At 44.5% G+C, this 57,144-nt stretch overlaps 3 protein-coding genes across 6 annotated transcripts; 2 read left to right on the top strand and 1 right to left on the bottom strand.

Moving 5' to 3' along the window:
• Positions 1-7,270: 7,270 nt before the first annotated feature.
• On the top strand, positions 7,271-19,405 carry NRROS (negative regulator of reactive oxygen species). Of its 3 annotated transcripts, none has more exons than XM_053304965.1 (3): positions 7,271-7,439; positions 10,830-10,941; positions 13,107-17,973. In XM_053304965.1, exons 2-3 carry the CDS (start codon positions 10,846-10,848, stop codon positions 15,141-15,143), a joined length of 2,133 nt encoding a protein of 710 aa, XP_053160940.1. In that variant the 5' UTR covers positions 7,271-7,439; positions 10,830-10,845; the 3' UTR covers positions 15,144-17,973. The 3 variants fall into 3 exon arrangements, with proteins under 3 accessions (XP_053160940.1, XP_053160939.1, XP_053160938.1); XM_053304964.1 differs by lacking the exon at positions 7,271-7,439 and adding an exon at positions 18,531-19,405 and having other exon boundaries at positions 10,794-10,941; positions 13,107-15,049; XM_053304963.1 differs by lacking the exon at positions 7,271-7,439 and having other exon boundaries at positions 10,794-10,941.
• A 14,230-nt stretch (positions 19,406-33,635) lies between these two features.
• CEP19 (centrosomal protein 19) lies at positions 33,636-39,172 on the bottom strand. Its single transcript, XM_053311570.1, has 2 exons — positions 38,536-39,172; positions 33,636-34,744 (listed from the first exon to the last, which is right to left on the bottom strand). Exons 1-2 carry the CDS (start codon positions 38,663-38,665, stop codon positions 34,380-34,382), a joined length of 495 nt encoding a protein of 164 aa, XP_053167545.1. The 5' UTR covers positions 38,666-39,172; the 3' UTR covers positions 33,636-34,379.
• Positions 39,173-39,588: 416 nt separating this feature from the next.
• On the top strand, positions 39,589-56,901 carry PIGX (phosphatidylinositol glycan anchor biosynthesis class X). 2 transcript variants are annotated; one of them, XM_053311569.1, is made up of 7 exons: positions 39,589-39,727; positions 42,387-42,478; positions 47,828-47,885; positions 49,338-49,476; positions 54,597-54,810; positions 55,035-55,135; positions 55,875-56,901. In XM_053311569.1, the coding sequence occupies exons 1-7, from the start codon at positions 39,723-39,725 to the stop codon at positions 56,016-56,018; spliced, it is 753 nt and encodes a 250-aa protein (XP_053167544.1). In that variant the 5' UTR covers positions 39,589-39,722; the 3' UTR covers positions 56,019-56,901. The 2 variants fall into 2 exon arrangements, with proteins under 2 accessions (XP_053167544.1, XP_053167543.1); XM_053311568.1 differs by lacking the exon at positions 39,589-39,727 and adding an exon at positions 39,955-40,379.
• The last annotated feature ends 243 nt before the right edge of the window (positions 56,902-57,144 follow it).

Genomic DNA, 57,144 nt, shown 5'->3' with positions numbered 1-57,144 from the left:
ACAGCCACACCATCTCCTCACCCATATTTTCTCACCTGCTCCACCACAGAGTACCCTGCCAGAAAAAGATAGGACCAGACTGTGCCTCTAGCCTCTCCTGACCAAGTCTCTATAATGCATACTAGTTCGGCTCCTTTGTCCACAATCAAGTCATGGATAATCTCCGGTTTATTTCAGACCAACCTAGCATTACAGAGCAGTATGTAAAAGGTATGAGGGGTGCTCATACATCACAGTGGTGGTAGTTGTCTCATGTTCTGTGATTAAAACAGAGGCTGTTGGTGTTCCCTGTATATGATGGTAATATTGAAGTTGATTAGCTTGTTTCCCCACCAACTATTTATGAAACCAGGTAATGCTAGCAAGAAAAAGCTAAGTATTGATTGGGTTGTTCTTCTAGTCAATTTTTTTCTAGGTCATATATTATATCATCTTGACCCAAGGGTGTGGGTTCTCTAGAATACACATGGGTCTGTGGGGAATTCAGCATAACGTTTTCACTTCTGCTAGATTTAATTATACTTACTTCCTAAATTGAACAAACTGTAGGAGTGTAGATAACATGACTTAAATGCATATGGAAATTGCTGCTTGTTTCCCCCTGCTTACGTCAGTGGACTTTCAGTACATTGTGATTGTAGTGGTTTAGAGAAGCAAGGGAGGAACAGATATATCACATTTACACACACTCACACTCCTGTTTCCTTGCCAGTTCCAGCAGCACTACTTATGGATAAGTTGTTCAAATTCTTACAAGGAGGAAGCTGCTGCTATGGATTTGGAGAGCAGTAATAGCTGATGTGGCAGTGGGCCTGCATAAGATGAATCCCATGTCAGGAATGTATTTTGGGCCCCTGCTGAAGGGGCCCCCATTGCCATGTATATTCTTCCTTTCTTATTACCCTTAAAGCCAAGTTATATGACCAACAGACTTGTTGCTGGACTGTACCACTTCAGACTGTAGGTGAGGGTTTGCATGCTCTGCCATACAAAAATTCCTGTCAAACTAATATGGCAGGAAGTAGTGTGCAGGGAGTTTGGAGTTTTCTGACATAGTCTATAGGCTGAAAATGGACTAGGGTTCAATTAACTGGGATCTTGGAAGGAGTTGCGAGAGGTCTGAAAGACAGAGGGAGGAGACTGCACATTCTGCTGGTCTTAAGCTTTTTGCTGATGTACCAGATAAGAGCCAGATTCTGGGGTACCCAGAAGCTGTGTGCCTTTCCCCCCATATCAACATAGATAAGAAGCATGCTGGGAATAAAATGCCCAAATTGCCAAATGCATAATGGGGATATTCCAGGAGGATCTTGCTATATGTTGAAGCAGTGAGTGGCTCTGTGAGCCAAAGATCAGCCATATTTTAACCGTGGGAGGGTGGGAAGCAGGCCACTCTAGGCTCAGAAATGTGATGTTTTGGCATGGCAACTAGTCTTATGAATACTCAAATGCGCCTCTGTAAGTCAGGGATGTCAAACTGTGGCCCTTCTGCAGATGTTGGCCTACAACTCCCATCATCCCTGGCTATTGGCCACTGTGGCTGGGGATTATGGGAGTTGTAGTCCAAAAACAGCTGGAGGGCCACAGTTTGACATCCCTGCTATAAGTAAAGTAAAGTGTGCCATCAAGTTGGTGTCGACTCCTGCAGGTGACCACAGAGCCCTGTAACTCATCCCCTTTTGCCTCAACTCACTGTTTGAAAAGTGTTCAGATTCAGGGAACAGTGACATAAATTCTGCACATGTCAAATTATTTATAAAATCACACTCTAGAAATCAGCTCATGATTACTTCTCTGTTGAAAAAAGATGGCATAAATTGGCTGCTGAACTGGGAATGCTGATATTGCTTTTGCATTCTGTACTATGTGTTGGAAGTGAAGGACTTTGCGCTGTCTCTTGTCTCAGTGACATAAGAGGACAAACTAGTGAGTCAGAGGGCTAGAGGGTCAAGACATTGGTCATCCCTTCTCTTCTGCTTTGACACTATCCCTTTGGAATGTAGATTGCTAATCTTAGGGACTTCCTTCCTTCCAGCCACTCACTTCCTCTCTCTCTGCTCTTCCTGTTCCTTCTACCTTGCAACATAAAAGCTCCTCTCCCCTGCACCATGTGTGCAGAGATGCAGAATCCATCTGCATCCAGCTAGCTAGCTAGATTAGAGATCCTAACTCCTCACTTTCCTATCTAGAATGGAGTTCTCTAATAAATGCCATATATATTGATTTGAAACTATGAACTGGCTTCAAGTTACTTTACTCTCAGCATACATGCATGCCTACTAAATTCCGCTGTGTTGTGCCTCTGTGCACTCTGCTATAATGAAAAAGGGATTCTCTTACCAGAGAGAATTCCCAACACTATGCTTGGCATGCTAACATTGTTTAATTTTAATTAGTGCCCTTTGGAATCACTGAATTATTACTAAGTTGTTTAGATGCTAGGGTTTACAGGTTTTTCACTAGTTTTGTAATGGTATATTTAACTATGTTGCAGACTTTTCTCTTTTGGGCATCTGGTTTCAATTCTTGCCTAGCCTCCTTCCTTTCCCTTTCTGCTTTCATTTTCAGTGATTTTAATCACTATAAAGGTCAGCAATGTGTTTCTAATCTTATAGTGCACTTCCAGAGCATTCTGAAGTATTAGCAGTGACAACAAGTAAAGGTGGAGGATAAATGAACAGCATGCTCTCCTAGAGGCAGATTGCCAGAGAGAAGCCCTGGACCCCCCACTTCCAGCTTTCAGTGCTCTCCCTGCTTGTGTCTCTTCTAGACTGCCAGAGCTTCTGTTTCTGAACACACACACACACACACACACACACACACACACAGACACACACCTTATAACAGCCCCCTACTCTTAACTGTAGGAGTTGGCTTCTCTAACTCCTGATGGCTATGTCCTTCAAAAACATACCATACAAGGCTATTCCGGCTATTTCCTATTATTGTTTCCTAGCCAATCACTTCTACTGAGGAAACATCAGCTGATTATCCTGGGCTATTAACAAGCTATCTACCTAACAAAGGATTGATCAGCCAGTCATAAAAAGAAACAATTGAAAATGGTGTTTTACTTGGCAAAATGCCCCTAAGCAGCAACTGGGAAGAGATCAGGACCTTGAGAAATGGGGAAAGTGCTAATTAAAAATGCATTTGGGCCATTCCAAATTGATACACTTTGAATCTGAGTGGAAAATATGGATAAATAAGGATGAAATAACAATGAACAGGTGTGTGTGTGTGTGTGTGTGTGTGTGTGTGTGTGTGTGTGTGTGTAGAGAGAGAGAAGGAGGACTGATACATATAGAGATAATTCCCACAATCAAAACCTGTGTTCTACCCAGGTTTGGGAGCTCTGTGTGCTCCCAAGTTTTGGATGTGTGGAAGCAAACTAGGAGGGGAACCTGGGCAGAAGTGATTGTGTGGAAGCAAGGTAGAAGGGAAAGTTACCCAGGTTTTCCTCCTATCTTGCTTCCACACAATCACTTCTACTCAGGTCTTCCCTAGGCTCTTACCTTGCTACCTCATAACCTAAAATTGGGAGCAAAAACAGGTCCCAAACTGGGGTAGAACACAGTTTTGATTGTAAAAATGACCTCATTATTATGTTGGTGCTGGTTCTTGGGCATGAGCCAAGGTGTGGCAAGGTGCTGCCCTCCACCTCATGGCATACAGAGCACATAATTTGTCAACCCCCTGTTCCCAATGTCCCTGACCCAGGAGGAGAGCTGGTCTTGTGGTAGCAAGCATGACTTGTCCCCTTAGCTAAGCAGGGTCTGCCCTGGTTGCATATGAATGGGAGACTTGATGTGTGAGCACTGCAAGATATTCCCCTTAGGAGATGGAGCCGCTCTGGGAAGAGCAGAAGGTTCCAAGTTCCCTCCCTGGCTTCTCCAAGATAGGGCTGAGAGAGATTCCTGCCTGCAACCTTGGAGAAGCTGCTGCTAGTCTGTGTGTAGACAATACTGAGCTAGATAGACCAATGGTCTGACTCACTATATGGCAGTTTCCTATGTTCCATATGTGGCATGTTCCCCACCTGAGCTCCACGCATGGAATGTGGAGCAGGTGCATAGGAATAATAATGTGGGGGTGGGAACAAATGGGCTGTCAGTGTCGGGGGTCGCCCGTAGCTTGCCCCCATCCTCTGTGTTCTGTCACTAGACTCCATTGTGGATGGCAAAATGAGGCCTACCGGCTGGGGTGGAGGAATGACTGTCCAGCTGGCTGATGGGGGCTGCAAAGGCAGGTAGCCCCTGTACCCATTGGGGGGGGGGCATCCGTCATGCCTGCTGTGGCTGCCGATGGGGAATGGGTCTACCTGCCTTTATGTTCCCTGGAGGCTTTACACACATGGCTTTTGGTTTCAATCTGAATGGAGAGTGTGAGTCCACATATCAGCTGCCTTTACTTCAAAGTCCCTTTGGGCTATCAGGGACCAGTACAGACAGGACTCAGTTTCTCCCCTGAATCCAGGCTGCGCATTCTGGCTTAGCCCGATTTATGTCCGACTTAAAATAATCTTCTATTTCCAGCGGTTTTTGAAAAAAGCCTGTTATGCACCGCCACTTTCCTTTGATGTGTGGAGTGGCGTTTTTCAAAACTCAGCGTTTTTCAAAAATCAATGAAGGGGAGTTTGACAGCTGTTGGGTATGGTCTGCTCTGAGTATTTGCAGTTGCAATCACTAGGGGGTGGGGGAAGGGTTTTTAGCAGATTGGTGAAATTCTGTGGAGGGAGTCCAGGGGAGGGGGAGATAAAATTCTTGAGTTAAATGCAAGCACAAACTACAAAATGTGGGTCTTAACATAGGCTTTAGATATGCAGAATGGAGATTGCAGCCTGCTGTAACCTGAGCCCCCCACCTTTTGATCTGATTTGCCTACATTTTTCTTCTTGACAGAAAAATGCAATTATTTCTACTTTAAACTTCCCTGCCTCTGGGCTGGCGGTGGGGGGTGGCATGAGGTGATGAAGGCATTCACTCACAAAGGCAAGTTCATTCTAAAAATCAGAAAAGATTTGGGTCTGATTCAGCAGGCTCAGGTTAAGTGTTCTGCTGTTTGATACCTTGGTAACCTGTCATGCTGTTATGCCGCAAGGTTGTCAAATTAACATAACAAAACCAAAGGTCTCTTACCTCCTTCTCTGTGAGTATTGGTTGGAGGAAAAACCTGGAACCAGCTGGTGCGAATGTACAGGAAAAAGATCTGCCAGGGATTGCGGAGAAGAGCTGATATTATGTGAACTGTCCATTTAATGCCCTGAATTAAGCATCTTGTGAATCTGCTGCGAAACAGATTTGCTCTTCAGATACCCCGGGGCATAAAGCCATGTGTAAATAACCTCCTGGAGGCTTTACAGACAGGGCTGTTACCCTGAATCTCCTTCAGAAGAGAGTGTGTGCATCCACACACCAGCCAAACCTCCCTTTGAGATCCTTGGACCCACTCCACACACAAATGGGGCTTTGTCTTGTGAATTCTAACTTATTTCGGTCTATTTCCAGGTTTTAAAAATGCTGATTTAAGCTACTTTTTCTGAAAACGCCAGAGCAAATAGGGAGAGGCACTGACATAGAAAGATTAACATTATAAGAGGGAAACCCTCTTTAGGAATGCAGATATAGCTCTTTAGAAAGCTCCCCCCCTCCATCAGCTAGAAGGAAAACACAGAGGCATGCCTGTGAACTTGCATCAAAACAAAACCTGAGAGCAGAGGGGAGGGGCTGCTTCCCTCAATGCCACAAGTGTGATTTGACGTGGCTTCGCTCAACATTTACCCCGCAGCATGAAGCCATGTGCGAATAACTCCCTGCTGGCTGTTCTGCTGCTGCTGGCCTGCCTCCCTCCCTTTGGTAACCACAATGCAGTCTAATGCTGTCAACACACTGGCACAAAGACATCACTAGACTCCATCACAGCTGATAAAGGGAGGAAGGCTGGGCAGCTGGGTGGTGCATGAGCAGTGGGTGGTGGCAGTGGGGGCTGCCCCATTTATCATCCCTTGGCCACCCTCAAAGTTGCTAAGCCACTGATGCGGAGCATTCCCATTTCTCCCCCATCCTGATTTCCCATCCCATCCCAATTCTCCTCCTCCCAATCTCTCCCCGCACTCCACCATATCTCCTGGTGTTATGTAGTGGTAGCTGCCACCCGCCTCCCTTCTCCATCTCCTGCCCATCCACCCCCTCCCTGCCTTTTGGAAAGGCAGGAGTTGGGGAACAGCATGGAATAAAGTGTGTGAGGTCAGTCTGCTGCCTGAGGTGACCACTTCACCAGCCAGTTGTATGCTGGTGTATACAACATTTGGAGTATGTGGCATTTCTTTTGCTCCAATTGCACTGATTATTGATGATCTGTTTCCTTTCCAAGCTCAGTTCAAAGTCCTGATTGTTACTTTTAAACCCTTAAATGGCTTAAGGTTGAAATACCCAAATCACCACTTTCCTCCCATAGATTCCTGCCTGCTCACTAAGATCTGTTGGGGTGGGGGTGGGTTTTATTTCCTTCCTTTATCTGAAGTGCATCTGACAGATAAACTTGACAGGGCCTTCTCCATTGTGGCACCCTGGTTGTGGAACCCCTACTTCAGGAGATCCCTTGATCCCTTTTTGTTCTCCAGCAGGCGGTTTGGTTCTGATAGGTATTCAGCCTGTCTGGAAATTGCTCTGTTTTTCCCATGGGAGGTGGGTTTTAAAAAAAAAATTGTCTACTGTGTATATATATATATATATATATATATATATATATATATATATATAATTGGCTAGGTTTTTATTGCATTTATTTTATCAGATTTGTTAGTCTCCTTGGGCACTTCTATTTTAAAAATTGAAAGATGGGATAAAAATATTCCACTGAATAAACAAAATGTGGTACTATCAGAATAATGCTTATGTATGATTACAGGCATGCTATTTTGTGCTGGGTTCTGCAATTTCCTGGAGACACCACTTCGTGAATTACTGGGAACCTCAACAGCATTCTTTTTCCTCATCCTTTGAACTCTGTTTCAAACCAAAGATGACCAACATTGCTGGAAAAGGTAATCAGTCAGCCTCCACAGGGCAGCTGGCCCCCTAAGATTCAGCTAATGGCTTCAATGCTCTCCCCTCCACAGTTTCCTTCCTCTCATTTCCCTTCCTCTCAGTTCCTCCTCATTTCTAAGTGACTTGCATAGGCACAGCTGTTTTCTGCGCAACTGCTGAGTGAACTCGGGGTGGAGTGAGGGTGGGATGGGGAAGGGTGAAGCAGCTTGCAACGCACTCCTTGATCCATGTGACTGCAGTTTCTGTTACTAAGTTCCTTCCGCAAGTTCTAAATTCATCTGATGCTAAGTGAGAGCAAACAGCTAATTTTATTTTGTTTGAGAGATACCGAGAGATTGGCGGTGCTGGTGCAGAATGAGTCTCTTAGATCTGAGCACGTTGCTCCGAGCGGTGAGTAATAAAACCAAAACTTTACTTGGGGGGGGGGCTTAAGAGGGGGAGCTGACAGCAGTGCTAAAATTATGGGGGACATGTAGAGGGAGGACCCTTAATTAAATCCATAAGCCTCACTTCTGAACTCTCACCAATTGCTGCCAAATTCATGCCACTTGGAGCCTTCTAAGAATTGTAACTACGGAGGCTGGCACAAAAGGGGGGGCCATGAGGTTAAGGCCACCTTCTCCCACCCCCCATAACTCAAGCCCCGGATGATGGTGACCAAAGGGAACCACACAATAGGTGGTGCTTCATTCTGAAACACCACAAAAGGCACCCATAGTTTATAGTGTGTCTGTGAGTGCACCAAGGCCACGTATTTGTTCTAGCCATGTGTTCTTGGAGCACATGACCTCAAATTCTGCAGCAGAAAGTTGACCCCCAGTGATACCCAGATGAGAGACATGGAAGGGTGGGGTTTGACATCTGGAACACTCAGTCTGAGAGTTCACTGCTCAATCCCTTTGAGAGTCACAAAGATTTTTATTCTGAATAATGTGGAAGTACCAAGTAAGGAACGAAGGCAGATGGTGGGTGAAGTCTAAGGCATGGAATTATGATGGCAAAGCAAATAACAAGACATTGAGCAGGGCAGGAATTAGAGAGCGGGTTTGCTAATCAGTGGATGAGAGTGAAGGTAAAAAGCCTTCTAACCTTGTGCTCAGTCCATTGTTTGTGTTTTGAAAAGCTAAGAGTTTGCTTAAGCCCAACTCTTAAATAATCTTGACCAGGATAAGGTTAAATCCCTCCCCCAGTACCACGGCTCAGATCAAATTGGCAGCTCCCAATCTGAATACAGCTCCTGTGGCTGTATTTCAGTCAAAACAACGTCAGAAATCTAATCACAGATGTCCAGTGTCATAAAGCTGTCCAGGATATAGGGTCAAACTACACATTATTTTAGGGATGAGTGCTTGCATGCTTCTTTTTCAGATAGGGTCATTTTGCAGAGAGCTGAGGGCTCATAATGTGTATTCCACTTTCTCTTTTAGTAAACACAATTTGAAAAATGTTTGACCAGAAGTGACAGGGGGCAAGAGATATATAGGCCATTGGGAAGTGAAGTCTCTAAGCCAGGGGTAGGCAACCTATGGCACAGGTGCCAAAAGCGGCACACAAAATGATTTTGAGTGGCCCTCACACTGTCTCCCGAGAGGATGCTGCACCACTGGATTTAGCAGGAGCCAATTCTTCTATGCTAGATCATCTTTCTCCTGTGTTCAGAGAAGGATCCTGGAATGTCTCCATGTCTATATCCAGGGATAGACATCATTAGTGGATGTTTCTCAGAAATTCTGCTTGTCCTGGAACAAAGCTTAGACTGGGGAGAATTGATTTTAACCATGGGCGTAGAGTTCATTGGACAACTAGGGACAAATGACCCTGGGCCCAGAGGGTCAGGGGGCTGACAAGGGACTCCCACATAGGCCTCCCCGCTGCCACCACCCCTGCCCTGTAGCTATTTCTTAACTGTTGGCCTCTGGGGATGGGTGGGGGGGGTGAGTTGAGTGAGTCAGATCACCCCAAGTGGCAGCGGCGGCAGCAGGTTATCTCCAGCCAAACTGCGCGCCTGCACAGTTTGACTGTGGACGTTGCATGCCCGGGCATGCGATGTCCATGTTCGAACTGTGCAGGCACGCAGGTGAGCCATAGAGGCCGGCTAGCCACAATGGCCACTGTCACCACCATGGGAGGTTGCCTGCTCTGCTCTCACCCCCCACCTCCCAGAGGCCAGGATAAGAAGCGGCGGGGCAGGGGCAGCATCAGGGGCGGCCAAGGAGGTAGGAGCAGCAGCGGAGAGGTGTTGGTTGTCCTGCCCCTCGCATCTGATGCCAGATGCAGGGGGCGTGGCTTAGGGCACTGGGGCGTGCACACTTTGCATGTGTGATCAGGGGGGCCCCTGTCCAAATGTTGTCCCCTGGCCCCTAAAGATCTCACTACACCCCGATTTTAACGTTGTAAACTCCCACGAGATGCAAGACAGAGAGACAACTGAAACAGGCCAGTGAATTACACTGGATCACACAAAGAGCTTCATTTTAATTTATTTAAAACTAGACATATTAAGCATCTAAAAACATTACAACAACAACAATAGTTTAATTATATAAACAGAGAGACCTTCTACACGAAAATCTACTACTGGCATGCAAAACCTTAAATTAGAGTGCGTATATGAAGACTTGAAACATGAACAGTTTCCGACCTCTGCTCTAAGCCTATTCAGACATATGACAAAGCTGGCATCATAGGAACAAGCAGAGAAACCTCTGGCATATTATTATTAATTATTATTATTATTATTATTACTACTACTACTATTACTACTACTACTACTATTATTTATTATTCAATTTCTCTATACCGCCCTTCCAAAAATGGCTCAGGGCGGTTTACACAGAGAAATAACAAACAAACATGCTGCCAACCCCCTCCGCCTCCTCTTGCAAATGATGATTCCAGCCTTCTGATCCCTGTTTGAAGCAAGCCATAGTTTTTGCCGGTTCAGCTGAATAGGCAAGCTATGGTTTGTGCTTGCCGAAAAGCCAGCATAGAACCTTGGTTTATGACCTTGATTTACATGCAAACACAAACCATAACAGATTAAAAATAAGCCAGCATGGCATAGTGGTTAGAACGTTTGGGAAGACCTGAGTTCAAATTCCCTGGGTTCACTGGGTGACTCTGGGCCAGTCGCTTCTCTCTTAGCCTAACCTACCTCACAGGGTTGTTGTGAGAATAAACATAACCATGTACACTGCCCTGGGCTCCTTGGAGGAAGAGTGGGATAGAAATGTAAAAATAAATAAAATAATTTGTCTGTTCCAACAAACTGGCAAACTATAATTGGTTGCAAATGAAGATTAATTCTCACATGGAGGAAGAAGGAGGAGGGAATGCACCCTTGCCATAGTTTGGCATTGATCTGATGTTCTCTCTCTCTCAAATCACATTTGCTTTAACTTTCTAAAAACTCAGAACTGTATAGAGATGGGTCTTCAAAATCACTCCTAATCAAAGTGAGACCTTTGAATCTGCTCCCTTGACACATACAAACATGATTAAGAGTGACCCTAAGCATGCTAGTAGTATATCTGTACAGCAGAACTGAAAATGTGGGGAAAGCATATTCATTACACAGAGAAAATCATCGGTGGCTGTGCTTGGTGTATAGTTTGTGGTAGATCGGAAATGTTTGAGGGCAAGTCCATGTTTGGCTTAAATGAATGAATGTTAGAAGGCCTTGGAATTATGCTTTCTAATTAGCATTATTTTTCTATACAATAAACAATAACCAAGAAAAGATGGCCAGGACTTTAAAATGAATGTTGTCTCTCTTTGCAGGAGTCCTGCTGCTGAAATGGCGATAATAGCTCTGAGCATTTCTCTGGGCATCATTGTCCTAGGTACAGGATGGGGAAGCAAAGTTACAGCCTACCACAGTCTCTGCAAACTGGTGAGTCTTCTGAAAATCCTGAATGTTCCTTCTCCATAGGGCTTTCTAAAAATAAAAAATGTACAGATTCAATGTGAGCTATTCTCTGAAATGGTAACGGCACCAGCATTTTAATCCCATACCAGTGTTTGATCCAGTGTTAGCAAGAGTCCAGAAATCACTAGATTATTTTAAAAATTTAGGAAGTTTAATCATCATTCTATTTGCCTCTTCATTTTAGGGACAATTCAACCACTTTGATGTCCAATTGGTGGAGATGTTTGAAAGGGCCTTCCCTGTGGTGACAGGGAAGATGTGGAACTCCCTTCCTCAGGCAATCCACTTAGCAATCAGTCTTCCTGCCTTTTGGAGGCTCTTAAAAGACCTGGATTTTTCAGCAGGCCTTTAATTAAATGTGTTTAATGTGTTGTTTTATCTGGCTCTCTTATTATTGTTGTATATTGCTGCATTTTTATATTATTGTGGTGTTATATTTTGTAGTTTGTTATGTAGGTAGTAGGTAGTAGGTAGTTTGTTATGTCAATTTGACAATGAGCTTCCTTGAACAGTCTTTGTCTGGAAAGGAGAGGATGTAAATTCTATGAAGTGAATGAATGAATGAATGAATGTAAAGGGATAACCCATAACATGAGTTTATAGGTTGTTCAAAATACAGACTAATAGTGTCATACAAACCAATAGCATTTCTGTCTCTGTTAAATGATCATCATTACAAGAAACTGCTGTCTCCTGAATTAATATAGATCTGAAATTTTCTGCTGCAGAAACAAAGAGGGAGACTTGATGGGGCACACTTATAATCTAATAATAGTACAATCACTTTTTCCATGTAGTTCAAAATCACATGATTCATCAGAATAAGAAAGAGAAATTGTACTCTTGGCTAGCTGTACAGTTGATGATAAAGGAAATATTGGACAATATCCTCTACTATGGCATTTTATCTAGAGACGAAAACCAGCTAATTACTTAGGATCAGACTAGATGTGACTGAACAGCCAAGCGTATGTCTTAGTATATTGGCCTGGTTTACAAACAAAGCAGAGGGGAGGAGTTTACTCTACATGAAAAGATGTGTACAGGGAAGAGGAGCAAAACCATCCCCCTTACCTTGTTCTGTTGCTTTTAAGCAGTTTTCTCCCTTCCCAGTATCAAGGCTGGGAGAGATCTGGGAGAAAATCAGAGTGCCCCCCGGCCCCGCAGAACTGGAAGATAACCACAGCAGAGTGGAACAGCAGGAGGAAGGGGGTGAGATTCCTTCCCTTTTACTGTCAGGCATAGACCCTCAACGTTTCATAAGCAAAATAGGGCAGAGACATGGATGGCTGCACAATTGTGTCTAATTTGTCCTTTATTATACCTCCTGTCAAGAAAGGTGGAGGGCCTTGCTTGAAAACGAAGCCGTGTCTCTTTGGAAGAGAGCCTCAGCTGTCCAGATCACTCTATAGGCTCCGTAGACCAGATTGCTCTAAAGCATGGATGGCTCTCCAATTGTTTGTGAACTACAAGTCCCATAATGCCACCCACAATTTATTCAACACTTTCAAGCTTTATAATTTTCACAGTGAAAATGGCAAGTTTGTCATTAGTATTTTGGCCCAGCACTATGAATCAGGTACTACTCCCCAGGAGCTTTCTCAGACAGCAGGCTTTACTGTGGATTTTGTGCGAGGCTTTACTGCGAGTTCAAAGTCCACCCCCCCCCAAACGATGCAAAAAGTGAATTTTTACCCCAGATATAAATCGGTCTACACTCTAATTTGTGATGAGAAAACAAATTGTGTATGAAGTGCTCCCTGATAGCTTGCAGGGACTTCAGAGTAAATTTGACCGATATGTGAATGTACACCTTCATTCTGGAGAAGACGCAAACTAAAAGCTGGCTGTGAAAAACTTTCAGTTTGAAGCTCACCCCTGTCACAAACTCACTAAGTGGCTTTAGGCAAGTCACTTCCTCTTGGCTTCCAGCTGCCCATCTGCAATATGTGGATAAGAATGCTCAGTTGGCTTACAGAGTTGCTTGAGAATTCCAGCCTGATCAATCATGTGAAGCACTCTGAACACTCAAGAGCATGATATAAATGCTAAGTGTCACTATTATTATTATTATTATTATTATTATTATTATTATTATTACTGAATATCTGTGTTTCTTCTTGTTGCAGGAGAAGAGAACTGCAGACTGCAGCAGGAAGAGACTAGGCTCTGTCCCAGCAGACCTGCCCGCTGCAACAGAAGAACTTTTCCTGGATGCCAATATTATACAGATTCTAAAGAATGCCTCTTTAGTGTCATATCAAGTCCTGCAGAGCCTCAGTCTGCGTGAGAATGGGTTGGAGCTCATTGAACCCGGGGCTTTCCTTAGCAGCAGGAGTCTTACAAGTCTATCTGTGGCCAACAATGGCCTCTCTGTGAACTACTCTGTGACAGCAACTGCTATATGGACTTTGACTGCCTTGAGGAAGCTGGACCTATCTGGAAATCAGCTCACTGAGGATATGGTGGTCACCATGATCCAGCATTTATCCTCCCTAGAATCTTTGTCTCTGGCCAGGAATGCCATCATGAGGCTGGATCACTCTCACTTTCAAAACCTGCTCCAGCTCCAGGACCTGGATCTGCAGCAGAACTACATCTTTGAGATAGAATCTGGCACCTTTGACGGCCTGCGAGTGCTGCAGCAGCTCAACCTGGCCTACAACTACATGCCTTGCATTGTGGAGTTTGACTTGACCCAACTCCGGGTGCTAAATGTCAGCAATAATCTCATTGAGTGGTTCCTGGCCGTAGAGGATGATATTGCCTTTGAACTAGAAACACTAGATCTCTCCCATAACTGGCTCCTGTTCTTCCCGCTGTTACCCAAGCAAAATAAATTGCAAACTCTGCTGCTGATGCACAACCAGATGAGCTTCTATGGTGATCTTTTCAATCATTCAGAGAGTAAAGTGCAACTGCTATTCCTGGATGGCAACATCACCAACATCACCACTTTCAATCTCTGGGAGGAAAACAACCATGGCAACCTCTCTTCCCTCAGCTTTCTGGACATGAGCTGGAACCAGGTCCGGTACTTGCCCGATAGGTTTTTTGAAGGGAAAGCTTTCCTAACCCATCTGAACATCAGTCACAACTGCTTAGAGTCCCTGCATGTGCAAAGGTGGGAATGGCTGAACACTCTCACTGACTTGGATCTCAGCTACAACCAGCTTTCAGATCTACAGGTGAACTTGAGTTCTGGAGGCACCTTACCCAACCTCCAGTGGTTCAATCTAAGCACCAACAGACTACATGGCTTGCCAGCTAAGCTCTTCACCCACACCACAAAGATCACTACAGTTGACCTCAGTAATAACCCCATCAAGATTTGTGGCTCACATGTTGATGTCAATGGTGCTGCAAGTCCCGACTGCATTGATGTCCATAATGCAGGCTCCCTCAAGAATCTTTTCTTGGCTAGTTGTGACCTAGCCATGCTGGGCAACCACGTCTTTTGGGGGACCTCCCTGGCACACTTGGACCTTTCTAACAACCCCAATGTGCAGCTCGGTAGTTTGGTACCTCTGCAAGATGTTGCACAATCCCTGCAGGTGCTCTCTCTCAGGAACACTAGTCTCTCCGCTGCAAAGACAACTATGGACTTTTCTATCTTTCAAAAGCTGGTCAATCTGGATCTGTCCGAAAACGCTCTGGTCAGCTTCCCCGAATCTCTAATAGGTCTGAGACTGCACACTCTGGATCTCAGGAAAAATGGCCTCCATACCCTACCTCAGCATGCCATGCAAAAGCAACTTGGCAGAAGCCTGCATGTGATCTACCTCAGCCAGAATCCCTATGACTGTTGCAGACTGGGATGGTGGGATGCCCTGCACAGCCTTGGGACCATACACATTGCGGACTGGAAACAAGTCACCTGCAACTACTCCTCCAAGTTCATCAGCGCAGCAAATTTACCCGAATCTGTCCTCCAGGACTGCAAGTGGCTCACAGCAGATATGATGTGGGTGTATCTGGTCCTCTTTCTTCCTACCTGCTTTGCTTTGCTGGTTGCCTTTGTCATCGTTTTTCTGACTTTCAGGCAACGGATTCTGCAAATGGTGAAGAGCAGGTACAAAAGGTCCAGCTCACATGGACTTTGGGGCGCTGGGAAAACACAAGTCACTGAGCCTAAGGAATGGGTGTTGGCAGAATGGGAAAGCTAGAATACTCACTCAGGTGTTGCAGCCATAGATGATGTGGTTCCGACAAGCCACAGTGTGTATCTAAGCTGTATAAGGAGGTGCCTGACAAGTGTAACAAAATGTTCTTGCATGTGGTTGGCAGGGATGGGATGGGATGCATGCAGCTCTGTGCAGAGAGATGCAAAGTCAGGTAGTAATGTTGTAATGTTTTACTTTTGGAAGAGAAGGCCTTTACAAACAAGAAATTCAAGCGTAAGACACTTAATGAGGGGAGTTGAAAATGATGCCTGAATAAATTGAGCTCCCAAATAGATATAGCTTCTTGGGAAAGCAGAAACTTGCTTTTTTTCTTATAGAAGGAACTCCCCCCATCCCCCGCCTAATTGGGCTCATTCATGACTTTGTGGCAGGCCTAATACTGAGGGGGATGCTGTGGTATGAGGGAGGGGAGCAAAGTAGTCCTCACCCAGGGGTGTAGCAAGGTTGTAGTGGGCCCAGAGACAAGATTTTAAAATGCCCCCCTCACTGAAGCTCAGCTCATGAAGTAAAGAAATCTTAAATGAGGCTGAATAGTGGTAACAAAAAGCATTGTGTGTGTGTGTGTGTGTGCGTGTGTGTGTGCACATGCATGTGTGTATATATATATGTGTGTGTGTGTGTGTGTGTGTGTGTGTGTGTGTATCTCTCCATCCTATGTGCCACAATATAACATCATCCTAAATTATTTTTAAAAAGATTTTGTAAATTGTGAACGATGCAAGTCATTTAATGGTAGTAGAGAAAGACATGCTGTTCTGGTAGCTCCAGGTCTTAACACTCACATCAATTTCGGAGGATGAATACAACTGAAGGAAGCCCGGGCAGGTGCACGGTTGAGGGAGTCAGTCATGTGACTTTCCTCTGGGGGGGGCCAAGGCAGTGGGCCCCCAGACAACTGTCTCCCCTTGCCCTATTATAGTTACGCCCCTGCCCCCTTATCTCTTTTGATGGCTCTCACAGTTATTGTTTTTGCAAGACTAGAGGGGGATGATTTGGCTAAAACTGGGTAGACTCAAGGGTGCAGTTTGTGAGTTTAGTTTAGCCTCTCCCTTCCATTGAGCCATACCAGTAGAGCATCTGCCCAGAGTTCAGAGCATCTGCATTTCTCTCTGGCCCATAAGTTTTCCATTCCTCACATTCTAAGGCAATTTCAGAACCTACTGGCTCCTGCAGGTCCATCATAGAAAGAACAACAGTGGGTGTAACATGGGAAAGTCCTGGCGCAATGTTGATTTGAACAGTGTGAGGCAGATTGCATGAGCTGGTTGCTGAATGAATGGCACTTATTCATCTATGGTAAAACTAACACCTGAATTCTTGCACTGGGAGCACCAATGTTGCCTCTGAGCTTTTAGCCAGCTAGAATTTGAACACATTCAACTGCCTTATACTGAGTCAGACCACTGATCCATCTAGCCAACTGCATGCAGAGCCTGTGCTCTATCACTGAGCTACAGCCTATACTCTTGACTTTTTTAGGCTGTCTCTTAATCTGCAGAGCTAAAATAACATTTCAGTTGCTAAAAATGGCAAAAATGTTAATAGCACCTGAAGATTCCCCAGAATCTCTACTTTCACTTTGAAAAAGATTTCTAATCCCCTTGTGAAGAAAAAAAAAGAAATGAAAATTTGTGGTCAGTTTCTGCTACAGTGCTAGAAACCAAGGGATTTGAGTGGAGAACCTTACAAATAGTACTCACACTGCCATGCACTCATCCCCGCGCCCAACACACTCAATGTGTATGAACATTTCTTCTTCAGTGATTCATCAGTAAAAGTGAAGCACCTCCCATTGCTGGGGACAGCACTATTAGAAAAGAAAAAAGAAAAGAAAAGAAAGATTTGGGTTATATCATTGGGATCAATCCTTCCTTGATTGCATCCATCCCTGCCTCTTGAAAGAAACGTGCAGTGGGGGCGAGGTGGGGGGTGGGTGGCACAGATGTGGAACTGCTCCCAACTTTTACCAATGCATTGGCTATAATCTGTTGCAGGGAGATATGTGGTGGTGTTTTTCATTTGTGCCCTAGTAAGATATACAGACCATTCAGTTGAATACTCTGTGCCATCAGATGTGGAATCAATTGTCATCTTTTACCAGCTGCTCTAATGAAAATGAAATGAAGAGGGGATGGGGGGAGAGTGTTTAAAAAAACTGTCTTGATAATGTTTACCATTTTAATATGGCAAGAAATGGAGGCCGCACAAAAAGGTAGAGGTTAAAAGAAAGGAGGCAAGTCTTAAGATGGTATTGTATGGAAAGGTTTATTCATATAAATGAAGATCATGAAAGTCCATGTTTTCCCATGAGTGTTTGTCAGGAGCAATGGAGTGTAATCCTTTGACTATTCTCTTTGGATTTTCCCTATTAGGATCTCTTCTTATGAGCACTTACCTGAGAAACAGGGGTATAGTTATAATTGAACAAGGTAGGACAAATGTTGCTAGTCCTTGGTGGGGGTGCCTGCTGGCTGGATGACAGCTCACTTTGCTCACCCCCTCTTAAGTCACTGGCTCACTGTTGGCTCCTGATTGGAGGATTTGTTTATGCTTCAAGTGAGTCCTGTCCAGGAGGGGAGGGGAGACAAGTGTCAGGCAGCATCCCTCCCTCCACCTGACTGGCTATCTAGTGCTCAGGTTCAGCCCATCCCTCTCTCAGCCTGACTGACAGGCTCAATAGCAATACGGCCCAGAGGATGTAAACAACTATAGGCCTGTGGCCAATATTGCCTTCTTGGGCAAGGCGTGTAGTGGCTCACCAGCTCCAGACACTCTTGAAGGAAATGGATGATCTAGATCAGGGATTCTCAATGTTGGGTCCCCAGATGTTACTGGACTTCAACTCCCATAATCCCCAACCAAAGGCCACTGGGGCTGGGTATTATGGGAGTTGAAGTCCAATAACATCTGGGGACCCAATGTTGAGAATCCCTGATCTAGATCCATTTTAGTCAGGCTTCTGGCCTGGCTTTGGAACAGAAACTGCTTTGGTCACCCTGTGGGATGACCTATACAGAGAGAAAGAGACAAAGGGAGTGCTACCCTGTTAATTATTTTGGATCTCTCAGTGGCTTTTGATACCATTGACCATGGTATATTTTTGGATAGGCTGGCCAAGTTGGATGTGGGAGGCACTGTTTGGAGGTGGTTCTGCTCCTACTTTGAGGCCCATTCCCAAAAGGTGGTGCCAGGGGATTACCGCAACCCCTTGGCAGTTATGTTATGGGGTTCCGCAGAGTTCCATTATTTCCCTTATGCTGTTTAACATCTACATGAAACCACTGGGAGAGGTCATCCAGAGATTTGGCCTAAGGTGTCATCAATATGCAGATGACACTCAGTTGTATCTCTCTTTTTCATTGGACGCAGGGGAGGCGGTGACTGTCCTGAATCGGTGCTTGGATGCAGTAATGGACTGGATGAGGGTGAATAAGCTGAGACTCAATCCAGACAAGACTGAAGTACTGTTGGTCAGTGGTTTCTCTGCCTGGGTGAATGATGTTCAGCCTGTTCTAGATGGGGTTGCATTCCCCCTGAAGGACCAGGTTTGCAGTCTGGGAGTGCTCATCGATCCAGCACTGTCGCTAGAAGCTCAAGTGGCCTATGTAGCTTGGAGTGCCTTTTATCAGCCTCAGCTGATACGCCAACTGCGACCTTACCTTAACAGAGATAGCTTGGCCACAGTTACTCATACTCTGGTAACTTCTCGCTTAGATTACTGCAATGCATTGTACATGGGGCTGCCTTTGAAAACGGCCCAGAAACTGCAGTTTCTACACAATAGGGGTGCAAGATTATTAACTGGTACTGGATGTTTTGAGCATATTATGCCAGTGCATCGTCAGCTGCACTGGCTCCCAGTCCATTTCTGGGCCCAATTCAAGATGCTGGTTTTAACCTTTAAAGCCCTAAATGGCTTGGGACGAGAGAATGCCTTGCCCTTTGTGTCCCAACCTGGACTTTAAGATTCATCACTTTCTTATTTTAGACACCAAAGAAAGACCTTTTTGTTCATTCAGGCCTTTTACATTTTAAATTTTGATCTGATTTTAAGTGATTTGGGGGGGGAAAGCCTTTTAAATTGTTTTGTATTGTATTTTGTATTTTCTTTCCCCTCCTTTTTTGGTCTGTTATGATTTAAATGTGTGGTGTGTCTTTATCTCATGTTTTAATGTTGTTTTGTAAGCTGCCCAGAGAACACATTGTTATGGGAGGCTAACAAATAAAGTTGTTTATTATTATTATTATTTTATTTTATTATCATCATCAAGGAAATATTGCTGAACATCAGCGAACCAATCATCAGGATAGGAGGGAGAGAGGGATGTTGCCTGACAATCCCCCATTCCCTTCTGAAGCTGAGACAGGGCTGAAAAGATCTTCAGTTAATGGTGCTTTTTGAATCCCACTCTTGTTAAAAAGAACAGGGTGAAACCATAGTACTCCTTTCCTCTGCTTTCCCTCCCTCCCTCCAAAATAATAATAATAGTAATAATAGTAATAATACATACATACATACATACATACATACTTACATAATTCCTTAGCAGCTGAGCTGGGTTCAGTTTACTCCTAAATCCTGAGGCAAAATCTGGGGCTCAGTTTCCCAGGGAAAGCTTTTATTGGGTGTGTCTGTCTGTGTGAGAGAGAAATATACAGAGAAAGGCAGGGAAGACACCATGAATGGGTAAATAAGAAAGACAGAAGGGTTGCTGATGTATAAATGTATGAGGTGATTGTGTTAGGCACGTATGCATACCTGCCAACATGTCCTATTTTTCCATTTACCTGATGGGAAAATAGAGACATGTTTGCAGGTATGTGTACAGTATGTTAAAATGTTTCTGAGTCAGGAGAATGTGCATGTGCAACTCTGTGTGAAAGTGTCTGCATGCGTGGCAACTGTGTGATATTACTTGTATAGGAGCTAGAGAAAAGGTGTGCCAAAAATGTTTTGTTTTTCACCATGTCCTTACAGTTCTGCAGCAAAGACATGAGGATGGTGGTGGAGAAGGTGGTGGAAGGGCCTGGCTGTGGCAAGAAGGGTTCTATCTTCACTTCCTTTCCCAGGGGCTATTCCAAACCGGCTACGCCCCTGTTCAGAAAGTTAGTGGAATGCAGTCTTCTCTTTCTTACTCTGTAGCAACCTTTTTCTAAAATGATCTTTCTGAGAGGTTAGTAAGGAACACAAAAGTCATGGTTTGAGTGTCTTTAGTCTTGATGGTTACTTCTTTAAAATGTATTTAATGGGAACGTGATGAACCAATTTATTGTTATACATTGCCCACTTTCCCAAGCAGTGGGACGTTCCAAGGGCACCACCACCTGGGTTTGGCTTCCTTTGGAGGAGTCTTAGGGTGTTTTTGTAATAGTTGGTTACCTTATAAATAGACAAAGAGCGCATCAAATGGAGACATGTGTGTTCCTACAAAGAGTAGATCCAGTACCCCACATCAGAGCCCTGCGCCCAAGATACTTCCAGCTCACAGTGTGCTCTCTAGCTTTGTTTCTCTCCTACTGTTCCCAAAACACGCATACACATGTGCATGAGCGCACATGCACACAGACACTTGCGGGGTGTGTGTGTGTGTCACCTCTTCCAAGCTCTGGTGGCTTTCCACATTCCAGACATCCCAACTTGATTTCTGGATATTTCCCATTAAGAAATCTCTTCTGACCACAACCAAACATGAATAAGCAAGCTGCTTAAACAAAGGAATGGCCAGATGGTCATAATATTAATATTAAAGGCCCAGAATGAATGAAAAAAAAAAGAGTTGAAAGTGTAACACAGCAGAGAAGCAAATCACATCCCTATTCATTTGGCAAGATATTCCATCTGAGAAATGCTAGTTATTATTTAGAGTGGATGCCTCACACCAGTTACTACAGGTATCTACCAGGCCTGGATATTTTACAGAAGCCTGAATGCTGGCAGCAGAGTTATCCTGTCCTACAATAAATTGTAGCTGAAGATGATGGGAGTTGTAGTTCATCAACATCTGGAGTACGGCAGATTAGGAACCGCTGGTGTAGCAACAGGGTTGCTGAGGAATCAGGGGTTTAGGGAGCTTGGCCGCAGCTGGAGGACAAAGTCCTCCAGTGGTTCCCCAGTCCCCTAGGCTTTATAGTCACACAAACAAAGCAAGTGCCCCCCCAAGCCATGTCCCCTGCACCTGACATCAGATGCAAGGGTGTGTGGCCAATGTTGAGGATGGAACCTGTCAGCCACGGCAGATCTTCCCTTCCTCAGTCAGCAGTTCATGGGATCACTGATTGGAAGTTCCTTTCCCTTTCTTCTTGGAGAGACAAAGAAGCTTCCAGTCAGTGATTCCACAAACAGCTGACTGGAGATGGGAAGCTCTGCCAGGGCTGATGGTCCCCGTCCTCAGCATTGGTCCCACGTCTAACGTCAGATGCAGGTGGCGGGGCCAATGCCTGGGAGAGGGTCTGTTCAGACCCTCTCCCATCCCTCTCAAGTCAGTGTTTAATTGAAACGCTGGCTGGCTGGGATTCCTGCCCACCCACCCCAGCACAGGCAGCTTTTTAGTGAAATACTGGCTGGGGAGGAGAGGGACGAGCCTTGTACTCCCAGCCAGCGAATGCCTCATTTGCTGGCTGGGTGCATGAGGGGGCAAGGGGGTGCCTTGGCGCCCCTCCCCCCGGACTATGGCAGCCAGGGGATGGTCGTCTCTCCTTGCCCCATAATCCCCATGCCACTGTGTGGAATGATTTAAAACCACTTTCAGGTTTCTGCTGTAAGTCATTCCACAGCAGCCCTGCTGCTACACTGTCAATGCTGCCTTTTAAATTCTGCAGCAGCCCTGGTGGGTCCCTATGATCAAGAGCTTATTATTTATTATTATTATTATTATTATTATTATTATTAATAACAACAACAAGCCGACCCCCGCACAGAGCATCTGCGCGTTTTTTGGGGCCAGCTACCTCTCTCCCCCCCGCCCCAGTCTCCGGCCAGGCCACCGCCGGCCTCCGCATTCGGGCCGGGCCCGCCGCCGCCGGCCTCTGCATTTGGGCCGGGCCCGCTGCCGCCAGCTTCCCCGGCCAGGCCAGGGCCCCCGCCACTGCTGGCCTCCCCGACCGGGCCAGGCCTGCCGCCGCCCTGGCCTCCATGGCCCGGCAAGGCCCGCCGCCGCCTTTGTCCTCCACCACAGATGCGCCTCAGCCAATCAGGTGCATCCCTCCGCTCCGCTGCCCAGCCAATCAGCTGGGTTGCCGGGACGCATCCCCACAGAGGCTGAGGCACGTCTACGGGGATTAAATATATAGATAGACAATGAACACATGGAAGACTCATTTGCTAGTAAACGGAGAAGAAGTGGGAGAAGTTAACATCTGGAGAGGAATATTTCAAGGAGACTCATTGTTGCCTTTACTTTTTGTAATCTCTCTAATTCCGCTATCTATTATCTTGAACAAAACAAACCATGGACACCAAACTTCAAAAACATCGGTTACGCTTTCCCACCTTCTTTATATAGACAATCTAAAGCTTTACGGAAAGTAGCATCTGAAATTGAGTCCTTACTCAATACGGTTAGAATGTATAGCTGTGATATTGCAATGGAGTTTGGACTGGATAAATGTGCTATATTGGCAATAAATTGAGGAAAAATGACAACTAGTGAAGGAATTGAGATGCCAAACGGAAGCAACATAAAGAGTCTTTCACCTGAGGCAAGTTATAAGTATTTGGGCATTCTCCAAAGCGACAAGATCAAGCATGCTGAAATGAAGACCAAAGTTAGTAAGGAATATATCAGGCGAGTAAGAAAGACACTGAAGTCCAAACTTAATGGTGGTAACGCTATCAAAGCAATCAACACGTGGGCAATTCCTGTCATCTGATATACAGAAGGTATTGTTGATTGGACACAAGCAGAATTGGATGCGCTGGATCGGAAAACCAGGAAAATAATGACCATCAATCATGCTCTGCACCCAAGAAGTGATGTTGATAGGCTGTACCTGCCAAGAAATGAAGGTGGACGTGGAATGTTGCAAGTCAGACAGTCTGTTGAAGAAGAAAAATGAGCATTGGCTGAATACATCAATGAAAGCCAAGAAGAAATGTTACAGGAAGTAAGACAGCACTGTAACAGCTGATGAGAAATTGACGAGAAAAATGGCACCACAAAACATTGCATGGTCGGTTCTTTAATGACATACAATCAGAAGTCAACAATAGCACAATACTACGATACTATCTTTAATTTTTCTTTGGTTATCTTAGACCATTGGAAAGGGCCCAATAATTAAAGTACCAAATCCAGTCAATAACATCTGGTAGACTGTGTAAATAGCATAATAATAATAATAATGATAGAATAAATACAATTTGCAAAGAGGTTAAAAATGTGGCTTGTGAAGGGATTAATTTAAAAACAGGACGAGTTTGTACTAATTATTGTTGTTATACTTAATAATTCTACTTCCACTTAATAATATCTACATTTGAGTTTTCCCACTGCGGTTTAACTGCTTAACACCAATAGTCAAGCTCTTGTTGAAGCAGTTACTGCAGAATATGGGCTGCAGTTCCACAGAAAACTGCCATTTCCCTAGTAAGAAGCTCGCTTGCTATGTATGTAGATTAACACTGACTGCTTGAGGCCTGCCTGTGGTATAGGTTTACAGGCAGGAAAACCACATGCTGAGAAAACCTCAGCCCATGTTCTGTGAGGCACACATACTGCAGAAGTGTGGGTGCATCTTGGTCCTCTTTCAGCTCTGAAATACGAGGCCAGTTTCCAGTTTCCAATAAACAATGCACAGTACAAATGAAAAGGAAGGTACAGGACTATTTCTGCTGTTCACGTTTCATTTTACCTTATCATGTGTGTTGTGAGCTAGCACAACTCAAAGTGATGTCTTGTTCCAGAAAGATGCTAAGAAGGGCTGTCCATTTCATGCATCTAATGAAGAAGATGGATGTGCATGCATATGAAAGTTAATACATACTTCAACAGTCCAAGGTGGTACAGCCGGCTAACTTATTTATTTGCATGCATGGTAATCAGTAGAGAAAAGTTTAAGTGCACAGAAACAATGTTGCAATTAATAGGCCTAAAAGCAAGCCCAAAGCATCTGCATTTTGTGTACCTTTATTTATTTGTTTGTTTGTTTTAAAAGTTATGTTCTGCCTTATGTCTGAAAATGGATCCTCAGTAAGGTTTGCAAATAGTTAAAACATACTATTTATTTTAAAGATTTATATCTCATATTTCTACCTATAACATTCCCATGGCCACTTACAGTCAATTAATACAATACAACACAATAAAAAGCTACGCTGCTGGGACAACTGCAAGGGATATTATGGCCCCAAACTGGGGGGGAAACCAATATAAACCAGATTAACTTAAAACCAGTCCAATTTTCAGTATTTGTGCTGCCGAAACGAGTACTTGTGCTCACTTCAACAGTACTGTTTGCACGATCTGATCAACCTCACCTGATTGCAAAACCTACTTAAAGAAAAATGTTTTCTCATAGCTTTCTGAACATATGAAAGAGTGGAGCTGCTGGGCATCCCTCAGAAGTTAATTTCACAAAGACAGAGTCACCACTAAGCAGGCTCTGAGAAGTCAATTCCACATAAAGGGGGCCACCTTGAGAAGGCACTATTCCTCATAACTGCCTACCCAACTACAAAGGGCAAGAGCACTTGAAGCCAGGCCTCCTCTGTCAATCTTAGAGCGGTGGGGGACATATGGGAGGGGGTGATCCTATTGGTTACTCTGGTTTCAGCCTCCTAACCCTGGTTACCCTCCTACCTTAGGAGGAGCTCCGTTCTCTTGACTGTTGAGAAGCCATGGAAACCAAATGCTTACCAAGAGCTGCTTTAAAATGCATATTGATGCTTAACTGTGCCTTTCTATGCTTTGAACTCCTTTGCTGTTCGGTTCCTAATTAGCCTTCTCTGTTCCAGTTCTGTTCCCCAGGAGGTTGCATGTGTTCTTATCAGGACCATCCTCCTATACTATGGATTGTCTTGTCTTTAAGGAACTTGCAGACTGTATATAATGATCAGAAACAGATCTCTGATGTTTTTGAGATGGCTTTTGGCCAAAATTGCCAGTCTGCTTTGTTCAACACTTTGCCCCCGCCCACAAACACTTTCCCCCCATCATTGTTGTCCCCAAACCAGTTAGGGTGATACAAGGTGCCCTATTATTTTTCAGATGTGCATAATAGTTTCTTGTCACGCTGTTGGGAGAAGCCAGAAATGACTGTGTTTCCTTTCCCTTATTAGGCAGATGTGTTGGCTTCCTCTACCATATATAGCAGCAACAGAGTTTACTGGTTCTCCTTTTGCCAGGAGAAAAGCAACTTCAGTTCAGGATGTGGTTAAGAGCATGGGCATCTGAATTGCCCAACAGAAAATCAGTATGAGGTTCAGAAGAAATAGGAATGAACTTTGCATGTTTTATTGGATCAAACTGAGAACCACATCATTCACAAGGCAAGTTGTAAAGGCAGCATCTGAGCTACTTGGAGCCATGTGGTCTTGTGGGCACCTTTCTGCACTACACATGCTCTCAGCTTATGACTCATTTTGGAGTGGATGACAAAGACTGATCTGGTTTGCTTGCCAGGGCAGATGGTTTCGGGGGTGGGGTTGGCAAGGAATTGGACTGGCTGTCCTTTTGGTCCCTTCCAACTATTTGATGCTATAGGTCAGCTCACAAATGCATGCTCATACAATAACAAAATTATAGAGGAGGAAGGGACTTTGGAGGTCTTCTAGTCCACTGCCGCTGCTGCCACTGCTGGTTTGGTGCCAGAAACTGCTGCAGCATCCCTGGCCAGTAGCTGTTCCACCCATTTGGAACCTGCCAGCAAAGGAGAGCCTACCACTGACTCAACTATTCCAGTACTCCCAACTGCGGGCAGCTCTCAGGCAGAAGCCTTTCCCAGTTCTGCTACCCAAGATCCTTTTTAACAGGGGATACCAGGGATTGAACCTGAGGCCTAAGACATGCGAAGGCATGACCTCTGGTGTAAGGAAGTGGCTGAGGAGGAGGTGGACGGACAAGAAAAGAGAAAATATTTCATATGTTTGTAAAAGCCCTTCCATCTAAGCCCCATATCACAATAGCATGCCCCCCTCCCATCTCCCTCATGATGTATACCACACCATAGCAAAACCAGGGAGTCAGTTTGGCTTGATGCACACACAGGCTGATTCATTCAGTTTTGCTTTGAAAGAGAGAGGCTCTCATGAAGGAGTTTACAAGGGTGCATTTTGAGCATGCAGGATTCAGTTGGGTTGACAAAGACAACCACTAGGCTTCACTTCTGAAGCGCTGTACACCAGGGAGTTATTCGCACTTGGCTTCAGGGTAAATGCTGAGCGAAGCCACTTTGAACTACACTCATGGCATTGAGAGAAGCAACCCCTCCCCTCTGCTCTCAGTTTTCTATTTTCCTTCTAGTCAATGGGGGCGGGGGCGGGGGGCGGGGAGATTACTAAAGAGCTACATCTGCATTTCTGAAGAGAGCATGCCTCTTATCATGCTAATGATTCTACATCCGCACCTCTCCCTGTTTGCTCCGGTGTTTTCAGAAAAAGTATCTTAAATCAGCATTTTTAAAAATCCAGTAATACTCGAGATAAGCTAGAATTCGCAAGACAAAGCCCAATTTGCATGTGGAGTGGGTCCAAGAATCTCGACAGGACTTCAGGGTAAATTTGGCTGGTTTCTCTCTCCTGAAGGAGATTCGGAGCAGAAGCCCTGTGTGTAAAACCTCCAGGGGAAGGAACATGGGGCAGATTTTGGTTGCTGTTTCTAGAAGAGGGCATAATACAGGGGTAGGCAATCTTGGCTACCTATCTGATAGATAGATAGATAGATAGATAGATAGATAGATAGATAGATTACGGTCATTGACCCAACAACACAAAATAAAAACAGTACAAATCACAGTAAAGACAATACAAGTAATACAAAATATGTCAGGGTCTTCATAATACCAATAACTCAAACCAGCTCAGGCTTAATCTTACATCTGGCCGCACAAAATTTGGCCACACACAGCATTATGGGTACACAACGATCAGCTAGTAAAAAGGATGCAATATCCATCATCTGTTCAAACAGGAATATTTAATAAAAGGTGGCGGGGGGGGGAGATAAGGGAGATATGAATATCCCTATTAAATAGGAACATAGGAAGCTGCCATATACTGAGTCAGACCATAGGTCCATCTCACTCAGTATTGTCTGCACTGACTGGCAGCGGCTTCTCCAAGGTTGCAGGCAGGAATCTCTCTCAGCCCTATCTTGGAGATGCCAGGGAAGGAACTTGGAGCCTAGATGCTCTTCCCAGAGTGGCTCCATCCCCTAAGGGGAGTATCTTACAGCACTCACACTTCTAGTCTCCCTTTCATATGCAGCCAGGGCGGATCCTGCTTAGCTTAAGGGGACAAGTCATGCTTGCTACCACAAGACCAGCTCTCTTCCCAAATGAACAATATAAAAGGACGTGCGTCACAGTCTCAACGCCTTGACCACAAGGACAGATCCAGTTAGTAATAGGGATTTTATGACATGTACCCTCCAATACAGCCAATGGAAGTGCATTAAAGTGTGCAAGGGATGGGAGAAGGCCCTTCTCTGGGATAGAGTGGTTAAACTCATTAAGTAATGGGCTGGTTTAGGGTAGTTTGGAAAACTACCAAGGACATTTCTTTCAGAGATATATGCCAAATTGCTCTGCTTTTCAATGCCTGCTATACAATGTTTTATAAGCCCTTTGGAAGAATCAGGACCCAGATGCATTAAAAATTGAGGAGAGAATCCGCGCTTGCCCAGCATATCACAGAGTCATTTACACCAACTAGATTGGAAGCCGTCTTCTAAAACAAGAGGGGCTAGTCCTTTGGGGGAGAAAATTATTTTAATCCAGAAGTTAAATACATACATCCAAACCCTGGCCTCCACTCTTGTTAGCCAGGCCTCCAGCCATAGAATGACATTGGGCACATATCTAGGAGCCAAGAATAAAACTTGCAAAAATTTTGATTGGATAGTATGCAGGACACAAATAGCAGCCCCATACAGCAAATGTGAAAGCACTTTGACCTCGTAAACCTTGATTGCAGCTGGTATACAGTGGCCACCTCTGTGGAAGGAAAACTTTAAAATAGCAGAGGCACTTTTCTGAGCATTAATTGCAGCATGCTCACTGTGGTCTTTAACCATTTTCACTAAAGACCATTCCCAGGTATTTATAGGACAGCACAGCGGGGAAATGACTTGACTAGCAAGCCAGAGGTTGCCGGTTCTATATCGGGCAGCAGCAGCAATATAGGAAGATGCTGAAAGGCATCATCTCATATTGTGCAGGAGATGGCAATGGTAAACCCCTCCTGTATTCTACCAAAGACAACCACAGCGCTCTGTGGTCGCCAGGAGTTGACACCAACTCGACGGCACACTTTACCTTTACCTTTACTTGTTCAATTACCTCCCTATTAATCCTCTAGACATGTCTGTCTGTTTGCTTGCTTGCTTGCTTGTTTAATAGCAAAAACCATGATCTTAGATTTCTGGGCGTTCATGGATAAATGCTCCTCTTCACAGCTCTTCTCATGCCAACAGATGTTCTAGATAAAATGACCACATTGTCAGCATAACCGCTATAAATTTGCTGGCTAGTTTAGGAGGGTGGGAATCCGAGTTATCCATACACTCAGAAAGGGACTTTATATAAAAATTAAAGAGGACTGGGGCCAAAATACACCCCTGTTTTACACCCTTCAGTGTGGGAACAGACTGAGTCAAATGTCCTTGGGCACTACATCTCATCCTCAGTGAGTTATTCTTATGCAGCATTTGAATAAGAAGCAGCAGCTGAGGATCAGTGGAGGAACTGGCAAGTTTACTCCACAAACGCTTCCTAGAGATGGGGTCAAATGCCGCCTTAAAGTTAATAAAGGCTGTATACAACGGTGAGTACTTTTCAACCAGATGTTGTAATACTAGGGCCTGATCAAGAGTCGACCGGCCGTCAGGCCTAAACCCCGCCTGTTCTTCCCTTAATATGATCTCCTGCTCCAACCAGACCATGAGTTTAAGATATGTCTAGAATATAATTTACTCATGATACTCAACACACTGATTGGACAATAGAGGGGTCAGAATGCTGGCCTTTCATGTAGATAGGAACTATCACAGCTGTACCCCATTCCTCCGGGATACAGGCGGTTTGGTCGATATAAGTAAAAGGACTTGCAAGTATAGGGGCCTACCATTCAATATTCAATTTTAGATTTCATTACAGCCCTCTATTCCCACCCAGCCATAATTGGAGTGCTGTTTCATTACTTTTGTCCCTATTCTCCATTTTACTCCTCAGAAGCAATTCCCGGCCCTTGTGACCCAGGGACACACATACCTCTCCCTTCCTTTTCCTCTGGCCCAACCCCCTGGTTGACACTGCAGGCTTTGTTCACTTTAACCCTAAATAGTATTTGTTCACTTTAACCCTTACAATAGTATCTTCTGCTGCCTGGAGGGCAGTTATTTAAAGCAATGTGTGGTAGGTGCAGCTTTTACCTCCACTGACACTTTCATGAGACAATCATGCTTTTTAAACTTTTGCCTTCCAAGCAGCTAAAAAAGGCATTCAAACCACATTGAGTCAAATGCTTGCAAGCCTCCTAAGGAAGGGATGATAACGGTTCACAACAATGCAGCAAAGATCACAATCGTGCTGGCTTCTTGGAGTTGAGTGTATTTCCGGCCCAGCTCTAGTTTGTGGTGGAAATGGAGATTGAGACTTCTTACCACAGAGTTGGGCTAACTTGCAAACTCATTCTTGAGTGGCCTGTACCTGGAAGCCGAACAGCCTCAGTATGACTCTAGATTCTGTTCTCCTCCCTACTGTTCTCGGTTTTCACTCAGTGTCCACATCAGAACATTAGTGACTGACAGTCTTGCCCTGCTGAGTGTCAAAATGACATTCAGCCAGATAAACTCAGGCCTTTGGATTTGGCTAACCTCAGAGGGCTGCCTCCAACTGTCTTTACCTCAAAGGTTCCATAGGCTCTCTTTCACTGGCTTTCCCCTTCTGCCTCACTTTAATGCTGCATTCTCTTTCCACCACAGGATTAGTATAGTTTTATGTGATGAATTTCTAGAATCTTTGAGGAATCACTACCAAAGGAGGAGGAGTATGCATGGAATGGCCTTGTTCTAAGGGCTTCAAGGTGAACAGTTACATTTTAAAAAACATATAAAACACTCTAATAAGTGGTGGCAAATAGGGATGTGCACGGAACCGGTTTGGAGACCCTTTGTGGGCCTCCAAACCAGTTCAACAGCAGGGGGTGTCTAGCTTTAAGAGTGGGGGAGGGTGCACTTACCCACCCCCACCAGCACCTGTTTTTTAAAAAGTCCATCGGGGTGGCAGCGTACCTCCCTGCTGCCCCATTGCCCCCATTTCCCAGATATCGGAAGTCTCGGCCTATGCAAGCCAGCACAGGTGTGCGCACGAGCCGGCACGTCGGAGACTTTTGGTCATATCTGGAAAACGGGGGCAACAGGGCAGTAGGGAGGCATGCTGCCGCCCTGATGGGCTTTTAAAAAAACGGACGCCTCCCCTACGCCTTCAAACCTCCCTGCCGCAGTTCCATGCACATCCCTAGTGGCAAAATCTCCAAGTCTACCCGCTTTACTAAGACAAGATTAATTTACCTGAAATACTCCCTGGCAGATTTGGCTTTATATTTTTAAAAAACACTTCCAGTGATGAAGATTCCACAACCTCCTTTTGGTACTTTGCATTGGGCTTCTCTGCCACTAGGCTAATCTGGAAATTTCCCCATATTCTTGAAATAATAATTTTCCTGCAATTTATGCTAATATTCTACCTGCGTTCAAACATATACTAGTGTAATGCCCACCAAATGGTTGGACTGTGCATGAACATATGGACTATAGTTGAGTGGGCAAGTGAATGCCAGCCGCAATAGTCTTTATATATGCTGATTCTGTCCCACCATCTTTTCCTTTGGGCCCTGCTTCAGCCATCTCTCCTTGCCTTGATCCACCTGCCTTTCATGCCTCATTTGCTTCCTCCTCCATTTTTAGACTTCTCAGCTGATCCCACACCAGCTTCTCTTTCCTTAGTCATTTGCATTCTCCCCCACCTGCAAAGAGATCCCTTGTCATCCTTCCTTCCCACAACAAGCATGGTTGTTGGGTTTTTTTTTTTACAACTGAGAATGAAGGGATTTGAATTACAAATGAGTTTGGCAAAGAAGGGAGACTGATCTGCTTTCTGCTAGGGATGTGCACGGAACTGCGGCTGGGCGGTTCAGAAGTGGCGGGGGTGGCGCTTTAAGGGTGAGGAGAGGGTTCACTTAGCCCTCCCACTGCTTTCCCCCCGCCGGCGTCATTTTTTCATATAAACCTTCAGGGCAGCAGTGTACCTCCCTGCTGCCCCGTTGCCCTCCTCGGCCGGAACTGGGTGCGCGTGTGCACGTCCACACCAGACGGGTGCACACGCGACAGGTGCACATGCACCCGGTACTTCCGGCCACCGGCAATGGGGCGGCAGGGAGGTACGCTGCTGCCCCGAAGGTTTTTACGAAAAAATGACACCGGCGGGGGGAAAGTGGTGGGAGGAGTAAGTGCATCCTCCCCCCGTCCTTAAAGCGCCACCCCTGGGGCCTTCGCACTTTGAACCAGCCCCGTGTTCGAAGCTGTTCGGAGGCCAGTAAAAGGGCCTCCGAACAGGTTTGTACACTTCCCTACTGTCTGCTGCTGTCATAAAGCTACTCAGTCTGCTTACTTTGCTAGCCTTGCTATGCTTCTTCTCTCCATCACAATTGTTAGAGGCAAGGGTAATTCTCTCAAGTAAAAGGTCTCGGATATTCCAAAAACAAAGTATGGATCTCCTCCCCACTCTTCTTTCAACCCTCATACTCTAGATCTCCCATCTGGGTTGCAAAGGACTTTACAAAGTGAAGGTGAACAGATGTACATGTGTATGAACAAACTGAACATTATATAGGTGGATAACTTATTCTCAGTGTTAACAATGCCTCCAAATGACCAGGCACATATTAAGGAAACACAACTAAGAGGCTACAGTTGTACTTTCCAATAACAGAGATCAAAATCTGCAATGGTCAAATAAGGAGGGGGAACCCCACCAAAACCCAAAAAGGATTACAAAGCAACGTGAGCCATACGGGTAGACCATAGCTTAGTGGTAGAGCATATGCTTTGCATGTGCTCTATGTGAAGGACCCACGTTGAATTCCTAGCATCTCTACGGAGGGCTTGGAAAACCACTGTCTCACCCTGAAGAGCTATTGCCAGTCAATGTAGACAATACTGAGATTGGTGGACTCAATACTGTAGAAGAAAGCTTCATATGTTCCTTATATTTCCTTGAACAAATCTATATGAAGAGCTCAAACAAATTCATGGAGGACAGGTCTATTAATGGCTACTAGTCTGATGGCTATAGGCCATCTCCAGCCTCAGAAGCAAGATGCTTCTGAATACCTGTTGCAGGTTGAGCTACAGCAGGAGAGAGGGCACACCTTCATATCTTGCTTGTGGGCTTTCCAGAGGCATCTAGTGGGCCACTGTGTGAAATAGGATACTGGCCTAGATGGGCCTTGGGCCTGATCCAGCAGGGCTGTTCTTATGTTCTTTAACAGATTAAGACAATCTTATACAGATTTACTTGGGGCTCAGTAGGACTCATTTCTAAGGAAACCTGCATAGGATTGGGATTTTAAACTACACATATTAGAACAGGAAATGTGGTTTTGGTAGTAAAATGTGATAGGTGATTAACCTTAGCATTTACCTTGTGTTTATTTTGATAGTGTGGAAAATATAGTAAGAATGTAAGTGGTCTTCAAAGGCAATTTCTATAATCAATTAACTAGTCAATGCTTCGCCTGAAAGTGAAGTCCTGTCAAATCCATAAAAAAGAACCCCCATCATATTTATTTACTAATACTTTTAGATCACCAAAGCTTATAATATTCCCAAAACAGTAATATATAATTCTCAAGCTGTACCCTACCTTGAGAACTAATGTTTATTATGAACAAGATTCCTGCCAAGTGCAGTAATGTGGCAAAAATTAACCTGCAAGTGATACAATCACATTGCCCTTTGGAGACAAAATAGGAGAGTTTTTTAATGTATGATTACAGTGAAGACATTTGGGACGTGCATATTTACATACATTGCTTTAACTGGGCTTCTTATCAAGGATGTGAAACTGACAAAGGGAGCCAAATATTCACTTACTGCATTACTAAAATGATTCACTGGAAAGGACCTTAGATAGATCTACTGTAGTTGGCGAGGTATTTTCTAGGAAAAAGCAAAAGGTATCTTTGGCAGACTACTACTGCCCTGATGTATACATCTGTCTTTTCAATCTATTCCTATTTAGGAAGTATCAGCCAAGGCAGAATATCATATACTATTTAATTGTGGTAATTATTATAAACTCTTACAGCTTTTCAAGATTACTTTGTTGGTCAGCCACTTTCTCAGATCTGGCCATAAATAACAGAGATAAATTATGGAAGTAAAGTAATATTACAATAAATATTCATATCAGCAGCACATTAAAAAAATTAATTTGACTTCTAAATTTTACCAGCCACAAAAAAATCCCCTACATGCTTTTCAACACAGCACAGAATATTTAAATATTAACATTCTCATCACAACGTTGATTTTTTCCTCAGGAAGCCATTATTAAAAATCTACATGTGATTTTGGTGTGAAGCAGTAATATCATATTGTGCAGCTAATATTCCTGTCTAATTAAACAAAGAGAGGCATATGAAAGCTAGAGCATTCAAATGACACAAATTTTGGTATCCTAGCTAACTCGAAAACACCTGATGAAATATAAAACAGAGGCTCATTATTTTAATTGGAGAGGGTATGTGACAGCACAAAACTCTTTAAGTCTGGTCATATTTTTCATCAAGCACCTCAAAAGACTTTTTACATAGCATGTTTACATGCTAAGAAAAAGGAAAGGCAGAAGTCTTAATATGTTTTGATGGTACAAAATAAAGCAACTAAATAGCAGGATTGTTCAACTTTCTGTTGCTAAAAATATGACTATGCACATTTTATCTAGATTTTTAGCAATCATGCCCAGTGTGATCAAAGCCCAGGAATCCACCTTGGTTCTGGATCAGAACTCATCATCATCTGATTCTGAATCCCAGCCACAGGATTCAAGGTTTCCATCCTGTGGAAATTCCACTTCTACATTGTAGATAAAGTCAGGATCATCTTTCTTTTTCCTGTTTTTTTCAAATAGCTCATCCATTATTTTTTTCCTTTTGGTTAACTCCTTATCATCGAGTTTGTTTAGGTCTTCCTCTGGATCAACTGATTCTTCTCGTTGAATTTGTTCCAGACTCCGAGTCAAACTTTGTCCCTCTAAGTGGCCTCTTAGCAAACTGTGCAACTTTTGTAGCTGTTGCATTGAGACTCCTTCTAAATAAGTCTTGTGCCGAGGGTTATTCTTTAGTTGTTCTGCTGCCCTGCTGCAATCTGCACCAAAGAACAAACAAACTCAGGTAACAAAAATACCAAAGCACATTTTGGAAAGATGCATTCAAAAATGTTTTTTCTAAAGTTAGTAAGGACTGTTTCCCACCTTGTTTCCCCCCCCCTTACTGTGTGTTTTTTACTTACTATACACAAAGAAGGCTAGTTAGGATCTATGATACTGAACTAGACTGTTGGGCCACTCAACTTAGTACACTGACTGGAAGTAGCTATCCAGGCTTCAAACAGGAGTCTTTCCTAGCTCTTTGAACTAGGATTGAAACTAGGATCTTCTGCATACAAAGCACATGTTCTAACACTGAGCTATAGCTCTGATCAATGCATGTCTGTAACAGGCACATTGATCAGACATGAATCTGAGATGGCTGTCTGGCAAGTTCTAGGAATGTTTTCTATTGCTGATGTGTTACAGATGCACAACTGATGACAAGGTTAATATCTTGGATCAGAGATTTTCAAAGTGCAGTTCCTTGCAAGTAAACACTTTCTGAAAAACCATCAGGATCTAGGAATCCATAGCTCTATCTGCACTGCAGATACCATCATACTTGGTGTGGCTCTGTGAGTGTAGAAGTGGGAGTGGAACTGACATCACACAATATGTTTTCCTTCTTGTACCACGTGTATTGTGTTTTTCACTGCATCTACATGCCTCAAATTCTACCACAGTTACAAAGCTGTTCCCTGGAATGTGGGTGTTTGCCTATTTCCCTTCTAAATTGACCACCCCTTTCATTAGTATTAACTCACTATTTTATTTTGAACCCTAAAGTTCAGCATATACTCCTCAGTCCCCTCCCCTCCCCTCTTAAAACCTATGGAAGTCCTAGGCAATTCCACAACTGAACAATGTAATATTGGAATGGTGTAATTGCAGCAAGTGTGTGTGTGAGACTGCATAAGTGAACAAATGAGGAAGCAGCGCTGCATGAAACAGACAGAAAAAAAACATTCTGTTTTCTACATGCACCACCAGGAACATCAGACAAAGGCAGCAAAAAGATGGTTGGCCCAAAGTGATAAGACTATCATGTTTATCAACAATCTTCTAGTCCTAGGATTTCTGAGCACATCAGTCCAGAAATGAAGACAGTCATAACAGAAGGAGAGAGCTCACAATATACCCTTCAGCTGAGGGATGAAACCAGGTTTGCAACTGAAATAACATCTACTAGCTCAGCCATCAGTTTTACCCCTCCTCTCAGTGCTTTAGATGGGCTGTTTGGCTTCTTTATTGTAAAAAATGCCACGTTGGTAATATATTCATCTGTTCATTCATTGCTTTATTAGTATTTATCTAAATGAACCTTTTTTTAAAAGTGCAAAGTTCTGGGGACTGGATGGGGCAGTTGTTGTTAACCAGGACCATCCCTAGAGGGGTGAGGGGCTGGGGGCAAATCTGCATGTGCGAGGCCTCCTTAACATTTCATATGATTACAGAATCATACTGACTGATGACATACTGTGTAAATAGTCTGAGTGAGTTTGTTTGGACATGCCCAACCAGCTTGGACATACAGTGCATTTTAAAGGAAAACAGTTAAAAAACACAACATATGCTCCTTGCTTAACAGTTCTCACTCAGACCTTCTGGATTGCAAATCAACCTGAGCATACGGCATTTACCAAAAAAAAAAAAAAAGTAAAAATAAAATTGTTTGTTTATTTGGCTGGTTACAGTCAGTTCCACTTCACTAGATGTGAAGTACTCGATGGACAGAAAGAACCCTTTCTGGCAACTTTACTACAGTAGAGAGAGAAACAATTAAAAATCAACTTATTGACCAATCCATTTCATATTAAATACACAGACCTCTCCCACCCTGCCATACATCTGTGCTCAATATCAAAGCCCTATGTCAAGCCATTCCAGAAGATCTAAGGGTGAGGCAAAAGTGGGGGGTCTTTACCCTTTTTTAATGAAGGCTAAGGACAGATTCCTCCACATGGGGGGTAGAATGATGGTCCGGGGCTGGGGGGCTTCAGTTCTAGAACTTTTTATTTTTATTTTCTGCCATTAAGCCACTAACAGGACTTTTAAAAAAATGTTTTTTGCATTTATTTATTTTTTAAATTAAAAACCCATAGACTGTCCAACCCACTTCAATTTAAATATACAGAGCCCTCCCCACATCCTACTCCTGTGCCCAGTATCAAAACTCTATAGCAAGCCATTCCATAAAATATACAAGGGGGGTGGGAAATAACCAAAAAAGGGAAATCCCATACCTTACATTGCTGGCTTTGAGGAGAAGGAAGGCACAGGCTCAGGACATGGTGGCAGGGCAGGGCCTGCACTGGAAAGCATCAGAGACCAGCAGAGAGGCCTCTGGAAGCCCTGCCCACCTGCCAAACAGCTGATAGCTGGGTGGTGGAGAGGGAGCTGTAGCTGTAGCTGGCAGCCTACCCCAGTGTGCAGGGAAGCTTTCAATGGCAGGCAAGCCTCCACTGCTGGCAAGCCTGGCCAGCCCCATTCTGCACAGGAGGTATCTCAGAGTCCGTGCCAGCTGCAGGGCAGGGAGGCAGGTGCAGGGCCTTGAGGAGCGTGGGGCTGAGGGCGATTGCCCTGCTCACCCTGCCCTTAGGATGGCCCTGTTGTTAACACCATAGAAGTCAGCTCAACAGCATTGTGCACAGACAGCTCCCCACAGGCTTATAGACCCTGGTAATTTTAGAGCTGCACTCTGGAAAGGAATTGGTATGTTTGAACTCAACATATTATTACATTTTATATCCCGCTCTTCCTCCAAAGAGCCCAGAGCAGTGTACTACATACTTAAGTTTCTCCTCACAACAACCCTGTGAAGTAGGTTAGGCTGAGAGAGAAGTGACTAGCCCAGAGTCACCCAGCTAGTATCATGGCTGAATGGGGATTTGAACTCAGGTCTCCCCGGTCCTAGTCCAGCACTCTAACTACTACACCACGCTGGCTCTCATAGTGAAGGTGCTTCCAGACTGGCCCCACTGATTTATACATATCATCTGCCTTCTCTCCAAGAGCATTTTCAATTTGGAAACTGAACAGGTGAAGAATTTTCCCCAAACACATGTAATACTACAGGTGTTGAATGTGAAATGTGCATTAAATGTGATGTAAACAATGAGTTATATCCTAAGAAAGTTAGGATTCTTAACTCCTACTGAAATTAGTAAGACCTAAGTTAGTCAAACAACTAACTTGTCCCACTGATTTCAGTAATATTTAGTTGTAACTATCTTACCTGGAATGTACACGAAATGGATTTTGCAATTTGTTTTGACCTCAAAACAAATCGCAAAATTCTCAAATTGACTTGTGGAAACAATGGCCAAAGCTGTTTTGGGTTGAAATAGCAGCCGTTTTTCTGGGGAGAACTGGTCTACTCATTGGGGTCGGTGGGTAGACCAGCCCTCCGGTTCGGACACAGCCTACATTGGAGGACTGGCCTACTTGCAGACCCCAATTGGTACACCAGCTTTCCCCAGGAAAACAGGCCTCAAAGTGGCACTTGGAACACTCAAAATGTTTTGAGTCAAAATGGGGCTGTTTTGTTTTGAGCTCGAATTGATTTGAGCTTGAATCGATTTGTACATCTCTAGTGTGTAGTTAGGTGGCACTATATACAAGGCTTAGCTATATGCTTAGCAAATTCTTCGTTTCCTTCAATTAACACCTTGAATTAAGTAGTCCATCTTTGGTAAAGTTGATCTATTAGACAAACACTTGTGATAGCAGTGGTTTCTATATTTTGAGAAGGGACCAACAGTAGAGTAGCAAAATAAACATGCCATACCTGAGAACTTAGAGAAATTCCGGATAGGCATGATACGCTTGCGTACATTATTCTTGAGCTGATCTTCATAGATTAAAATAATAGATGGAGGCTGTAACTGGATGCCACACTTCTTTGCAATGTAAGACATCACAGCTCCAACTCAATCAGAAGATAGCACACTCACTTGTGTCCACTGAAAGAGTTGAGTGCAATTTTAGAACAGCAGCAGAAAAAACACAACATATTAAATGCTTCCCTTCAGAGTACTTTTAAAAAATGCAATTTAATTGCCACGGGCTTCATCGAGGCATGCTTAAGTGACGTGCTGAATGAAGGCCCTGTAAAAAGCAGTGGCTGCGAGCCGCGAACCACTTAAGCCCCTCGAGAATCGCAGTCTTCAAAAGGCAAACATGGTTCTTTTCAGTGGGTCTGCGAATCCCTTCGAAAGGACCGCAAGGCTCCTACTTCGGCTTCATCTTTCATTCACTGCAGAAACCTCTCAGCTTTAAAAACAGTTTCATTTGCCAAACAGGGTGAGATCTATGGGCTCGCTCCGTCTGTCGGCGGCAACAAGGTCTCCCGTTCTCATATCTGATCCTTTCCCCGATTCTTGGATTCAGTCCGGGGATGGTCTCGGGAGAGAAGAGAGGAAGAAACAAAGGTCACAGTCAGAGCTCCGCGGTCTGTGGCTGTGTTCACACGTAAAACAGACATCGCGAGCCCCCTCACGGGCGACAGCAAAAACAACCACCCCGGACTCACCACGCGCCCGCTCGTCACCATAACAACAACTCGGCGCGGCCACCGCACTAGGACCCCCGATATGGACGTCTAGGCAAATGCCTGTAAAACGAAAATAAAATCTGCTGGGTTGTTGTCTGTACAAGTGCTCGTCACTGTTTTCAAGGGGGGCTGAGAGGGCTCCTTCCGCAGATATGCGCGGGGTGGGTGAGAAGAAAGTCCCTGGTCGAGGTGAGGCAGCAACAGCCGCGCGACAGAGAGAAAAAGAGTCAACACGTGCAGGAACAGCAGCAGGAGAGCGCGCGGTGGCCGCGGGCATCAGAGAGAGAGAGAGAGAGAGAGGTCGGCGCACGCAAGGCTTCCCTGTCACTCTGGAGACGGATTCGACATTATCAGTTCAGGCAGTCAGGTCCTCCTACTGAAGGGCCGGCGTGGGCGTGCACGGAAGACGAGACGGCGGGTGCATGAGGTAAGGGGGTTTGGAGGGCTGTCCCGGGTTTAGTCCTGCCCCTGTCCTGGCGGAGGGGCTGCTGCTGCCGAGTGACCAAGACAAGAGCCTCCGCCCTCCTCTCTCGGTGGCTCTCGGTCTCCCCCAGCCAGGATTCCGTGGAAGAAGAAGGGGGCGCCCGAGGGACATTCTCAGTTCTCAGCGCCCGACTGGGGGTGGGTGGTGGTGGTGAAAAGTTGTTTCCCTTCCCCTTCGGAGAGTAGGGGAGGCTTATTCCTCCCTCCCAGAATTAGGAGACTGCCCGCTCTCTAGTCTGCCTGTCCCGGAGAGCCGGTGCTTGCGGTAGAAAGGTGTGTTCAGAGTAGTTCCTGTGTGCACAAAGAACCCGGGAAAGGAAAATGGAAGTCTTGCGGAAGATTAAATGACATTGCACCTCCTGCCTCATTTCTTTTTTGTAAGGGAACCATCATTCTTCGCTTTTTGGATTCCACTTTGTTGTCAAAAATGACCTTTAAAAAGCAAACTGAAGGTTTGGGTCCCCCACTCCACCCCACCCCGTCACCTTATTGAACAGATTTCCACCATATCATCCTGAATGCTTGCTGTGAAAGAAACTTCTGTTGATTTCCATGGATCTTACCGTATTTGCATGCAAGTCTGCTGAGGATTTCAGGTAGCCTTCATCTGGCATGAGTCTCAAAATCTCAAATAAATATGGATGGTAAAACCAAAATTGCTTATCCATAGATGATGTGTGGTTGTAGATGAGTTGATGGCATATGGTTGGCAACCTAATGACAAACATGTACATAAAGTAAATAATAAATTACCTGCGAGCACACAGTGACTGAGGCCTTATAAGTGTGTTCCTGTGTGCATCATCAGCACTGTTGTTAACTCCTGCTTGGAATTAGGCAAGACATCTTTGATGCATGGTCTTAACCCTGAGTGGGAAGGGTTGCAGAACAGAGCAGGCAAATTTTTCTCCCAAGAGGGAGTGGGACCATTTTGCCCCCCGGATGTAGTTTCTGATCTCCATGATACTTTAATGGATGGAGGGCATTCATTCTCTCTGGGTCCCCTCTGCAGTGTTTCATCACTTCCCAACAATTCCAGAAGTCATTGCAGAAAGCTTCTCACCCACCACACACTGTTTTCTGCTTTCTAAGAATGTCGACAGAAGTGCATCTGCCCATCTTTAATGCAAAAAACATTCAGCTATAGTGAAGAAGTGTACAGTCAGACAAAACATGTTAAATACACAAATATAACTCCTCTTATTTGGCTGTAGTTATTCTAATAATTGTGGTCAGAGTGTTTACATGACCAAACATGGGGGCCTTAAGTTACACTGGCATTAATTTTGTCAGAGATATTATTTATAGACATCTACAAATCCTCTTGCCAGTGGTGAGTGCCCCCAGGCCTTTGGAGAGTAGGTCACTCAGCACCACACAGATCTCACTAGAGATCTCATTTTCATTACCATTTTTGAAAAAGTAAGGAACAGCAGGAATCCTTTCTGAGAGGGCTCCCGCTGTTTCTTACCTTATCGCCATATCCCAGTGCTTCTCTCCTAAGCCTTCTGCCTGTGTGCCAGAAAAGGATCTGAGGAAAGAGAGGAGATTAGTGGTGAGTGACCACAAATAATGACTGGCTACTAACAAGCAGAAGGTTGCCGGTTTGAATCCCCGCTGGTACTATATTGGGCAGCAGCAATAAAGGAAGATGCTGAAAGGCATCATCTCACACTATGTGGGAGGAGGCAATGGTAAACTCCTCCTGTATTCTACCAAAGAAAACCACAGGGCTTTGTGGGTGCCAGGAGTCGAAATCGACTTGACAGCACACTTTACCTTTATTGAGCTAAACCTGTGGGTCCCTGATAATTTATTTTTATGTAGACTATATTTATATACTAGTACTATACAGTATATTTATATACAACTTCTCAATTAAAAAAACACCCTACCTAAAGTACAAAGCAGTAGATGGTTCCCTCTCATAAAGGGGCTCACAATCTTTAAGAAGACTCAAGTTAATCTCCAGCAAATAGCCACTGGAAGGGATGCTGTACTGGGATGAATTTGCTCTCTGCCTTGCTTATATAAGAGAGACACCACTTTAAAAGGTGCCTTTTTGCCCAGTTGGAATTTCAGAAACATGCATGCACATGTGACATTGATGTAAAAATTCCTTTCAGATGGCTAATTGTAGGACCAGTTTGGACATGTTAATCCATATTTTATTCTCCTTTTGAAATGATGATGATTTCCATGTCAGAATATAAGTATATAGATATTTGAAAGTGTCAACCCAAGATTAACTGAGGATTGTGTCTGTATGACCTCATTGTTGTGGAAGTGTCATGTGACTATTGCTGAAAAGTTCAACATAATGTCAGTCTTCCAGTGTAATTGAGACATACAGAACTCAATGTTATTACCAAAGCATGCTGTTGTGTGGCAGGGGTTAGAACAATGCATATGCCCTGAAGACTGTGATGTTCCATTCTGTGTATTTCCCCTCTTCATAGGAGACAGAATTGCCTTAGATTGAGCTAATCCATACTACCCTATGATGGACTGAATTAATTCAGGCTCACAATGTTGACATGAAGAGATCTAAACTTTGTAGAAATAGCTACTATTTCAATAATTTGATTTTTTTCCCCTTGCAGTTTCATTCCAAGATGCCTCAGTAGAAAGAGTCTCCGGATGGGTATCCTGGCATTTTGGTTCACTTTCTTTATTTGCATGCCAGAACACATGTGTAAGTTCAAATCCAATTTTTTTAATAGTTAGTGAGTAAATCATTAGTGAGTAAATCGTCAGGTCGAGAGAGGCTGGTGGTCTGGTTTGGTCCAAGCTTCTCCCAGAGAGTTACTCCATGGTGGGTCAGGTGAGAGGATGTGGGCGTGGAGGTGGGGTGGCTGTGGTCTATAAGAATACCATCTCCCTTACCAGGATCCCTATCAGGGATTTGGCCTATATTGAATCTAGAGACCAGGGATAACCTGGGACTTCTGCTAGTGTACTGATCACCCCGCTGCCCAGTGGAGTCCCTAATTGAGCTGACGGACCTGGTTGCTGAGTTGGCATTGGAGTGGCCCAGGTTGTTCTTGTTGGGGGTCTTCAATGTTCATTTTGAGTCCAGGTTGTCAGAAGTGGCACAAGAGTTCATAGCGGCCATGACGACTGTGGGCCTATTGCAATTGGTCTCTGGATGGACACATGATGCTGGCCACACTCTTGATTTGGTCTTTTGCTCTGATCAGGGTGGTGTTTCATGAATGGGGACTCCTGTAATCTCCCCACTGCCATGGACTGATCACCATCTGGTTAAGGTAGAACTTACAGCCACAGCCCACCTCCGCATGGTGAAGGACCTATTAGATTGGTCCGACTGAGGAGGTTATTGGATCCAATAGGATTCCAAGAAGCCTTGGAAGGGTTTAGGGTTGACTGACTCTGCTAATGATTTTGTCGATGCTCTGGTCCAAAGATGGAATAATAAACTTACTAGAGCAGTAGACAAAATAGTTCCTAAGCATCTCCTCCAACTTGCTTTAATGATAGCCCCGTGGTAGGGTTGTGCACAGAACCATTTTGGAGGCCCTTTATGAGCCTCTGAACCGGTTCAAACAGCGGCTGATTCTGTTGGTTCAAAAGCAGGGGGGTGCTGCTTTAAGTGTGGGGGAGGGTGAACTTACCCCTCCCGCTGCTCTTCCCCTGCTGGCACTCCTTTTTCAGTAAGTCCATGGAGTTGCAGCATACTTCCCTGCCGCCTCGTTTGCCCCCGTTTACCAGATATTTGCCCCGTTTACTAAACAGGGGCAAATGGGGCGGCAAGGAGGTACGCTGCCGCCTCATGGACTTACTGAAAAAGGCGCGCTGGCGGGGGAAGAGCGGTGGGAGGGGTAAGTTCACCCTCCCCCACACTTAAAGCGGCACCCGCTCCGCCTTCAAGCCTTCCCTGCCCGGTTCCATACCCATACCTACCCCTTGGTATTTGGATGAATTATGGGAGCTGAAGCAGTGAGGTAGATGACTAGAGTGCAAGTGCAGGAAGACTCTGCTTGAGTCTGATCGGGCACAACACAGAGCACATTTGAAGAGCTATGCTCTGGCAGTGCAGGTGGCAAAGAAGCAGTTCTTTTCTGTCTGCATTGCTTCTGCAAATTCACTTCCAGCTGGGTTAGGGTTAGGGTTAGGGTTGTCTGAGTTGTCTAGGGTTGTGAGGGGCTAGTATGTGCTACTCCCCCTTGAATTTAAACTTCGAATAATCAGTTACTCGCTGTGATGTTCTTAATTACTTTTTTGCAGATAAGATTTCTCATATTTGGGCTGAGTTGTATTCCACAGTTATTGCAGAGTCTACTGTGGAAGTGTCCCTCAACTCCTCTTATGTGATTAGATTGGATAATTTTCAGTTTGTGACTCCTGAGGAAGTGGACAAACTGCTTCAGACTGTGTGTCCTACAGCCTGTTCTCTTGACCCTTGTCCAACTTGGCTTATCTCATCTGATAATTATATTATCAGAGAGGGTCTGGTAAATATTATAAATCCTTTTCTGAGGGAGGGCAGGATGCCTCCTTGTCTTAAAGAGGCTATTATTAGACCACTTTTGAAGAAAGCTGGACTGGATCCCTCAGAGGTAGCTAATTGCAGACCTGTTTCTAATCTTCCATGGCTGGGCAAGGAGATTGAGCAGGTGGTGGCCTCTCAGCTCCAGACAGTTTTGGATGATGCAGATTATTTAGACCCATTTCAAACTGGCTTCCGTGTGGGCTGTGGGGTTGAGACTGCCTTGGTTGGCCTGATGGAAGATCTTCAACTGGCTATTGACAGAGGGAGTGTGACTCTGCTGATCCTTTTGGATCTCTCTGCAGCTTTTGATACCATCAACCATGGTATCCTTCTGGACCGCCTGAGGGAGGTGGGATTGGGTGGCACTATTTTACAGTGGTTCTGCTCCTAGCTCTCTGCTAGATGCCAGATGGTGTCGCTTGGAAGCTGTTGTTCTGCTGAGCGAGAACTAAAGTGTGGAGTTCCACAAGGCTCCATTTTGTCTCCAATGCTCTTTAACTTCTACATGAAACCGCTGGGAGTGTTCATCAGGAGGGTTTGGTGCAGTGTGTTATCCATATGCTGATGAGACCCAGATCTACTTCTCCATGTCAGCCTCCTCAGGGTTAGGGTTAGTTGAATCCAAATAAGACAGAGGTACCTAATGGCACAGCAGGGAAGTAACTTGCCTAGGAAGCAAGAGGTTGCTGGTTCGAATCCTCGCTGGTATGTTTCCCAGACTATGGGAGACACCTATATCGGGAAGCAGCAATATAGGAAGGTGCTGAAAGGCATCATCTCATACTGCGCGGGAGATGGAAATGGTAAACCCCTCCTATATTCTACCAAAGACAACCACAGGGCTCCGTGGTCACCAGTAGTCAACACTGACTTGACAGCACAACTTTATCTTTACTGACTGTAGGGGGCTGGGTTCAGGGAGATGGTTTAGATCTTCCTGTTCTGGATGGGGTTACACTCTCCCTGAAAGATCAGGTACATAGCTTGGGTGTGCTCCTGGACTCAAAGCTCTTCCTGGTTTCTCAAGCTTAGGCAGTGGCCAGGAGCACTTTTTAATCAGCTTCAGCTGATACATCAGTTGCGTCCATTTCTAGAGGTGAATGACCTTAAAACAGTGGTACATATGCTGGTGACCTCCAGGCTTGACTACTGTAATGCTCTCTACAGGGGGCTGCCTTTGTACACAGTCCAGAAACTACAATTGGTACAGAATGTGGTAGCCAGATTGGTCTCTGGGACAACACAAAGGGACCACATAACACCGGTGTTAAAAGAACTGCACTGGCTGCTGATATGTTTCCGAATGAAATACAAAGTGCTGGTTATTACCAATAAAGCCCTTAACGGCTTGGGTCCAGGCTATTTAAGAGAGCACCTCCTTTGTCATGAACCCTGCTGCCTGTTACGATCTTCTAGAGAGGTCCGGCTACAGTTGCCACCAGCCCATTTGGTGGCAACCCATGACCGGTCTTTCACTGTGACTGCCCCAGAGCTTTGGAATATGCTTCCTACTGAAATAAGAGTATCTCCTTCTTTGTTTGATTTCAGGAAGACCCTCAAGACTCTCTTGTTTTTGTGGGCTTTTAATTAGAATTGCCACCTTAAGTGGTACAGCGGGGAAATGCTTGACTAACAAGCAGAAGGTTGCCAGTTCGAATCCTCGCTGGTACTATATGAGGCAGCAGCGATCTAAGAAGATGCTGAAAGGCATCATCTCATACTGCATGGGAGACGGCAGTGGTAAACCCCTTCTGTATTCTACCAAAAGAAAACTACAGGGCTCTTTGGGTGCCCCAGGAGTTGAAATCGACTTGACGGCACAACTTTACTTTTACCTTTAATTAGAATTAATTTTTAATAATTTTAACAATTTGTTTTAATAACTGTTTTATGCTGTTTTTATTGTGTCATATATTCTAATCTCTTTTGACTTTTAAATATTTTAAATTTTGTATACTGCCTAGAGATGTACATATCAGGCGGTATAAAAATATGATAAAAAAATAAATTGCCCAATGTGGTAATTCAGCAACCATCACACTAGTGTCTTGAATGTGTGGTGTATCATACAGTGCTTAATTGTTCCCTAGAGTTCTACATGTTGATGTAATCTATTTATGCTCGTATACCATTTTTGATAATTCTTTTGTAATCATATTCTAATGCATTTAGTTTGCATGTTCTTTTCACTGATTGTTTTATTCTGTTGAGCAGTATCACTGAGTCCACTGGAGTATCTCAGGACTGTTGTGAAGTTGTTGGATTCTTTCCATAGATCATAAAATTAAAATGAGTGATGTGTCCACCATTGGATGAGGGCAAACAAATATCCCTGGGCTGCCAGGGCACCCCCTTGCCACCCCACCCCAGCCAGCAAATAAAGTGCTTGCCAGCTGGGAGAGATGGACGTGCCCTTTCCTAGCCAATCAGTGCTTTGCTCACCAGCTGAGTGCTTCCTTTCTCTCGCTCTCTCTGAGCAAAGGAGAGAAAAGAAGCACACATTTGGCGAACAAAGTGCTGGCCAGCCTGCTGGGAAAGGGCAAGGGGCCGTGTGTCCAGTGTTGGCCATGCCCCCACAGTCCTCATGCTTCTCACTCCAGGGGTGTGGTAGGCACAAGTGCACATGGTGCAGCAGGGGGGTGTCATGAAGGCAGGTGGTAGCAGTGAGGCAGTAGTCTGTTACAGGGCCACTACCAGCCTCAATATGCCCCTGATTAAAATAGCCTAGAAAGTAAGTATTACAGAAGTGGATATACACCCTGTCCTCTTCCCTAAGGGGTGTGTTGCCACCCCTTTGCAAGAGATGGAGAAAATGCAACCAGCAGTCAGTGGATCCTGCTTTCTTTTGGTGCTAGAGGGGAAAAACCAGACAGAAACACAACTGGGGTGCTCTCACTGCTGCTAAGCTCAGTGATCTCTCTAGTGCAGGTCTGCTCAACTTTGCTCCCCTCCAGGTGTTTTTGGACTACAGCTCCCATAATCCCCAGCCACAGTGGCCAATAGCCAGAGATTATGGGAGTTGTAGGCCAACATCTGCAGGAGGGCTGAAGTTGAGCAGCCCTGCTCTAGTGGAAAAGAGGTGGCAGCACAGCTGGGAAGCAGAGAATGGTGTTGTATTTCCTCTCGGTGGAAAATACAGAACAGTGCTGTTGCGGCTGCTGGAAATGATGTGAGATGGTGGAAGAAGAGGTAGGTAGGCTGGTGCATTTCTAGCGTTGCCAGAACCTAAGGGGTATTCTCGTGGGTCAAATGGGCTGTAACCCAAAATTTGGCTTAAATTATTCCAGGTAAACAGTGGCTGCAAGGCTTGATTAAAATAAATGGCGACTGGATAGTAAAGGCCTATTGTGTGTCATCATCAACCTCCTCATTTCATCTCTCCTGTAAAGGACACTATAGTAAATGTGTGTGTATGAAACAGAACAATAGTCACACTTTACATGTGTTGGAATGGCCTTTTGTATTTTTGAAAAACATAGCAGTGGTGAAAAAAGAAAAGCTTCCTCACCTAATTTGTATTTTGATTTATAGATGCACAGAACACATGTCCTGATGTCATGCAACAACTTTTGAAAGATGGATTTCACAGGTGGGTATGTGACAACCAGATAGATATTGGGCAGTGCTGCTGTCACTAGTGTGTTAATAAGATCAGAATCTTTCAAACGGTTGCATCTGCCTAACCATCTCAGCATATATATGGTCTAAAGAACAAGTGAACTGATGATGTATGGCAAACAACATTTATTTATTTATTTATTTATTTATTGTTAGATTTATATACCGCCTTTCGCTAAAAACAACCCCAAGGCGGTTTACAAAAGTTAAAACACATAATAAAAATGAATTAAAAGTATTTAGCTAAAAATATAAAAACAATCCAATATTAAAATATACAACATACAAAATACAAAAAACTATACATGGATAAAAACACAGAGAAGCAGCAATAAAACAATCACGTAAAGGCCTGGATAAAAAGCCAAGATTTAACCAGCTTTCTAAAAACAGTAATGGAGTCTGAGGAGCGAATGGCCACAGGGAGAGCATTCCAAAGCCTGGGGGCAGCAACAGAGAAGGCCCTGTCCCGAGTGCATGACAACCTAGCCTCCCTCATTGTCGGCACCCGGAGCAGAGCCGGGTGCTCTGGACTACTGGCATCTATGGACTACTGGCATATATGTGGGCATAAATGGACTACTGGCATATATGTGGGCTAGTCAATAATTGTTTATATAAGTGTCAGTCTATGCTCAGTCATATAGACCCATAGGCAGCTCAGCCTTACCTACTTATGTTTAGTCCCATTAGAGTGATGCAGTCTAGAGTGATGAAGTCTTAACTGGAAAGGGTCTCCTCATCTTTAGTTCTCCATTAGCCCTTGTGGAACAGGGATCATTTCCTCATTATTCTTGGTATGCTAACCACTTTGTGAATTTTTTGTTGAAAAGTATCAATATTATTAATATAAATATTAATAGTATTCATAATAATTAGTACAAAGATGATGATAGTGTTCTGTGGTGTGTATGTGATAGTATTCTGTGGTGTGGCTGTTCTTGAAGAGTATTTGAAAACTTCAGCTAGTGCAAAATGCTGTAACCATATTTTTGTCAGGTGCTCAGGGTAAGGTGCTGGTTATTACCTTTAAAGCCCTAAACAGGTTAGATCCGAATTATCTGAAGGACCTCTTGCTCCCAATTGATTCTATTCACCATACAAGATCTCCAGTAGAAGCTCAGTTGTCATCCCTGTGAGATAGGGCCTTCTTAGTGATGGCCCTCAGATTGAAGTGATGGCTCTCAAACAGAAGTTCAATGGGACTTGTTTCTGAGTAGGTGTGCCATAGGATTTGTTGCAGCCCTAGAAAACAAACTGCAGACTAAATATAAAAATACAATTTCATAATATTTAAGAAGTTTTGTAACTTGTTAAATATAAGTTTAAGATAGATTGATACAACTTTGAGGTTGTTTGTATTCTTTGGAAGGCGTTTGAAGTCTGTAGAAAGAGCTTTTCATTTGTTTTCTTTAAATGTTAGAGATCTTCTGATTAGAGTAAATCTTGGCGCTGATGGAGGCACAGGAAGCTGCATGGTGGCAGCTAAAGTACACCTTCCAAAAGGACTTTATGTGGATCCTTATGAACTGACATCTTTGCAAAAGCACAATCTCACTGAGGTAGGACTTCAGGTTGACTTATTTGGCCTCATGTGGAAGTTATTGATTAAAATCCCAAAACTACAATGAAGAGGTTGCCTGCTCTTTGCTTGTTAGAATAGGAAAGGAAATAAAGTATATTAAAGAATTCTTGATTAATGGGGATTAAATCGCTAGTTCACAAAACTGGATTGTGTTTGGAAGAACTGATCTTTGAGTCTTCCCAACCTAAAAGCAATTATTTAATTAATGTATAGCTAGCAAAGGCTCCTGGAATTTGTCTGTTTAAACAGTCTGTCATTTTGCTTCCCTTACTATATAAAAAAATACAAAAAGCTCAAATCTTGAAAGCTGCCATTGTGTTCTGTGTTATGGCTGCGATCCAAAGTGCTGCTCAACTAATTCCATGTGCCCAAGGGTAGTATGCTCAAGCCCTCGGGCATGCCTAAATTTGCTCTTTGGAACGCGGCCACTGGTATTGTAAGGGCTCGCTCTCATCTTACATTACTGTTTCATGTTTTAAATATGCAAGTAAACATAGGAGTGGTTGAAGCCCTGGAGGTGGGGGAGCAAAATTCATAATGCTGTCTTCCCTCGTGGCCAAATTTCCCAGTGCAAGACACAGTGGTAACCAGTACAAAACACAATGGTAACCAGTAGACGCACAGACTAGCAGAGAAGCACAAAGAGAGACACCCCAGTCTCTCCCGTGCTGCCCCCTGATTACCGGCACAGAAATGCTCTTGGTCAGCACTTTACTTTCTGACTCTAAGCACTTCCACCTTCCACTCCCTTCCTTGGCCTGACTTTTCAAAGTCAATGGGGCATGGAGGCGATTGAGGGCAGCAGCTGCTGCGCCATTTCTGAGTAAGATTTGGGGGTGGCAGGCTAGAGCTCGGTGAGCCAGTGGGTCAGCAGAGGTGACGAGTTTGCCACACGTGCCAATCCACTGCCTGAGGTGGCTGCTCCAGTGTGTCTCTTTAGCAGGTCACCTCTCAGTAAACATTGGTAAAAAACAAACCAAACACTGTGAACATGAGCTTTTATCACATCGCAAAGGTTAAACAAGAGTCTGCTTTGGAAAACTCAAAGATTTGCATGTGAGATTCACCTTTGACTTTTCTGATACCTCCAGCAGTTTTTGTTGAGAGGTGTGAGGAGAATAGAATCCTCACACAGCAGAGTATGCTCTGGAGGTAAATATGTTCAGCCTAAGAAATTTTCTGGAGACACTAGGTTTAGTTCAAAAAACAAATAAAACAACATACTCAAACAGGCACTAGCCTTCAACAACTGAACAGTTCTAATCAACTCTTAGCTGACTGAGAGAGACCTATTAACACAACTCCTCATTCCTTAGTGGCCAGAAGAGGTTACTGCAGTGCTAAGAGCAATGCTTTAGAATGAATTGTTAGCACTTACCAGAATGGTCATTCTCCTCAGAAGTATGGATTGCATCCAAGACTATTATGGGTTGCCACGATCTCCTGTTCCGAGACAGGGCCAATCAGAGAGCTTTTTCTCTCTTCCAGGAGGGAGGGGCAATCCCCTCATCTTTCAGTCAGTATCCAGCTCTCCAATGCTCCAGCTAATACGAAATAAGATCAGAAAAGCACAAGAGGCCAATAAGGGGCCAACAGCTGAACAAGAACGAATATAGACTTAACGTAGGCTGACAAACAGAGAAGCTTCCTATGCTAACTCAAACCCTTCAGGGAGACACCACCACCCCTGAAGAGGAAGACCTCCCCACATATATACAGGGAACAGGAAAATCCGGATAAAAGCGGGGTAGACTAGACGAACATGTGGGCGGGTCGGATGCAATCCATACTTCTGAGGAGAATGACCATTCAGGTAAGTGCCAACGATTCATTCTCCCTCAGAAGAGGATTGCATCCGAGACTATTATGGGACATACCATAGCCACTTTCAAATTCAGCAGGAGAGAGAGAGTCTGGTCCTAAACTGGAACTACCCACTGCAAGACTCACCATCCAAAGGAGGCATTGGCAGAAGCCCAATCGTGAATCTTATAGTGTTTAACAAAGGTTGAGAGAAGCCCAAGTGGCAGCTCTACAAATATTGGCCAGGGGGCTAAATTAGAGAAAGCATCGGTAGAAGCTGCACTCTGTGTAGTGTGGGCAGCAATTCCCTCAGGTACAGGCCTCCCACCCATCGTGTAGGCCAAGTGAATGCACTTGCAAATCCAGCACGCCAGGGTAGATGATGAGACCTTCTGGCCCAATGAACAGTCTCTGAAGGAAACAAAGAAAGAGACCCTAAAGGTCTTGGTGCGCCTGAGATAAATACAAATTGCCCTGCGCACATCCAGAGTATGCCATTCCCTCTCCTTTGGAGTGGAAGGACTGGGGCAAAAGGAAGGAAGCATAAGTTCCTGGGCTCTATGGAACAGGGAATTTACCTTAAATTGATAAATGGGGTCAGTACGAAGGAGAACATAACCCAGAAAGACCAAGCACAGCTCTCTCCTTACCGATAGTGCGCCAAGATTGGAGACCTGGCGGGCAGAAGTAATGGCCACTAAAAACAAAACCTTCAGGGTGAGGAGCTGCAACGATGCTGTTCTCAGGGGTTCAAAGGGGCGCTTCATAAGCACCCTGAGAACCAGACCTAAGTCCCAAGTGGGAAACCGAGGGATAGGAGGGAGCTATTAAGAGGCCCCTTTCAGGAACCTTTGAACGTGTGGATGCCCAGCCAAGGAAGGGACCCCCGGGACCTGAAGCGTAGATGAGATTGCAAACATTTGGTGTCGAAGAGTGTTGGGCTGAAGCCCTTTGTCCAGACCCGCTTGCAAGAACCCCAGGACCTGAACTATGGACGCCGACAAAGGTTCCACCCCAACCGAGGCACACCAGTTGACAAAAGTTTTCCATGATACACCCGGGCAGTGGAAGCACGCCTAGATGCAAGGATGGTGTCATGGACAGAGGAAGAATAGCTGCAAGCATCTAGCGAGCTCCACTCAATCTCCAAACGTATAGATTGAGCTACTCAGGCTCTGGATGAAACACTGGTCCCTGGTGTAGAAGGTGAGGGTAGCATCCGAGCGGCATCAGGGTGTCGATTGCCAGGGCCACTAGATCCGAAAACCAAGGGAGGCATGGCCAGTGCAGGGCCAGAAGGATGACCTCTGCCCACAGCTGATGGATCCTCCTAACAGTCTGGGAAAGGATGGGCAGGGGTGGGAAGGCATATAGCAGACCTTGGGGCCAAGGAACGAGCAGCTCATCCACTCCCTCGGCCCCTGGGGAGGGAAACCTGGAGAGGAAATGGGTCACCTTGGCGTTGGCCAGGGTTGCAAACAGGTCCATGAGAGAGACTCTGAATCTTTCCACAACCCTTTGAAAGGCCCAATCGTCTAGAGACCACTCTGCCTGGTCCAACTGAGACCGGCTCAGCCAATCCGTTATGGTGTTGTCTACCCCACTGAGGTGAACAGCCTCCAACAACTGCAAGTTCTGCTCCGCCCAAGCCAGCAGAAGCGTAGCCTCGTGCATAAGACAGTGGAACTTTGTCTCCCCCCTCCCCCCGATGATTGATGTGTGCTTTGACCGTCGCACTGTCTGTCTGCACCAGAACCTGACAATTGCGGACCACTGGCAGGAATTGCATGAGGACGTAATGGATAGCCCATAGTTCCAGCCAATTTATCGACCGGAGACGTTCCTCCAACGACCACAGACCCTGGGCAACTTGGCGGTGACAGTGACCTCCCCAGCCTTGAAGGCTGGTATCCGTTGTTATAATGAGTTGGCTGTCTGACAAGAAGCTCACGCCCCTGCAGATCGCTGGGGATGTCCACCAACCCATGGACTTCGAACCCGAGAAGTCAGAGAGATCCTGAGTCTGGACCTGCCCGTCACGGGATCCTGGAGGGGTAAGAGCAGCCATAGGAGAGGCCAAGAATGGAAGCGAGCCCAGGGAACAATCCCAATAGTTGAAACCATCATGCCCTGCAGTTGGCTCAGACTGAGGATGTTGGACTGGGGATGGAGCAGCAGCCTTCAACAAGCCGAGACCAACTTGTGCCTGTGTTCTGTGTTCAGACTGACAATACCCTTGGATGAATTGATGATAGCCTCCAGATGCTGAATCCTGTTCTGGGGAATGAGAGAGCTCTTCTGATAATTCACCAGAAACCCGTGGACCTCTAGTACTGAGAGAGTCTCCCTCACATCCTCCAGAGCCTGATGGTGAGAAGGTGACCTGACCAAAAGATCATCCAAATAGATGTGTACAGATGAATCTCCCTGGTCCTCAAGTGCGCCACGAGTGCTACCATGATCTTGGTAAACACCCGTGGTGCAGTCGAAAGACCGAAGGGAAGGGCTCGATACTGAAAATGAGCGTCAGCGTAGAAGGAACCGAAGGAACCTCCTGTCCAAGGGGGGTGGCTTGGGACATGAAGATAAGCTTCTTTTAGGTCCACTGAAGACAGGAAGTCTCCCCTCTGAAGGGCCATCAAGATGGAAAGGAGAGTTTCCATGTGGAAATGTCTCACCCTGATTGACGGACTTCAGGTCTAGGATGGCCCTCTACTCTCCATTCTTTTTTGGAACCAAAAAGAGAATAGAATAGACGCCATGCCCCTATTCCCCGGGAGGAACTCGTTTGATCGCCTGTATCCCGGCAAGGTGACGAATGGCCTTCAGCATTAACGAATGCTTGTCTCGCTTGCGGAACCGTGGGGATATCAGGAACTGATCCGGGGGCCGGGAAGCCTAGACTGTACCCCTGTGATATTGTCTGGTGAATCCAGTGGTCTGTACAAGTCAACGGGAACGAAGTGAAGAGGCACTTGCCGGAGCGAGACAGGGCGAAGACTGAAGGATGAGGGGATTGCCCCTCCCTCCTGGAAGAGAGAAAAAGCTCTCTGGCCTGTCTCGGAGCAGGAGGTCTTGGCAACCCATAATAGTCTTGGATGCAGTCCTCTTCTGAGGGAGAATTCTCACTTCTAACAGTTTTCACCTGAAACCTGTACTTGCATTGTTGAGAGACAAGTGCAATAGTGTGACACTGGAACTAGCCAGTTCTTCTTTGCAGGAGTACATTAATCTGGTGTTGTTTGTACCAGGATTATTTTCTGTAATTATGTTAATTATTTTCTTTTTCTGCAGGCTTTGCTGACTGAAGATAACATAGATTTGGAAGTTCCCGAGTACTTAGCCACTGACGTCACTGTCCTCGTTTACATGAGACCTGACGCTGAATGCATTTCCTGTTTTAGAGCAATATTGCCTCTGCACTGCCGGTATCACAGGCCAGCAGAGAGTGATGGAAACATCTTTGCATTACTGAAGAGTCCACAAATATTGATCCGTTGCCAAAAATGTGAGAGTGTTTGACTTTCTACATTTGGGAATAAGAAAGGGATACACGTGGAAGAGGAATAAAAAGGGGCAGTACAGAATAATACATCATTGGGGCAGAACCTTTTATTTTGATAGATATGTGAAGGAGATATCTACATAGTCATTCAGAATTAGAGGAAGCAGTGCTTAACAATTCCGAATAAATTCTATTCTGAGTACTAAATATGTTTTTGCTTCTTCTAGCCTTTCTGTCAATGGAATGTTTGAAAGAAACTGAAATAGAAGCTCCATGTTCTCAGAAGAATACACATACCTGCCACTGGAACAGCATCAAGTTCAAAGCTGTGGGTTCATATATCTTATAGTTATTCCTACAACGTATTTGTCTAGAACTATTTTGAAATGAACTTTTATTCAGGTAGTTGGACCCATCGGATGAAGAAACTGGTTGTGGGCTTCCCAGTGGTTAGCCACTGTGGGAAACAGAATGCTGGATTTGATAGACCTTTGGTATGATCCAGTAGAGCTTTTCATATATTCTTGGTTTATAGTCCTGTGCATACAGTAATTAGTCTGCTTGTCCTGTTGACTTCAGTAGGATTTTAGCAATGTAACTGTGCAGAATTGTAGTTCCAGACAAAAAGGTTTATTGGTTGGACATCTTTTTCTTCCAAATTCTTAATCCAGTGCTGTAGGAAAGACTGAGCAGCATTCACATTAAGTTCTTCAGTATTGTTTCTCAGGAATTACTCTTACTACTACTATTTGGGAAATAAGTAATCTTACTCCTATAGACTGTTTAATTTCAGCAGGACTACACATAACAGTAGGAGTAACTACTACACATTCAGTAGGAGTAATTAGTGCAGATGCTTCCCACTGATTTAAGGAGTTGGCTGCAGAGAATTTTTTAAAATGGAAAGTACCAACATCGTTGGAAGCTTCAATATATCCTGATAAAAGGCATCTGATAAATAAAGAAAAAAAATTAAATAAAGTTAAAATGTGTTGACTTATATGGGAAATACATTTTGAACAAAAGAGATCCTATTTGTCTTTTAACATGCAACTCTCTCTTTGTAGGTAAACAAGGAATTGAAACTGCAAATACCAGTTGGACTCAAATATCACCTTACATTGGTGTGCACGATTACTCTTGTTACCACAATACTGTGTTCCATTCTTATCCTTTCAGGTTTATATGAGCATGGATTGTTCTTTGCTTAGAGCTCATTATAAAAGTAAACAAAAGTATTCAAATTATTGTGCAAGAACTGTCTTTCTGAATAAGCAGACAAACAAGAGATGGGAGCAGAAAAACAGAGTTCCAGCATCACAGATGTGGTGGGGAGCAGGCCCAGGGCCCCCGCTATTTTACTGTCCACTGTTGTATTGGCTTGGCTGTATTGTGTTTGACCAGTCCTGTCTTCCCCTCCCCACTCTGGCCCCAGGATTTTACACAAGACTGGTTTAGTAATGGGTAAATGTCCAGTTACAAGACTGCCACAGTCCAATTCTGAGACAGTGAAGTCTGCTTACTTAGAAGCAGTTCTGATTACCTGTGGTGTGGCTCACCTGGGTGGATCAGACACATTCACAGTATCACAACTTAAGAACTTCAGATTCTTTTAAATTTGTTTTCACTCTACAAGCAGAGTTCAGTCTGTCCCCTGTCTCATAGCCTGGCGATTTATGTAGCTCAAGCATAGTATCTGAGCGTGGGTTAGATGTACTAGGAGCTTCAAACCTCCTAGAAAGAGTAAGGTTTTGGCATAATGTATTCAGCTTCAAATGTGCACATACATTTCTTTTGCCTCTGTTAAGCGAGCCAAGCTCTTACAATTAGAGATCTGAATTGGAACGTGGACTCAAGAACTTGATCTTACTGTTTATCTGCAACAATGAAAGGCTTTGCACTGTCATCAATATGCAAGTCATCTCTAGATGTGGGACTTAGGCTGATCCAGCAGAAGATTGTTCTCTGTGTTTATTGGGCTTCAGCTTGTTTCTTTGAATTGGGACTCACTGATACTGGTGGTGCAGTTAAGAAGAGCTTCACCATGCTCCCTCCCTCAGTGTTCTAAAAAAATTAAACACACATCTTTTTAAAGAGGATTTTTAATGTTTTATCTGCTGCTTACAGGTGAAACTCGGAAAATTAGAATATCGTGCAAAAGTCCATTAATTTCAGTAATGCAAATTAAAAGGTGAAACTGATATATGAGACAGACGCATTACATGCAAAGCAAGATAAGTCAAGCCTTAATTTGTTATAATTGTGATGATCATGGCGTACAGCTCATGAAAACCCCAAATCCACAATCTCAGAAAATTAGAATATTACATGGAACCA

This window comes from Hemicordylus capensis, chromosome 3 (genome assembly GCF_027244095.1).
Source record: "Hemicordylus capensis ecotype Gifberg chromosome 3, rHemCap1.1.pri, whole genome shotgun sequence".
Classification (NCBI taxonomy): domain Eukaryota; kingdom Metazoa; phylum Chordata; class Lepidosauria; order Squamata; family Cordylidae; genus Hemicordylus; species Hemicordylus capensis.
Note: the sequence above shows the minus strand (reverse complement) of the source record. Positions and strands in the feature narration are given on the sequence as shown.

Excerpts from the sequence above, each read along its gene's own strand:
- CEP19 (XM_053311570.1), bottom strand. The coding sequence starts at position 38,665 with ATGTCTTACATTGCAAAGAAGTGTGGCATCCAGTTACAGCCTCCATCT. Across the intron at positions 34,745-38,535 it reads GAATTTCTCTAAGTTCTCAG|ATTGCAGCAGGGCAGCAGAA; the intron begins GTATGGCATGTT and ends TCTTTGGTGCAG.
- PIGX (XM_053311568.1), top strand. The coding sequence starts at position 40,336 with ATGGATCTTACCGTATTTGCATGCAAGTCTGCTGAGGATTTCAG. Across the intron at positions 47,886-49,337 it reads TTGAAAGATGGATTTCACAG|AGATCTTCTGATTAGAGTAA; the intron begins GTGGGTATGTGA and ends TTTAAATGTTAG. Across the intron at positions 54,811-55,034 it reads ATTGATCCGTTGCCAAAAAT|CCTTTCTGTCAATGGAATGT; the intron begins GTGAGAGTGTTT and ends TGCTTCTTCTAG.
- NRROS (XM_053304963.1), top strand. The coding sequence starts at position 10,807 with ATGAATGTTGTCTCTCTTTGCAGGAGTCCTGCTGCTGAAATGGCGATA. Across the intron at positions 10,942-13,106 it reads ACCACAGTCTCTGCAAACTG|GAGAAGAGAACTGCAGACTG; the intron begins GTGAGTCTTCTG and ends TTCTTGTTGCAG.